At 42.7% G+C, this 72089-nt stretch overlaps 2 protein-coding genes across 2 annotated transcripts; both read right to left on the bottom strand.

Annotated features, from left to right (window-relative positions):
• Window positions 1-29845: 29845 nt before the first annotated feature.
• Window positions 29846-32578, bottom strand: LOC134289478 (uncharacterized). Its single transcript, XM_062855346.1, has 3 exons — window positions 32017-32578; window positions 31602-31956; window positions 29846-29894 (listed from the first exon to the last, which is right to left on the bottom strand). The coding sequence occupies exons 1-3, from the start codon at window positions 32576-32578 to the stop codon at window positions 29846-29848; spliced, it is 966 nt and encodes a 321-aa protein (XP_062711330.1).
• Window positions 32579-32665: 87 nt separating this feature from the next.
• LOC134289473 (uncharacterized) lies at window positions 32666-37337 on the bottom strand. The gene is made up of 2 exons (XM_062855342.1): window positions 36808-37337; window positions 32666-36344 (listed from the first exon to the last, which is right to left on the bottom strand). Exons 1-2 carry the CDS (start codon window positions 37335-37337, stop codon window positions 32666-32668), a joined length of 4209 nt encoding a protein of 1402 aa, XP_062711326.1.
• Between the last annotated feature and the right edge of the window lie 34752 nt (window positions 37338-72089).

Below are 72089 nucleotides of genomic sequence, written 5' to 3'. Positions count from 1 at the left end.
TGTGTGTGTGTGTGTGTGTGTGTGTGTGTGTGTGTGTGTGTGTGTGTGTGTGTGTGTGTGTGTGTGTGTGTGTGTGTGTGTGTGTGTGTGTGTGTGTGTGTGTGTGTGTGTGTTTTTTTTTTTTCTTCTAAACCATAGGGGGATAAATCTGCTCATCAGACACCCTAACAGGAAGGTTAGGGTAGTGTGGGGATGAGGCCGTCTTCTACAATGCCGGTAGAAGCCAGGACTACTCTCTCCTCGACCCACTAAAACACATTCCTATGGTCGCCAAACCCTACGTCTCTCCGGAACCACCAAAAAGGTATTGCTTCAGAGAGGGGCTAGTGCATATCGCACCCTCAAGGTTAGCTGCCGTAGCCTAGCAGCAACGAACATCGATGACTCGCACTGGAGAGTCCATCACGATAGCATGCTGGCGCTTAGCCAGTTTCCCGAGTGGTCCTCGCCACTCCCTTTGTCCCTTTGTGTGTGTGTGTGTGTGTGTGTGTGTCTGTGTGTATGTATGTGTGTGTGTGTGTGTGTGTATGTGTACAAAAAGGTCACCTCATTTTTAGATAGTAAATATAATCCGATTTCAACAACCGATGGTTCATTCGACGCGGTATATTGCCCCATTGTTTCCTATTGAAAATGGTTCGGATCGGTCCAGCCGTTCCGGAGTTATAGCCATTTAGGTGTTCCGGACCGGTACCCCAGGAAGGGGCCAGATATGAAAATGCAACAAACCCATGCATGCGACCTATCAAACCACTGCATTTTCGATTATCTGATGAACGGGAAGTAGGAAAATGGTCTCACACTATACCTGAACCGGTAGTGTTTCGGAACCGGTTCCGGGTGTCCCGCCGGAAGTGGCCAAATATAAAAGTGAACATAACCCATGCATGCGACACGTCAAATAGCGGCATTTTCGATAACCAGTTGAATGGTGAGCAGGAAAGTAGTTTCAGACTATATTTGAACCGATAGTGTTCCAGAACCGGTTCCAGGTGTCCCGCCGGAAGTGGCCAACTAAAAAAGTGAACCAAACCCAGGCATGCGACACACCAAATAGCGGCTCTATCAATAACCAGATGAACGATAAGCAGGAAAATAGTTTCAGACCATATCTGAATCGGTTGTGTTCCGGAACCGGTTCCAGGTGTCCCGCCGGAAGTGGCCAATTAAAAAAGTGAACCGAACCCAGACATGCGACACACCAAATAGCGGCTTTATCGATAATCAGACCATATCTGAATCGCTAATATAGGAAACTGACGAAGTTGAAGGGGTGAATCCTGCTGAATGCTTCTGATGATGACCGAAAAATAGTAGGTCGAAACGCTTAACGCTAAACAAGCTGTATATCACCGATAATCACCAATCAATCCTCTAAATAACATATCTGAACCGGGTGTGTTCCGAAACCGTTTCCAGATGTCTAGCCGGAAGTGGCCAGTTTAAAAAGTGAACCAAACCCATGCATGCGAAATAGCAAATCATCAAAAATGTTCGATAACCAGATAAACGGGCAGCAGGAAAATAGTCTTTGACCAAGCTCTGACCACACCCAAGATTACCGGCAGTGTTGCAGAATCAGGATTAGATGCATCGCTGAAATAACAACAAAACAAAATCGATACAAGCGATACATATGCGTAAAAGAACAAAATTTTGATGAAAATTCAAGCGATCTTACAAATCACACCATTTTCCTGAGGCGTAACTATACAGTAGGATGAATCAACGTTGTATGGGAAAATTTTAATTTTATAGCACTTAAATTACTGCGCACAATTTTGATGCAACTGGTTGAGCCATCGCGCTCTGTAACACGGTTGAAATTTGAATGGGTTTTATTATATGAAATTTTACTTGCTTGCACTTTTTTTGTCAAATTTTACATGAATCTTATACTGTCGTTCCACGCCCAATTGTCCCATGTTATATGGGAATCCCATATAACATGGGATAATCTTGCGTAGAACGGCAGTATAACCAATGATAATAAAGTAAAGGCTAAACTGTCCAGAAAAAAAATGATGAAATGTCTTGATAATGTTCGGCATCCAGTGCTAGTGAAGGTGGTCAAGCAGTCAACTGAGAGGTTTAAATTTTTTTGCAATTTCTCATCGTAATAGGCTGTTGTAGAAGTAGGGCTATGGTATTGAAAAATCAAAACTTGTTTTATTGAAAAGAAATCGGATCATTTGCATCGGTGTATCAATTCGATCGAAATCCTGCTCCAACGCATGCGTCGAGACAAAAGCGTGCTACCGAATTCCCTGTAATCCACATCGACCGCAGCGATGGTTGGGGTGAAAAGATGAAACAGAAACCAGAATGACGGATGATGAATAAAAGAGAGAAAGAGATAGATAGTAAATTAGGTTGACGGAGTGGCTTGAATGAGAAATCAGTTTTGAGAAGGATGTTATTGAGAATGGATGTGTGTTGTGTAGTGAAGTGAAGAAATAAATTCAAAATTAAAAAAAAGGAATTGTGTTGTGTTTTGAATTATAGAAATCGGCAGAGTTTCCGACAATGGCGTATGTTGGTAGGTACCTATTTATTTACTTACGATTGGAAAATGAAAATAAGTGAATGAAGATTTTTTATGCGGAAGCAGCTATTGAGCGTCATTTTTGCTAGTCCCCTCTGGGGCCGGGGCGAGTGATAGAAAAATAGGGCAAAATGGAGCGATAAGTGGATACTGAAAGGTTTTGAACTTAAAGATTGATTATCACAGCCTCGATCTTATTTGCAGTTAGTGACCAGGATTGAGGGTTTTGGACGGCATCGGATAGTCGTTAACAGTGAAGGAGGATTTTTGTTGGCTTTGATTATGAATGGTTTGTGTAGCGGGATGAAGCTTGGATAAAACGACAATAGCATGCATTTTGAGAACGTGACGGTGTTTGATTGTGTATTTTATTGGCAGTGAAGTGGCAGAAGTAGTGTGGGGGTTGAAAAAGACGTTTCCAGTACGTGACGGTGGATGTTTGACTATGCGTGATTCTCAAGGATCTGACAAATACCTAGTTTCCCATACTCTTTTGCTGCTTTGCGCATATTGTTGTGGTAGTGCTCCTATTATGGTGGGTTACATAAGAATCAAAATGGAATGCGCAACAATAGAATAAAGTCAAATTTTACCTTTCTTATAAGAACTGTGTCCCTGTTGTTTGTTCAAGTGATTTATTATTGAAAAAGAAATAGACGATAGTTTTCATATTTTCCCAAGCAAATCAAGATAAGAAACGCTAGCATTGTGAAATCATTTATTATGTGGTATGATTACTTTTTGAATAAATTTACATCATTTCCACCAGGATTGGCACATTCACTTAAGCAAGGTGATAACTGGTAATAAAGCGTTTTTCTTCACTGTGAAAATTGACTTGCATAATAATACACAAAAACGGCGTTTAAACCGAACATTTTTTTCTGATCTATGTTGTAATATATTTCTTTATTAGTGTCACATGACATCAATTGAATTAAGTTCTTGAATTGAGTTCTAGCGGTAGAAACTGCTTCCTTGACCTGATCGAAATTTATGTACTAACAGGCTACCGTTTTCAATAAAATACTATTAATAGAAACTGAAAATATGTGTACGATTGATCACAATTGCGCAAGTCATACTATTCCTAAAATGATTTCATGAAGGAAAATGTATTCTGATTTTAAATTTCTATTCGGCCACGAATATTATTTAGAGGAAAAATATAAACGTATCTTAATAAGCAAGCATTAAAAAGAAGAGAAAATTTAAGCAAAACAAAGAAAGCTCTAAATCCAACTTTAGATCGGAGTTGGTCAGTATGTCCAAGTTGAATACTGGACCCAGTTGGGTCAAGAAATCCAGCTTTGGACCTGAAACAAAGAAAGTTGGTCCGCTTCATTGGACGTAGATCCAGATGGATCAATAAAAAGTCTAAATCCAGCTCTAGATCGGGGTTGGTCAGTGTGTCCAAGCTGAGCACTGGACCCGGTTGGGTCAAGAAATCCAACTTTGGACCTGAGACAAATAAAGTTGGTCGTCGCTTCATTGGACGTAGATCCGGATGGATCAATAAAAGGTCTAAATCCAGCTCTAGATCGGGGTTGGTCAGTGTGTCCAGCAGTTGTATTTTCTTGAGAGGTAGAATATAAAAACTAAGACTAACATAGTAAAGCGATTGAAATCTTTTGATTTTGTGCTTGATGGACACTTCTGGAGCCTGGTAAGCTCCACCCAAGGGAGCAAGATGAAAATCAGCAGTTGTGTTTTTCTTGAGAGGTAGAATATGTAAACTAAGACTTGCATAGTAGAGTGATTGGAAGTTTCTGATTTTGTGCTAGATGGACACTTCTGGAGCCTGGTATGCTCCACCCAAGAGAGCGAGATGAAAATCAGTAGTTGTGTTTTTATGAGAAGAACAAAATGTAAACTGAGACTTGTAAAGTGGAGTGATTGAAAATTTCAGATTTGGTGCTCGATGGACACTTCTGGAGCCTGGTAAGCTCCACCCAAGAGAGCAAGATGAAAATCAGCTGTTGCGTTTTTATGGGAGGTAGAAAATGTAAACTTAGACTTGTATAGTAGAGTGATTGAAAAAGTCTGATTTTGTGCTCGATGGACACTTCTGGAGCCTTGTAAGCTCCACCCAAGAGAGCAAGATGAAAATCAGTAGTTGTGTTTTTATGAGAGGTAGAAAATGTAAACTGAGACTTGTACAGTAGAGTGACACTTCTGGAGCCTGGTAAGCTCCACCCAAGGGAGCAAGATGAAAATCAGCAGTTGTGTTTTTATGGGAGGTATTATGCTTTTGGTCGAAATACAAAGTGACCGAACGTGCGAAAATTGATTTTTAACTTACTTAGAAATGTCGCAACTCCATTTGGATTAGTGCATATTGTTGCTCTTAATTAGCTTAATGATGCGCAACAGAAAAAAATAGATTCAAATTTACTTCGCAGCTGCAACTTCGCATGTGCTTCTAGCGACGACTTCGATTTGGTGGTGCGACGATAATAGAAAATGTAAACTGAGACTTGTAAAGTAGAGTGATTGAAAATTTCTGATTTTGTGCTCAATGGACACTTCTGGAGCCTGGTAAGCTCCACCCAAGAGAGTGAGATGAAAATCAGCAGTTGTGTTTTTTTCATGAGAGGTAGAAAATGTAAACTGAGACTTGTATAGTAGAGTGATTGAAAATTTCTGATTTTGTGCTCGATGGACACTTCTGGAGCCTGGCAAGCTCCACCCAAGAGAGCAAGATGAAAATCAGTAGTTGTGTTTTTATGAGAGGTACAAAATGTAAACTGAGACTTGTATAGTAGAGTGATTGAAAATTTCTGATTTTGTGCTCGATGGACACTTCTGGAGCCTTGTAAGCTGCACCCAAGAGAGCAAGATGGAAATCAGCAGTTGTGTTTTTTTCATGAGAGGTAGAAAATGTAAACTGAGACTTGTACAGCAGAGTGATTGAAAATTACTGATTTTGTGCTCAATAAACACTTCTGGAGCCTGGTAAGCTCCACCCAAGAGAGTGAGATGAAAATCAGCAGTTGTGTTTTTTTCATGAGAGGTAGAAAATGTAAACTAAGACTTGTATAGTAGAGTGATTGAAAATTTCTGATTTTGTGCTAGATGGACACTTCTGGAGCCTTGTAAGCTCCACCCAAGAGAGCAAGATGAAAATCAGTAGTTGTGTTTTTATGAGAGGTACAAAATGTAAACTGAGACTTGTAAAGTAGAGTGATTGAAAATTTCTGATTTTGTGCTCGATGGACACTTCTGGAGCCTGGTAAGCTCCACCTAAGAGAGCAAGATGAAAATCAGCAGTTGTGTTTTTTTATGAGAGGTAGAAAATGTAAACTGAGACTTGTATAGTAGAGTGATTGAAAATTTCTGATTTTGTGCTCGATGGACACTTCTGGAGCTTTGTAAGCTCCACCCAAGAGAGCAAGATGGAAATCAGCAGTTGCGTTTTTTTATGAGAGGTAGAAAATGTAAACTGAGACTTGTATAGTAGAGTGATTGAAAATTACTGATTTTGTGCTCAATAAACACTTCTGGAGCCTGGTAAGCTCCACCCAAGAGAGCAAGATGAAAATCAGTAGTTGTGTTTTTATGAGAGGTACAAAATGTAAACTGAGACTTGTAAAGTAGAGTGATTGAAAATTTCTGATTTTGTGCTCGATGGACACTTCTGGAGCTTTGTAAGCTCCACCCAAGAGAGCAAGATGAAAATCAGTAGTTGTGTTTTTATGAGAGGTACAAAATGTAAACTGAGACTTGTATAGTAGAGTGATTGAAAATTTCTGATTTTGTGCTCGATGGACACTTCTGGAGCCTGGCAAGCTCCACCTAAGAGAGCAAGATAAAAATCAGTAATTGTGTTTTTATGAGAGGTACAAAATGTAAACTTAGACTTGTAAAGTAGAGTGATTGAAAATTTCTGATTTTGTGCTCGATGGACACTTCTGGAGCCTTGTAAGCTCCACCCAAGAGAGCAAGATGGAAATCAGCAGTTGTGTTTTTATGGGAGGTAGAGAATGTAAACTTAGACTTGTAAAGTAGAGTGACTGAAAATTTCTGATTTTGTGCTCGATGGACACTTCTGGAGCCTGGTAAGCTCCACCCAAGAGAGCAAGATCAAAATCAGCAGTTGTGTTTTTATGAGAGGTACAAAATGTAAACTGAGACTTGTAAAGTAGAGTGATTGAAAATTTCTGATTTTGTGCTCGATGGACACTTCTGGAGCCTGGCAAGCTCCACCCAAGAGAGCAAGGTGAAAATCAGTAGTTGTGTTTTTATGAGAGGTACAAAATGTAAACTGAGACTTGTAAAGTAGAGTGATTGAAAATTTCTGATTTTGTGCTCAATGGACACTTCTGGAGCCTTGTAAGCTCCACCCAAGAGAGCAAGATGAAAATCAGCAGTTGTGTTTTTATGGGAGGTAGAAAATGTAAACTGAGACTTGTAAAGTAGAGTGATTGAAAATTTCTGATTTTGTGCTCGATGGACACTTCTGGAGCCTGGCAAGCTCCACCCAAGAGAGCAAGGTGAAAATCAGTAGTTGTGTTTTTATGAGAGGTACAAAATGTAAACTGAGACTTGTAAAGTAGAGTGATTGAAAATTTCTGATTTTGTGCTCAATGGACACTTCTGGAGCCTTGTAAGCTCCACCCAAGAGAGCAAGATCAAAATCAGCAGTTGTGTTTTTATGGGAGGTAGAAAATGTAAACTGAGACTTGTATAGTAGAGTGATTGAAAATTTCTGATTTTGTGCTAGATGGACACTTCTGGAGCCTGGCAAGCTCCACCCAAGAGAGCAAGATGAAAATCAGTAGTTGTGTTTTTATGAGAGGTACAAAATGTCAACTGAGACTTGTAAAGTAGAGTGATTGAAAATTTCTGATTTTGTGCTAGATGGACACTTCTGGAGCCTGGCAAGCTCCACCCAAGAGAGCAAGATGAAAATCAGCAGCTGTGTGTTTTTATGAGAGGTAGAAAATGTAAACTGAGACTTGTATAGTAGAGTGATTGAAAATTTCTGATTTTGTGCTAGATGGACACTTCTGGAGCCTGGCAAGCTCCACCCAAGAGAGCAAGATGAAAATCAGTAGTTGTGTTTTTATGAGAGGTACAAAATGTCAACTGAGACTTGTAAAGTAGAGTGATTGAAAATTTCTGATTTTGTGCTCGATGGACACTTCTGGAGCCTGGTAAGCTCCACCCAAGAGAGCAAGATGAAAATCAGCAGTTGTGTTTTTTATGAGAGGTAGAAAATGTAAACTGAGACTTGTATAGTAGAGTGATTGAAAATTTCTGATTTTGTGCTCGATGGACACTTCTGGAGCCTTGTAAGCTCCACCCAAGAGAGCAAGATGGAAATCAGCAGTTGCGTTTTTTTATGAGAGGTAGAAAATGTAAACTGAGACTTGTATAGTAGAGTGATTGAAAATTACTGATTTTGTGCTCAATAAACACTTCTGGAGCCTGGTAAGCTCCACCCAAGAGAGTGAGATGAAAATCAGCAGTTGTGTTTTTTTTCATGAGAGGTAGAAAATGTAAACTGAGACTTGTATAGTAGAGTGATTGAAAATTTCTGATTTTGTGCTCGATGGACACTTCTGGAGCCTGGTAAGCTCCACCTAAGAGAGCAAGATGAAAATCAGCAGTTGTGTTTTTTTATGAGAGGTAGAATATGTAAACTGAGACTTGTATAGTAGAGTGATTGAAAATTTCTGATTTTGTGCTCGATGGACACTTCTGGAGCCTGGTAAGCTCCACCTAAGAGAGCAAGATGAAAATCAGCAGTTGTGTTTTTTTATGAGAGGTAGAAAATGTGAACTGAGACTTGTATAGTAGAGTGATTGAAAATTTCTGATTTTGTGCTAGATGGACACTTCTGGAGCCTTGTAAGCTCCACCCAAGAGAGCAAGATGGAAATCAGCAGTTGCGTTTTTTTATGAGAGGTAGAAAATGTAAACTGAGACTTGTATAGTAGAGTGATTGAAAATTTCTGATTTTGTGCTAGATGGACACTTCTGGAGCCTGGCAAGCTCCACCCAAGAGAGCAAGATAAAAATCAGTAGTTGTGTTTTTATGAGAGGTACAAAATGTAAACTAAGACTTGTATAGTAGAGTGATTGAAAATTACTGATTTTGTGCTCAATAAACACTTCTGGAGCCTGGTAAGCTCCACCCAAGAGAGCAAGATGAAAATCAGCAGTTGTGTGTTTTTATGAGAGGTAGAAAATGTAAACTGAGACTTGTATAGTAGAGTGATTGAAAATTTCTGATTTTGTGCTCGATGGACACTTCTGGAGCCTGGCAAGCTCCACCCAAGAGAGCAAGATGAAAATCAGCAGTTGTGTTTTTATGGGAGGTAGAAAATGTAAACTGAGACTTGTAAAGTAGAGTGATTGAAAATTTCTGATTTTGTGCTAGATGGACACTTCTGGAGCCTGGCAAGCTCCACCCAAGAGAGCAAGGTGAAAATCAGTAGTTGTGTTTTTATGAGAGGTACAAAATGTAAACTGAGACTTGTAAAGTAGAGTGATTGAAAATTTCTGATTTTGTGCTCAATGGACACTTCTGGAGCCTTGTAAGCTCCACCCAAGAGAGCAAGATCAAAATCAGCAGTTGTGTTTTTATGGGAGGTAGAAAATGTAAACTGAGACTTGTAAAGTAGAGTGATTGAAAATTTCTGATTTTGTGCTCGATGGACACTTCTGGAGCCTGGCAAGCTCCACCCAAGAGAGCAAGATGAAAATCAGTAGTTGTGTTTTTATGAGAGGTACAAAATGTAAACTGAGACTTGTAAAGTAGAGTGGTTGAAAATTTCTGATTTTGCGCTAGATGGACACTTCTGGAGCCTGGCAAGCTCCACCCAAGAGAGCAAGATGAAAATCAGCAGTTGTGTGTTTTTATGAGAGGTAGAAAATGTAAACTGAGACTTGTATAGTAGAGTGATTGAAAATTTCTGATTTTGTGCTAGATGGACACTTCTGGAGCCTGGCAAGCTCCACCCAAGAGAGCAAGATGAAAATCAGTAGTTGTGTTTTTATGAGAGGTACAAAATGTCAACTGAGACTTGTAAAGTAGAGTGATTGAAAATTTCTGATTTTGTGCTCGATGGACACTTCTGGAGCCTGGTAAGCTCCACCCAAGAGAGCAAGATGAAAATCAGCAGTTGTGTTTTTTTATGAGAGGTAGAAAATGTAAACTGAGACTTGTATAGTAGAGTGATTGAAAATTTCTGATTTTGTGCTCGATGGACACTTCTGGAGCCTTGTAAGCTCCACCCAAGAGAGCAAGATGGAAATCAGCAGTTGCGTTTTTTATGAGAGGTAGAAAATGTAAACTGAGACTTGTATAGTAGAGTGATTGAAAATTACTGATTTTGTGCTCAATAAACACTTCTGGAGCCTTGTAAGCTCCACCCAAGAGAGCAAGATCAAAATCAGCAGTTGTGTTTTTATGGGAGGTAGAAAATGTAAACTGAGACTTGTAGAGTGATTGAAAATTTCTGATTTTGTGCTCGATGGACACTTCTGGAGCCTGGCAAGCTCCACCCAAGAGAGCAAGATGAAAATCAGTAGTTGTGTTTTTATGAGAGGTACAAAATGTAAACTGAGACTTGTATAGTAGAGTGGTTGAAAATTTCTGATTTTGCGCTAGATGGACACTTCTGGAGCCTGGCAAGCTCCACCCAAGAGAGCAAGATGAAAATCAGCAGTTGTGTGTTTTTATGAGAGGTAGAAAATGTAAACTGAGACTTGTATAGTAGAGTGATTGAAAATTTCTGATTTTGTGCTAGATGGACACTTCTGGAGCCTGGCAAGCTCCACCCAAGAGAGCAAGATGAAAATCAGTAGTTGTGTTTTTATGAGAGGTACAAAATGTCAACTGAGACTTGTAAAGTAGAGTGATTGAAAATTTCTGATTTTGTGCTCGATGGACACTTCTGGAGCCTGGCAAGCTCCACCCAAGAGAGCAAGATGAAAATCAGTAGTTGTGTTTTTATGAGAGGTACAAAATGTCAACTGAGACTTGTAAAGTAGAGTGATTGAAAATTTCTGATTTTGTGCTCGATGGACACTTCTGGAGCCTGGCAAGCTCCACCCAAGAGAGCAAGATGAAAATCAGCAGTTGTGTGTTTTTATGAGAGGTAGAAAATGTAAACTGAGACTTGTATAGTAGAGTGATTGAAAATTTCTGATTTTGTGCTCGTTGGACACTTCTGGAGCCTTGTAAGCTCCACCCAAGAGAGCAAGATGGAAATCAGCAGTTGCGTTTTTTTATGAGAGGTAGAAAATGTAAACTGAGACTTGTATAGTAGAGTGATTGAAAATTACTGATTTTGTGCTCAATAAACACTTCTGGAGCCTGGTAAGCTCCACCCAAGAGAGTGAGATGAAAATCAGCAGTTGTGTTTTTTTCATGAGAGGTAGAAAATGTAAACTGAGACTTGTATAGTAGAGTGATTGAAAATTTCTGATTTTGTGCTCGATGGACACTTCTGGAGCCTGGTAAGCTCCACCTAAGAGAGCAAGATGAAAATCAGCAGTTGTGTTTTTTTATGAGAGGTAGAAAATGTAAACTGAGACTTGTATAGTAGAGTGATTGAAAATTTCTGATTTTGTGCTCGATGGACACTTCTGGAGCCTGGTAAGCTCCACCCGAGAGAGCAAGATGAAAATCAGCAGTTGTGTTTTATTTATGAGAGGTAGAAAATGTAAACTGAGACTTGTATAGTAGAGTGATTGAAAATTTCTGATTTTGTGCTCGTTGGACACTTCTGGAGCCTTGTAAGCTCCACCCAAGAGAGCAAGATGGAAATCAGCAGTTGCGTTTTTTTATGAGAGGTAGAAAATGTAAACTGAGACTTGTATAGTAGAGTGATTGAAAATTACTGATTTTGTGCTCAATAAACACTTCTGGAGCCTGGTAAGCTCCACCCAAGAGAGTGAGATGAAAATCAGCAGTTGTGTTTTTTTCATGAGAGGTAGAAAATGTAAACTGAGACTTGTATAGTAGAGTGATTGAAAATTTCTGATTTTGTGCTCGATGGACACTTCTGGAGCCTGGTAAGCTCCACCTAAGAGAGCAAGATGAAAATCAGCAGTTGTGTTTATTTATGAGAGGTAGAAAATGTAAACTGAGACTTGTATAGTAGAGTGATTGAAAATTTCTGATTTTGTGCTCGATGGACACTTCTGGAGCCTGGTAAGCTCCACCTAAGAGAGCAAGATGAAAATCAGCAGTTGTGTTTTTTTATGAGAGGTAGAAAATGTAAACTGAGACTTGTATAGTAGAGTGATTGAAAATTTCTGATTTTGTGCTAGATGGACACTTCTGGAGCCTTGTAAGCTCCACCCAAGAGAGCAAGATGGAAATCAGCAGTTGCGTTTTTTTATGAGAGGTAGAAAATGTAAACTGAGACTTGTACAGTAGAGTGATTGAAAATTTCTGATTTTGTGCTAGATGGACACTTCTGGAGCCTGGCAAGCTCCACCCAAGAGAGCAAGATAAAAATCAGTAGTTGTGTTTTTATGAGAGGTACAAAATGTAAACTAAGACTTGTATAGTAGAGTGATTGAAAATTACTGATTTTGTGCTCAATAAACACTTCTGGAGCCTGGTAAGCTCCACCCAAGAGAGCAAGATGAAAATCAGCAGTTGTGTGTTTTTATGAGAGGTAGAAAATGTAAACTGAGACTTGTATAGTAGAGTGATTGAAAATTTCTGATTTTGTGCTCGATGGACACTTCTGGAGCCTGGCAAGCTCCACCCAAGAGAGCAAGGTGAAAATCAGTAGTTGTGTTTTTATGAGAGGTACAAAATGTAAACTGAGACTTGTAAAGTAGAGTGATTGAAAATTTCTGATTTTGTGCTCAATGGACACTTCTGGAGCCTTGTAAGCTCCACCCAAGAGAGCAAGATGGAAATCAGCAGTTGTGTTTTTACGGGAGGTAGAAAATGTAAACTGAGACTTGTAAAGTAGGGTGATTGAAAATTTCTGATTTTGTGCTCGATGGACACTTCTGGAGCCTGGTAAGCTCCACCCAAGAGAGCAAGATGAAAATCAGCAGTTGTGTTTTTTTGGGAGGTAGAAAATGTAAACTTAGACTTGTAAAGTAGAGTGATTGAAAATGTCTGATTTTGTGCTCGATGGACACTTCTGGAGCCTGGCAAGCTCCACCCAAGAGAGCGAGATGAAAATCAGTATACTGATAGTATACTATAGTTGTGTTTTTACTATTGTTGTGTTTTTATGAGAAGTACAAAATGTAAACTGAGACTTGTATAGTAGAGTGATTGAAAATTTCTGATTTTGTGCTCGATGGACACTTCTGGAGCCTTGTAAGCTCCACCCAAGAGAGCAAGATGAAAATCAGCAGTTGTGTTTTTATGAGAGGTAGAAAATGTAAATTGAGACTGGCACAGTAGAGTAATTGAAAATTTCTGATTTTAATATGTAGAATATGTAAACTGGGACTTGCATAATAGAGCGATTGAAAGTTTCTGACTATGTGCTCGATGTGAGTTAGAATTTGCAAACTTCATAACAAATTTCAAATCTTACGTATTTTGGACAATTGTTAAAGCCATGGTAAGTATTTGAACTTGAACACTATAAAATTATTAATTGTTTTCTACTTTCAGGATAAGTGGATAAATGTTCGTCAGTTTCAATTGTCAAGTACAGTAATGGAAGGCAAAATCATAATGTATTTTAATTATGCTATGTAAAGAAGAGTAGGAGAGGGAAAGGATGTAGAAGTAGGGCTATGGTATTGAAAAATCAAAACTTGTTTTATTGAAAAGAAATCGGATCATTTGCATCGGTGTATCAATTCGATCGAAATCCTGCTCCAACGCATGCGTCGAGACAAAAGCGTGCTACCGAATTCCCTGTAATCCACATCGACCGCAGCGATGGTTGGGGTGAAAAGATGAAACAGAAACCAGAATGACGGATGATGAATAAAAGAGAGAAAGAGATAGATAGTAAATTAGGTTGACGGAGTGGCTTGAATGAGAAATCAGTTTTGAGAAGGATGTTATTGAGAATGGATGTGTGTTGTGTAGTGAAGTGAAGAAATAAATTCAAAATTAAAAAAAAGGAATTGTGTTGTGTTTTGAATTATAGAAATCGGCAGAGTTTCCGACAGCTGTTTTTCCTCACGCCAATCTGACAGGAAAAAACTTACTTTCCCACACCAAATTAGCAGTGCGATAATGTTTCATTACAGCACTGATTTGCGTTGCGTAATGAACCATTACAGCACTGTTTTCAGTTTTGATCAACTTCTTGATGCTTCTGGATGCAGGTTTTAAAAATTTCTGACAACTACACAGCATAACCTGCTATGATCACACTTTCTTAAACATGGCTTTGAACATCAGTGTGGAGTTTGATGATAAAATTTTGTTTAAAATTATCCTCAAATCTTGCCTCAAGTATGTAGTAATTTATAAAATTGCAAATAACGTTGTACGAAACTCGGTGCAGAACTAGATTTTTAAAACACTCATCGTAATTATCCAACTCGGCAAGCCTCGTTAAATAAATGTATGACTCGTGCTGTAAAAATCCTCATTCTGCACCTTGTTGCGTAAACTACTATTTCAGCTCTGCTTATACGTTTAACATAATACATAATATAGGAATATGAGCCATCAATAAGTTTCCAAATTCGATTATGGCTTTGATAAGGTTCTTGCTTTTCTGAACAAGGCTGACACAAATTTCGATTTTCTCTTTAGTCAAGAGGGGCCCCCCCTTCGAAATTTTGGATCGGAATTCAACATTTTGAGGAAGGACACAAATGAATAAACCAATAATTTTTTAAATTTTAAGGTGAAGAGTCCTTAGAAATTTCTTACCAACCCCGATGAGTTAAACGGTTTTGCTTAACTGTTTGAGTATTTTTTTCATCAAATACATTTATTATTTATCAACTCCACCCCCTCATTGACGAAAGAGCACTGTGACAAAAGAAGAAAATGATATTTGTTTCGTTCTAGAGTATTTTCAGGATTCAGGAACACTTCGGCTTATGGCGACGAAAATATCTTAGAGTACATATTCGACGAGAAAGGCGCTATCACCACTAGGTGGATTAATCTGGGTTTTTATATTTAAAAAAGAAAATCGTGCTAAGTGCTGTTCAATTTAATTTGTCTCCTTTGACAGATACGTATTTCGACCTCAACTATATGGTCGTCTTCGTTGTCTCGTATTTACAGGTATTCTACTAACACGCCCAGGTTCATCATCATTCCATGTTTTGATATAAAATTTCAACCAGATATACTCTACACGGCTTCTCCACTTATGTTTGTACTATTCCATGATTGTTTATTCGTGAACAATATGTGAATTTTATGGTGTTATTCTGGGCGCTATCAAAGTTACATCGAAAAGATAATGTGAAATCCCCGAATGAATCCCGGGAGGATATACAGAAGGAATTCAAAGAGTCATATCTGGTAGAGTTCTGAGGGAAACTCAATTGAAATCTTGGTAGGAATCCCTGAAATAATCACAGACAAAATCCCGGGAGGAATTGCTGTATAAATCCCGAGTGAGGATCCCGGCTCATAGAAAGAATTCAAATAGGATTCTCTGAATATGTTTCGACAGAACACTTTGAAAATATACTAAAATGAATCTGTGATGTAATTCCAGAAGAAATCCGTGAAAGAATGCTGGGTAAAATTTCTGCAAGAATCCTTTCAGGATTATCCAAAGCAATTCTGGCAGAAATCCCTGAAGGAATCCCGTAAAGAATACCGGCCAGAAGCTGAGCAGGCATTCCTGCAAGAACCATAGAAGATGCCTCTTTGATCTAGGGTTGCCTGAAAACAATCTCGGAAGAAACATATATTTTTTCATATTTTCTTTTCTGGAGGGATCCCTTAAGGAATAACAGCAGGAATCATGGAATGAATCTTTGAAGGAATTCAGCACAAATCCCTGAAAGAATGCAGAAAATAATAACTAACAGAATTCTTTCAGGATTTTCCAAAAAAACGCCTGCAAAAATCCCTGAAGAGAACTCCGGAGCAATCTCGGAAGCAATATCTGAAGGAGTCTCGGGAATAAACCTGAGAAGATTCTCGAAAGGAATGTCTGAAGAAATCCTGGAAAGAATTCCTGAAGGTATCTAAAAAAAGATCCTCAGCTCATCTAATCTCATCTCAATTCTTCACCCTATTCTCTAGCCTCTACTTTACTGTCTTCATTGTTCTCTATTACAACCCTCTATCCTACGCTCTATCATAACCTTCAACCCTACCATCTGCCCTACTCTCTAAACTATCCTCTACTATAACCACTGCCCTATCCTTTGCCGTACCCTCTAGTCTATATTGTGCTTAATCGTACCGTCTACCCTACTCTCTTCTCTAACATTTTTCCTACCCTCAAACCTACTCTCTATTCTACCCTTCTCCCTACCGTCTACCCTATCCACTACCCTAACCTTCTACCCCACTCCCTCTACTCTATCATTCACCCAAACCCTCTACCCGACCTTCTGCTCCACCTTTCATCCTACCCGCTACCCTACCATCTACCCTTTAGATACGCATATTGCATGGTATTATAGCTCAAAGTATCATTCCGTGGCCCCTAATTTGGGTATGGTCCGCCATCTTGGGTTTCAAAATGGCCGATCGATAGATACCCATATTGCATGGTTTCATAGCTCAAACTCTCATTCTGTGGCCACCATCTTGGATATGGGCCGCCATCTTGGATTTCTAAACAGAGTCAAATGTCGTTTTTTGACTTCTACTCATGAATAGTTACCCATATTGTATAGTATCATAGCTCAAACTACCATTCCATGGCCGCCATCTTGGATATGGTCCGCCATCTTGGATTTCAAAATGGCTTCGGATATTCATTTTTGAGTTCTACTTCTGAAGTCCGATCGATAGATACCCATATTGCATTTTTTGAATGCAAAATTTTTGAAATGCTTCCAGCACGCCAAAAATCAGCAAAAGAAATTGCTGAATTTCAGCAACATTTTTGCTGAATTTCAGCACAACTTTGCTGATCGACTGTCAAAATTGCTGGATGGTTCAGAAAGTTGAAAAATAATTGCTAATACTCAGTAATTTGTATTGCTGAATGCAATCAGCACGCCAAAAATCAGCAAAGTTTGCTGATTACCAGCAAAAATATTTTGCAGTGTAGTATCCGAAGCAGCATTGTCGTTAAAAAGCATATATTCTGGATTTTTTGCCGCCATCTTGGAACCTAAGCCGCCATCTTTAATTTAAATATCCTTGCTACCACCTCCACATCCTAAGGAATGTGTATACCAAATTTGATTGAAATTTCTTGACGCATTTCAGAGTTATGCCTATGTTCCGGCATACATATAAACATACAAATAGAAGTTATCGCTCAGCTTCTGAGACGGATAGACGTGTTAAAAATTCTTTCACGCTTATCGATCAAAGCCAAGCTACGAAATTCTGGAAAGTCCGGTTTCTCGCTGTTCCGGCAGCGCCGCGTACCGTGTTTTCGCGATGAGGCGAGAGAATACGTTCAAAATAGACTACTCCAATTTCCCCCTGAAACCGTCCTACGAGAAAATCCACAGTTTTTGTCGTACGGTCCTCGGTTTAAAGCGGGAAGAAGTGCAAAGACTACAGTGCCACAGAGGTGGATTATGTGCGTTCGTGAAGGTCAGTAACCTGGCCCTCGCTCAAAAAGTGGTCGAAGAGCACGACGAAAAACATGAAGTGGAAAATGACGGGAAGAAATACAAGCTCAGAATAACGCTCGAGGATGGGAGTGTAGAGGTGAAAGTGTACGACCTGCCCGAAGATGTGTCGGAGGCGAAAATAGATGAGTTCTTGAGTGCTTACGGAGATGTAATCTCCATTCGGGAACTGACGTGGGGCGAAGGGTATGAGTTCGGAGGTGTGCCGCTCGGAATCTGGTCAGCCCGAATGGTGCTGAAACACAACATCGATTCGTGGGTGACAATAGACGGCGAACAGGCGTACATTCAGTACAAGGGTCAATTGCAGTCTTGTCGCTACTGTCATGAACAAGCGCACTCGGGTATTTCTTGCGTTCAAAACAAGAAGCTTCTCGTGCAGAAAAGTTATGCGAACGTGGCAAAACAGCTTCCGCCACGACAACATCAAAGAAAGCCGACCGGTGCAAAACAACCGGCATCTAAGCCATCGGGCGCAAAACCAGCCGATCGTCAATCAGCTGTGCCATCGCTAACGTCATCGGAAGCCTTCCCTGCGCTATCCAAACCTTCGGGTCAGAGTGACACCTCTGGAACGACAACACACACTACCAGTCTAGCTACCAATGCAGATTCGGTAGTAACACAAGCCTCGAATACCGAACAACATCGATCGTCAATGCCTGTATCTCACTCCCGAGCATCTTCACCAGTATATGTGATGTCCAACAATACTGCAGCCGACCTCTTCAAAAAACCGGGTGGCGTTTTGGTAAAGCAGACCAAAGCAAACGACAACGATACCGATGAATCCTCTACATCCACGGGCAGCAGACGCAGTCGCCGTATCAAGAAGATCCGAATGGATGGCGACAACGAGAACGAGAGAGATGCAGACTACCAGCTCTAAAATGCCTTTCACATCCTACAATATAGCCTCTATAAATATCAACACCATCGCAAGTCCAACGAAAATAAACGCGCTCCGAAATTTCATCAACAACCAATGGCTCGACATCATATGCCTACAGGAGGTAGAGAACGAGAACCTTACTCTACCCGGTTACACTGTCATCTCTAATATCGACCACACCAAAAGGGGAACAGCGATCGCCCTGAAACAGCACATCTCTTTCTCTCACGTGGAGAAAAGCTTAGACAGCCGTCTGATCGCCCTACGTGTACAGGATACAACTATCTGCAGCGTATACGCTCCCTCTGGCGCGTCTCAACGCGCTGCTCGGGAGGTGTTTTTCAATAGTACTTTGGCGTACTACCTCCGTCATAGAACTCAGCACACCGTCATAGCAGGCGACTTTAACTGTGTGCTTCGGCCATGCGATTCGTCCAGCCCGAACCCAAGTCCCTCGCTCAGGAAGGCCGTTCAACAAATCGGCCTGCTCGACGTGTGGGAACAACTGTGCCCACGAGATCCAGGTTACACTTTCGTCAACCGAAACGCGCAATCTCGGCTTGATCGCATTTATGTGAGCACCGGGCTGCGTGATAAGCTACGTACGGCAAGTACCCATGTATGCTGCTTCACCGACCACAAGGCATTAACACTCAGGCTCTGCCTTCCTCACCTGGGGCGTGAACATGGCCGTGGGTTCTGGACTTTGCGGCCCCATCTTTTGTCCGACGAAAATATTGAGGAGTTTCAGAATCGTTGGCAGTACTGGACACGGCAACGCAGGTCCTACACATCCTGGATGGGTTGGTGGCTATCCTACGCCAAACTCAGGATAAAATCTTTTTTCAAGTGGAAGACGAAACTAGCGTTCGACGACTTCCACAACGAACAACAACGGCTATATGCAGAGCTGCGTTTAGCCTACGACGGCTATTTTCAAAACCCCATGATGTTAACAACGATAAATCAACTGAAAGCTGAAATGCTGAGCCTTCAGCGTAACTTCTCCCACATGTTTATGAGGATTAACGAGACGTACGTATCAGGGGAACCAATTTCGTTGTTTCATCTTGGGGAAAGACGACGAAATCGAACCATCATCACACAGCTGAAAACGGAGGAAGAAAACATTACTGTAGCACCGGAGGAGATCGAAGACCATCTGGTAAACTATTTCTCTAGCCTCTATTCGGAACCCGCGGCAGCACCCGCTGCTGGAGAGCTGAACAACTTCGGCTGCGAAATTTCCATCCAACCGAATGACGAGGCAAACGAGGCTTGCACGAGTGAAATCACGACGGCTGAAATACTCTCCGCGATCAAAACGAGTGCACCGAAAAAATCCCCCGGTTGTGATGGGATTCCACAGGAGTTCTATCACCGCATGTTTGATGTTATCCACCGGGAACTCAATCTACTGTTGAATGAGGCGCTCACCGGCAATTTCCCCTCCGCATTCGTGGAAGGAGTTATCGTGCTGATCAAAAAACGAGGTGGCGATGATACAGCAAAATCATATCGCCCAATCTCCTTACTAAACACGGACTACAAACTCTTCTCTCGTGTTTTGAAGAACCGACTGGAGAGAGTGATGAAAGCGCACCACATCTTGAGTGACGGCCAGAAGTGTTCCAATTCGGAGAAGAATATATACCAAGCAACGCTTGCTCTCAAGGACCGGATCGCAAGCCTACGTCACCATCGTCGCGCTGGGAAGCTAATAAGCTTCGATCTCGATCATGCTTTCGACCGGGTCCGGCATTCCTTCCTTTTCTCCACCATGCGGTCACTCGGATTCAATCAGCAACTGGTAACTCTGCTCTCCCAAATTGCAAACCGCTCTACCTCTCGATTGCTGATCAACGGACATCTCTCGCGATCGTTTGCTATCCAACGTTCGGTGCGGCAAGGGGACCCGTTGTCCATGCACCTTTTTGTACTCTATCTTCATCCACTGGTGTGCAGACTGGAGCGGGCATGCGGTGATGACGACATACTCGTAGCGTACGCAGATGACATCAGCGTGATTTGCACGTCGGCCAGAAGAATCGAAGAGATGAGGGAACTATTTGTGCAGTTCGAGTTTGTTTCTGGCGCTAAACTCAATATGCGTAAAACTATATCGATTGACGTTGGTCTTTGCGAAGGCGGCGAAATAAATATTCCATGGGTTCAGACGGCAAATTCTGTGAAGATACTGGGTATAATTTTCACAAATTCGATTCGATTGATGACCACGACAAACTGGAACGCGCTAGTCGGGAAATTTTCGCAACAAATGTGGCTTCATTCAGCGCGCTCCTTGACGCTACACCAAAAAGTCATCATGTTAAACACTTTTGGAACCTCGAGGATATGGTACCTTTCTTCCATACTACCGCCCCTTGCAGTGCACACTGCGAAAATCACTTCATCGATGGGCATCTTTCTATGGAGTGGTTTGATCGCTCGAATACCGATCATGCAGTTAGCACGTAGCAGAGAGGAAGGGGGGTTAAAACTTCAACTTCCTGCCCTCAAAAGCAAAGCCCTGGCTGTCAATAGACACTTGACGGATATTGGATCACTTCCCTTCTATGAAACGTTTTTCCGACAAGCAAACCCTCGCCGACCAATCCCGATCGACCTGCCCGACGTTAAACAAATTGTCGCAAGCATATCCCAAATTCCTCTCCGGAGCAACCAAAGGTGGAACAAAGTCATCCGGGAGTCGACTGGATGCGTATCTGGCGAAACATTGCTGATCAGCAGATTCCATCAGCGCAACGAAGTCTGCTATACCTAGCAGTGAATGGGAAGATTGAACACAGAAAACTGTGGTTCGTAATGCAAAGAGTGGAAAGTGAAAACTGTTTGCACTGCCATTGCCAAACAGCAGAGACCATCGAGCACAAATTTCGCTCCTGTCCCCGTGTCGTACCAGCTTGGACGCTTCTGCAACAGAAGATAGGTAGTATCCTGAATGGATGGAGCAGACTTTCATTCCAGGAGCTGATTAGGCCTGTCTTAAGGGGCATTAATAGACGAACACGTGTTAAAATTCTAAAATTACTAGCCGAATACATCTGTCATGTTAATGAATGTAACAATAGAATTGATGTAGGAGAGTTAAATTTTAAATTAAATATTATTTGCTAAACAAAAGCTATAAAATAAGAACTGTAATAACGATTTCATATTATGACCAATAAAGCCTAATAAATTAAAAAAAAAAAAAAATAGACAAACATGCAAACATATAAACATACAAGCATGTAAACATGCAATCATACATACATCGACTTTTGTATGTATTGATTAACAACTCTGCCGAAGAAATGAACTGTAAATTATTAACCATTGTCAAGATTCCAGGGAAATAACTTGTTTTTCGCATTGGAAATGATGCTCACAGATCGTGACAATATGCATTCTTTGCAGTATCGTTTACGCCACTTAGTGAACCAGTCACATACTATATTGTCCACTATGAGCAAGGTATGGATGTGGAGAACATCTTCTCTGACGAAAGTATTCTAAAATGTTGCATAATTCTGGAGATATTCACATCCAAAGGACTGTCCTATTTATAGGACGCTGGGCGTTCGAGGCATCTGTCCTATAAATAGGACGCTGGGCGGATATGGGTTAATGAAGCGGAATCGATTATCAACGTTACTTTTTGTAGTCCTGGCCCAATCAGTGATTCGAACTGGAGACGATGGCTACATAACAATCACGTAGCGATTCGCTAGATTAACGACTACAACAGCAGAAGGCAACGGGTAGAGGAAGAGGCGACTAGTTCGAGGCCAAGCCCTCGTAGGGGGTCGTTCAAATACGACGTCCATCATTTAGGGGGAAGGGAGAGTCTGCGAAAGTGTGACACGCCATGTATAAGGTGTACAAAAAAACAGGGTGGGGGAGGGGGTCTAAAAAGCTCAAGCGATAGCCAACCTGGCGTCTGCCTATGGGCTAGGCAGTGGATGCAGCGAGCACGAACTGATGAAGAACGAAACGAACGGCGGGTTGTGCTAAAATCATGCTGAAGACTGAGCTAAGGGCTCGCAAAAAAGCCTGCTTTGAGGGTCTTTGACACAGTGCAAATGCGAATCCGTGGAGTGATGTTTACAGGATCGTAATGGCCAAGGCAAGCGGTGTAATGGCTGCTACAGAACAATCTCCAGAGATGTTGGAGGGGATCATCGAGGGGCTTTTCCGCATCGTGATCGTAGTCCTTGGACTCCTTTCGTAGGACAACGGGGGACTGGGACTGGTGATGAGGAGAGCATCACCGATGAGGAACTTGCGTAGATAGTAAAGTCGCTTAGTAGATAAGGCCCCAGGTCCAAACGGAGTTCCGAATCTGGCCTTAAAAGTAGCTAATGTAGAAGAGGCTCCCGGGATGTTCAGGTCTGCTATACAAAAATACTTAGAGGAGGAAGTTTTCCCAGAGGTTTGGAAGCGGCAAAGTCTGGTACAATTGCCAAAGACGGGGAAACCACACGAAGACCCGTCGTCATATAGACCAATATACTTGATCGACACGGCGGAAAGGTGTTTAAGAAGATCATCAATCCTGAGGCACACCGAAGAAGTAAATGGTCTCTCGAGTTGCCAGTACAGCTTCCGGAAGGGGAGGTCGATCGAAGACGCTAGCTTGTCTGTTACAAAGACCGCCGAGATAGCACTTCAGCATCAACGGAGGGGGATTGGCTACTGTGCAGTAGTGGCTCCGGATGAAACACGTTCAATAACGCAAGTTGGGCGGTTATTGTCAATGCGTTCCTGTGTCTGGGGATACCCGGGTACCAGTACAAGATTCTCGGAAGTCACTTCCAGAATCGAATACTAGTTTACATCACGGAGGTGGGTCGGGTATCACATAATCTCAGGAGCCACGCAAGGTTCCATCTTGGACAATTTTATTCAGAAGATTGTTGAACGGATTTGGCTGAAATGCCGTTTCATCGCTTATCACACAAATCGTCACCGAGCTACAGAGGAATTGGCGCGTGGACTCGAGGAGTAGTTTATTAAGGCGCTAATCAAATGGTGCACACTTAGAAATTCTGAAATTTGCGCGAAACGGAATCACCAAAGAACTTAAACGTTTTCAAGACTGAATCACAAATTTTACTCAATTTTACGCGCATCATGTAATTGCTGGTTGGTTGCGTTAGATGTCAACAAATTCGTTTCACCAGAAACGTAGAATCAGTATCACGTTCATCAACCACCTTCTAACTCGGTGAAACAGCCGAGAGGTAAGGGATGTGGTTCACAATCAGCAGATCCGGTATTCGAATCCATGCATGGCATTATTTTACTTTTGTATGTTTTATCTGTTAAATCGGTTTCAGCGATTGCAAGACGTTAAGAAAAAATAAGTTTTATCTTGAAAGACGTAAATTTACATGTTTCAACCTCTAAATTTGTGTTTTTGAAGATGCTCGTATATGTCAGGTTCGGGACACTTAAAATTACACGATATTTTCTAGGTGTGTGGTTCAAGGGTTCGGAGTCGACAAATCAGACTATACCGGTATCTTGTGGTCGATTTCGACCCTTCTAACGAACAAGTGGCCACGCGGAAAACATCCTGGTAGTGTCGACCCTGCCCGCCGTTTCCCGAATGTAGAGATGGTACGGCCACACTCTACGCTAAGGCGGGAACGATATCTGCAATTAAGCGTTAGGAATGAACCAAGTAAAACATCGCAGGAGAGGTAGCCCCAGAGGCTCATGATGGCGCAGTCTCAACAGAGAAGTAATGGAAGTCGATTGAAACTTGACCTGATGGCTACAGATCAAGAGGCGATGCGACGATGGGGGGCAATCGCCCATGATGAAGATCTTTTACTTTGACCCTGTGCATCATTATGGGTGCTCTGGACTAAAACAATGAAATATGGGTATATTTGGTATGGGGAAGATGTCCGAAGTCCAAAAATGTTAACCAGAATATCTAAGATGGCGCCCTAAAATACAAGATGGAGGCTCCAAATTCAATATGGCGTCTGTTTAATTGAGTTTTGGGCTCTAAAACAATGAAATATGGGTATATTTGGTATGGGGAAGAAGTCTGGACTCCAAAAGTTGCGACCACAATAATCAAGATGACGGTCGAATATCCAAAAAGCGGCTGTTTATTTAAGTTTTGGGCTCTAAAACTATTCATTATGGCTAAACCTCTATGGGGAAGAAGTCTGGACCTCGAGTCCAAAAATGACGACCAGAATTTTTAAGATAGCAAACTTAAATCCAAAATGGCGGCTCAAAATTCAAGGTTGCGGCTTTTTTTAAGAGTTCAAGGCTCAAACATCAAAAGATAAACGATATGATTAATGGTGCCATGAAACAGATTGTTGTGAAACGTATGGAAGTGAGATATTTATCAACATATCACTTGAGTTTTGTTGAAATTATTATCGAAGGCACGAGAAAGGTGCCATCAGCGATAGGCGAATTAATTAGGGGTTTGTTTTTGTATTTTCCTAAACAGTCGTAAGTTCAAACAAAAGCGAGTTGTTTTACAATTTGATATAGGTACTAGCGCAAATCATCAATATTTGTTACGCGGTTAAGAACGCAGCCTGAGCAGTTGGCTGTCAAATGAACAAAACCCTCAGTTCTCAATATATTTTCAACCAGAACATGGCAATGTTCATAGCGATGATGCTCCCAAACAATTTATGATGACATCTTTTCAACTCCGTCCAAGATTTGTGCAAGTCTACGCTACGAGCTTGGATCCCTCCAAAGCGAGATAAATTGTTGACAACTCGTTCAATTCATAATCAATTCGAAAATTTGAAATTCAACTCTTGTTTTTATGACATTGAAAGCTATGTTGTCGAGTATTTTTCATTTCAGAGACGTCTTCTTCGATATGCAAAACTTTTCTGTACCGTTCATTGGAAGCAAACATACTGGTGACATTCCACAGAGCAAGAATTCTATAAATATCCTAATTACAGAAAGCATGACAGTAGTACCAAAGAATCTACACCAGCCATGGCTACGACTTAATGAATTGCATTTCCCGGTATCGTTCCGAACTCATCATATGGGGGGGAAGCTCTGACGCAGAAATCTGCCCGAACCAGGGAAGAACTTCGATTGACGGAAGACAGTTCCGGAAACTACCGTCGGGAACAAAGCCACCAGTTATTCTGATAAAATGTATTTACGGTGATGCACTACTACGGGGACGACGTACCTATACCTCCACCCATATCTCACAAGATGAAAATATACTTTGATGAAATTGTGAGTGGCATGTCCTCGAGACATTTGAGCGGTTTCCGTGTGTGTGCTTCCAAACCTGGATTTACTGCACAAGCAAGCGCTCTAAAGCTTCCATGAAGTAACCCGGAACGAGTTACAGTTCTGGAGGTAGGGTGTGTCCAATGGAAGTGCTGTGCTGCAGTGCCAGGTGGAAAAAGTAGTTCGTTTTGGTTTTGATAAGAGAGAGATTTTTCTTTTGCGTTGTTTTCCGCTAGGATGTGGGGAATTGAATAACACGCGCAGGGTTTCCAACAGCTTGCACCAGTCAGTGGTGAATGCGGTCGTGTCGTGAATGTGGTGTTGTGCGGTGAGGGAAAACGATTTTTCGGCTGTCATTCTAACGATAAATGGATGGATGCATGGCTGGGTCGCTCGCTGGTGTTACTCCTGGATATGAAATATTCACTGCTGGAAACCGTCGTTGTACGAAGGAGAAAAGTTGAAAGCATATCGCAAACACACGATAGTCGGGAAGTGCAATGTGGATTTAAAAGGAGAAAATATTGCAATTTGTTTTATTTTCCAATTTTATTGTTTCTTTTGCTGATGGTATAGAAAAGCGGAAGAACTGATCCACGGGACTAATGTACTGCTTAGAAAGCATGAGCTTTAAAACGATTGCCATGTGTACCTACAGGAGGGAATCATTGTAAAAGGATACAATTCCAGGGATTCAGTCCACTTGGAGATATATGTTTCAAATTGCCAGATTAAGATTTATTATTATCCAGAGACGAAGAAAGATCGCAGAAGAAAAACGCACTAACAATTTGTCGACCCAGGAACTGAAGGAAACCAGGCACTCGGTACAAAACCATTAAACTGCTGAGTAAACGCGAGAGACATACATATTCTGCATTATTAGGCAACTAGATGACCTAACGTGGCATTGGGCTGCAGCATTGGGTAAGTTGACAACCCGGATCCGACACAGCTCTGGTCCTCTCAAGTTTCTACCTCATGCTTCCACGGGTCAAGTGATAACAAAGACCGCCAGCTATACTCTGGCCTACGAGGTACTCAGCGCTCATGCCCACGCTGCGCTCATGAAGTGGGAACCTATTAATGTAGCCAGATTCAGAACACGGGTTCGAAACCTTGCCATGATCCAATGTTACGTGCCAACCGATGCTGCCGATATGCAAGACAAGAGAACTTCTACAGCCAACTGAATGCTGTCGTGGACCAGATTCCGAAAGGTGATATCAAGATCCTCATGGGCGACTTCAACGCGAAGGTTCGCTCCGACAACTTAGACTATGAGCACGTCATGGGACGCCATGGTCTCGGAGAATTGAGCGAAAACGGAGAGCTGTTTGCAGAGTTTTGTGGCAACAATGACATGGTGATTGGGGGATCGCTCTTTCCTCATCGACCAGTGCACAAAGTGACTTGGGTTTCCCGCGATGCCTTCACGAAAAATCAAATCTACCACATCTGCATCAGCCGGAAATGAAAACGGAGCCTTCTTGATGTGCGGAACAAACGTAGCACCGACATTGCGTTCGACCATCATCTCCTAATCGGCGAGGTTCGGCTGAGCATTGTTCGGATCCAGGAGGAAACATTCTAGAAACGGTTCAACACACGCCGACTGGAAGACGCTGCGTTGAAAAGGTCCTTCGTCGAGAAGCTAGAGAACCGTGTTGCGGATATTCCGGAAGTGGAAGCGTAGAAGCTCAATGAATCGTCATCAAGGGCGGCATCATCGCCACTGGTGAGAATACCGCTACGCACCCGAAGAAAGCAGTGGATCACAGATAATACCAGGAGGAAGATAGATGAGCAAAGGAATGCCAAAGCCGCGATAGAGCGAGCGAAAAAACGAGGAGCCAAAGCCGTAGCCCGTCAGCGCTATTCGGCTCTCGAGAAGGAAGAGAAACGCTCATATAGGCGGAACAAAAGAGCGTCGGACTCCCTAGCCGACGAAGGCGAGAAAGTCGCTAACACCGGCGACATCCGACTTCTCTACGATGTCTCAAGTCGCCTTAGTGGTACTAAGATGAATGCTACGATATCCGTGAAGGACCCAGTCAACACACGATCGCATATCATGTTGAATAGGATGTAAAAGTGGAGGTGGTATACGTACACGTTACACGCGGCTAAATGGAAGCATGTACGCATATGGCCTCCACGTTTGCATCCTATTCTACATCATATAAGACATTGTGTTAGCTGGGGATACATCTGGACAGTTATTGCCTGATCCGGCTGGCCAGTTGAAACGCTGGTTCAAGCACTTTGGAAACCCTTTTCAAGTGTCGGCCACGCTATCAACAGCTCAGCATGACCCGCCAAGGGTTCGACGCATTACCCGTGTCAACACCGAAGCTCCATCAGTGCAGGAGATAGAAACAGCTATCTGTAGCATGAAATCGAACAGAGTCCCGGGGGTCGATCGCATATCAGCCGAGATGCTCACAAGTACCAGTAGCTGTCCCCGTAGTATCTGCACAACTTCTGCATCAATTATTCTGCAACTATGGAAAATCACGACATTTTCAGTCGACTGGATGCAAATGTGCCCAAAAAGGGTGACCTGACTGTATGCAATAATTGGGGGGGTATCATGTGTAAACTATAGATTGGTTGAATTTGAACCCTATTGAATTGTAACATATACATTGAACTAGAAATGAACTCGATCAGTGTGAGAACCCGAAGATATTACTAAAATTACTAATTTTCATCAGTCCTATTTGTACCCTTATGGAATAAAGACTAGTTCTAAGAATCGGTGCGTTTTTGATGGTAGATTCGAAAGTCTTTGGGGTACGGAGGGTCTACAAATTTACTGTAGACAGGATTCACTACGTGCGTGGACAAATTACGTGGAGTTTCGAACACAAGTCGCGAAATCCTTAACGTGAGTCGCGAATCGTCGGTAGGCGTTGTGTGTAGGCCGGAAAATATATTCCCTCGCCGGTGGAATACCAACGCGGTGCAGCCATTGGTGGCTAGGTGGACTGTGCTTTTATGTGACAGACAATTGGGCAGAGGAACAATGGACGAGTTACACGCAAAAAATGCTGAGCTGGTGGCCAAACTAGAGGAATTAAAAGCGAAGATTTCAGAGGGAAGCAAAACTGAGCCTGGAACAAGTTTGACCCTCCTTGCACAACATAATGCTGATATTAGCAGACCAGGCCGCTTCGAATTGGAAACCCTGGTCAGCGATTTCAATCCAGACATACCGACATGTGAATCCGCAGAGAGCTGGTTAAGAAATGTCAAATCAACAGCGGAAGCTTATGGCTGGCCAGATCTCACTTGATTCTATTGTGCGAGGATGCATCTCCAGGGTGCTGCCAGATCGTGGTGGAACGGGGTACAGTCGATGGTGAAAACGTGGAATGTGTTCAAAATGAAACTTCTGGAAGCTTTTCCGGAGGCCAACGATCCTGTATCTATCCACGAGCAGCTAATGCGGAGAAGGAAGAAGTCTAGTGAAACGATCGAGACCTACATCTACGATCAAGTGGCCTTAGGCAGAAAAGGCAAATTTGACGATAAGGCCATCATCAAATACGTTATAGCTGGCATTGAAGATGTGCACAGAGCCAAAGGAGTAACCATCTCGATGCCACGTAGCCTCCCTGAGTTGCTTGAACAATTGAAGTGGGTCGATGGAATAGGGGGTATGCGGTCTAGTGCTAGTGAGAGTGTTAAGGCGTCGAAAACCGAAAAACAATGCTTTCGATGTTCAAAGCCGGGTCACATTGCAGATCAGTGCGGCGAGAAGCCGAAAGCAAGAAAGTGTTTCCGATGTGGATCGGATCGGCATCTAGAAGGAGTGTGGGTTAGGTCGAAGTGGTGAGCCGTCTCGTCCAGTGAAAGCTATTGTTGTGGATGATGAATTCGAGAAGATAGTGTCGGTTGATGAGAAGCAAATGATGGCATTAATCGATAGTGGAAGCCGAGTTACCACGATGAAAAACTCGTTCTCGCAGAAATTCGGGAACCGACAGCCAGTTGACCTAATACTGAAAGGTTTCGGTGGTCGACGAATTCGAGTGACCGAGAAGGTTGTAGCTGTGTTGAAAGTCGACGACATTGAAGAAAACGTGGAGTTTGTGGTAGTGCCGAATTTTGCCCAAAATTTACCTGTGATTATCGGAAAAGATGTATTGTGCGTTTAGCACTAAATTGATTTCCGAAAAAACTTCATTGACTTCCGCTGCCTTTCCTATGCGTTAAACATTACGTCGGAAGTAGTGCGCTGTATAGCAAACCAGATTTACTGTACAGCGCACTACTTCCGACGTTATGTTTAACGCATAGGAAAGGCAGCGGAAGTCAATGAAGTTTTTTCGGAAATCAATTTAGTGCTTAACGCACAATATTGAAGAGGGATACTGTACTGCTGACGAAGAAAAATGGGAAAGTGTGGCTGGCCAAAGGAGAGTGTAGTGTTCGGGAAACGGGAGAGCTTCAGCCGGAGGCAATCGTTCAGAACGTCTGCTCAGTCGAGGCATACGAACCTGTTACGCTGGATGATCTGAATGTGGATGGAACGAGTGTGAGCAAGGAAGAGCTTCTAGAATGCGTGACAAAAAACAGAGATTGTTTTTCCAAAAATTACCGTGAACTTGGAAAGGCCAAAAATGTGGAGTTAGAAATAGTGCTAGAAGATCATAAGCCGGTCTATGAGAAGCCGTATCGTATGGAATTCTCGCGAGAAAGTGAACTAAACAAAATCGTGAGAGAACTCTTGGAAGCAGGCATAATTGAGCCAACTAGATCGCCCTATAGTAGCCGTCCCAGCCAACAAATTGGTTCACATTACTCAACTACAACTCTGCTAAGTGATCCTTTACTCGATTAAGGGAGATTGTTTAAAATGTACAGATTTGCTCTATTCGTACAAATGTGGAGGCCATATACGTACACTTCACTCAAATCATTCTGTCATATACAATTGCAGATGCATTGATCTGTCGCAATATATAACTTCAATTATAATCATGTTTGGATACCTATATGATTTCCTTTTTACAAACAATAAAAAACGAAAACAAATGGATTAGTGAGTCTTGATATTTCAACCAACAGCTTTGAATCCAGATACTCTACCACTACGCCGTTCATTTGATGTTGTAGGATGCAGAATTTTAGCAAATATAAGTATTTTGCGGACTGGCCAGTAGACACTTGGTGCGGGCGATGAAATCTAAAAACATTTAAACACAAGACCGAACTGAACTTGACTTTGTGGACGATGTCGATTGCGCTGACGTTGGAAGGTAAAGGAGAAGTTAATGTTTACGATCTTCCGGGAGAAGAAAAACCTTACCTAATATCGACACTAATAGAGGTCCACGACACGGCCAACACGGGCCTGGTTCAGCGTTGAAGTAAATGGATACCCAGGTAAGAAAATTGAATAACACCTGAATTTTCTTCGATCTTTGCCAAAATATTAACTTTCCACTGCCACCGCAATCATATTTTCCCCTGTATAATTTCAGATTTACTAATATGAACTTATAAACAGTCAAACACTATAGATTACACTAGAATCGCAACTACTGTAGAAGAGATTGTATAAGAATGCTAATATTAAATTACATTGTTGTCCATTTGAAGTTGAAATTATACAAGACGTAAAACATGATCGAACGAAATTGCTGGCTTCGTAAACGATTACAGTTGATCAGTTATCGCATCTTTTGTAATTTTGAGCTTAATCTGTACATAAACACGATTTGGAATTAACATCCTTATGTGATCTCTGGTTTGCTGGGGTGCGTTGATTGTACCGAAGAAGGAAGGTGAATATCGAATGGTTATTGATTACACTAGTTTACAGCATTTTTGAACTCGGTAAGCTGATGATCATTTTTGGTGTAGAAGCATGCCCTGAGTTCGAAAACGCGAAAGAAAAAAATTACAGTAGACCGGAAATTTTTTCGACTTTCCATACAAGGTTGATGATTTGAAATCGATTGTTGTGGTGGCGGACTGTATACACTTGTACCGACTACTTTTCGAACGCGAGAGAAATAATCTACACCGATTAACTTCGAAATAAACGTTTTATTAACTCAAATTACAATGGTTGTATTTTTCTTCCCGACCGCGTGTGTTCAATTCGCGAACGCAATGAAACTGAGTCATGAAACAAAAAAGCAAAAACAAAACGGGAAAAATACCCATAGTAAAAAAGATGTGCGCGTAAGCGCGGGGGGTCCACTGATACCCGAACATCCTCCCCGCCCTGAGGCCGCTGGGCTCAAGCAGATGGTAGAATGCATAGCTTGTGGATTGGTCATTGGTATAGAGCTTGTCCTCGTCGCAAGTCACTGTTCGTACTATGCCTGTCGGATCGGCATGTACCTGCACCACCCTGGCCAGCTCCCATTGGGCAGGCGGAGCATTGTCATTTTTTACCAATACTAGCTGATCCACTTGAACGTTTGGCTTGGTAGTTCGCCACTTGGCCCGTGGCTGGAGACTCGAAAGATACTCGTCCTTCCAACGATTCCATATGATGGCTGTCTTCTGCTGTATTTGCTGCCACTGTTCCAACCGGTTGGCTGGTACTTTCTTCAAATCTGGTTCTGGAATGAGGTTTACTGGCTGCCCGATCAAAAAATGACCCGGCGTCAGAGCTTCTCAACTGTCCGGATCGGTCGACATAGCACAGATGGGCCTGGAATTTAGGCACGCTTCAGTTTGGCAGAGAATTGTCGACAAGTCCTCAAATGTCAACGCTTCGGTTCCGAGTTCTGCCACTAGATGCCACTTCGCACTTTTTACGGCGGCTTCCCATATACCGCCCATATGGGGCGCGGACGGCGGGATAAACGTCCACTTGATCCCGATGTTCGACAGAAACCGACTTGCTTCCTTATCGTGGGCACGCACTTGCTCAAGAAGTTCTTGCAGTGTGCGGTCAGCGCCAATGAAATTGGTCCCATTGTCTGACCAAATCTCAGTTGGGTATCCACGCCGAGATATAAAACGCTTTAACGTGCCGAGAAATGTGTTGGTAGTCATGTCGCCTGCTGCTTCAAGATGTACGGCACGCGTGGATAGGCACACGTACACCGCTATGTAGCCCTTTGTCACCTTGACTCCTCGGATGCACGTCGCCTTGATCTTCAATGGACCGGCGTAATCCACGCCGACAAAGCAGAATGGTCGCGTCGCTAGCACCCTTGCTGGCGGGAGGCTACCCATGAGCTGGCTTGCCAATCGTCCCTTCAACCGAACACATCTAGTACAGTCCTGAACAATCTTGCGAACGACCTTTTGACATCCGATAATCTAATACTGCTGGTTGATACTCGCCGTCAGAAGTGCAGGCCCTGCGTGAAGGTTACGCAGGTGTAACTCACGCACCAATAACGTTGTCGCTTGATGATTCCATGGTAAGATGATCGGATGTTTGACTTCGTCCGGTAGTGCTGAGTTCTGGAGCCTTCCTCCTACATGAATTATCCCCTGGTTGTCCAAAAACGGGTAAAGCGAAGAAAGAACACACTTGGATCGCAATGGTTGTTCCAATTCTTCCTTGAACGCTTCATGTTGAACAGCACGAACTACTTGTCCTCTGGCCTGCTCCAATTCAACAGGTAAGAGTTCACCTGATCGTCGTTCTTCGTTGATTGTGCAGGTAATGTTATGCACAAACCGATTCACCCATGCGAGGCTTCGAATAATGAGCGTGAAGTTGGAGCGCCTTTTCAAAAGCAGTTGTTCCACCTCGAAGTTGTAGTGTATTGGCCCTAATGCAGCATGCAGTGTCCTTTGTGGTCGCTGCTCCAAGAGCTCTTCGTCATCGTCGAGTTTCACCAGCGCAGTATCCCAAGTACACGGATTGCCCTTTAACCAACGCGGACCTTGGAACCACAAGTCATGCTCGACTAGCTCTGACGGGGATAGACCGCGGCTTGCACAATCGGCGGGGTTTTCTTCGCTTCTCACGTGATTCCAATGCTGTCGAGGTAAGTGTTCCAAGATTTCTGCCGTTCTGTTTGCAACGTAGGTTCGCCATTTCCGAGGATGTGCAGATAACCACTGGAGCACAATGGTGGAGTCTGTCCACGCCCACTGCTCGATCTCCAGATGAGACCATGCTTCGGAAACCTTCCTCATCAGCTCGGCCAGTAGCAGTGCTCCGTTCAGCTCCAAACGAGGAAGAGATACCTGCTTTATTGGAGCCACCCTTGATTTGGCTGCCACTAGAACGACACTGACGTTGCCTAGATTATCAACCACACGAGAATACACAACAGCAGCGTATGCTTGCTCCGAGGCGTCCGAAAAACCATGAATTTGAAGCTTTCCACCGACGTGACCGGTGAACCGTGGAATCCGTATTTCTTCCAGACGATACAAGCTGTCCTTGATGGTCATCCACTCTGCCATGATCGCAGGTGGCAGCAGATCGTCCCATCCAACGTCGAAAAGCCAAAGGTGCTGATAGAGGATTTTGATTTTCACCATAGCCGGAGTGAGCCACCCAAAAGGATCAAATAATCTCGAGGAATCGGAAATCATTTGCCGCTTCGTATTCACGTTGTCAATAGGAAGAAAGATCTTGAACCCATACTCGTCGTCCGTAGGATACCACAAAATTCCCAGTGCCTTCACCGACTCTTCCTGCTCCGAAAGTTTGAGTGGCACCGGCGTAGAACCTGACAGGAGCGCTTCACTGTTGGATGTCCACTTTCTGAGCTCAAACCCCGCAGAGCCAAGGATCTCGATGATATGCTCTTTGAGTAGTTTCGCTTTTTCTTCGTTGTCTGCTCCGGACAAACAATCATCCACGTAGAAGTCGGTCGTAGTTCGCTTCGCCGCCTCAGGGTAGACGACCTCGTACGGTTTTGCTGCCTCTCGCATCGCTTGAATCGCCTGGTATGGAGCAGTTTTAGTCCCGTACGTTACCGTGCAAAGTCGGTAGTGCTTCAACTGACCCGCGTCGTCGATCCACAAAATCCGCAGGTAGTCCCGGTCGTCTTGATGTACCCACACTTGGCGGTACATTTTCGCCACGTCGCCGCAGAACGCCACTCGGTGTGACCGAAAACGGAGAGACACGGTCCAAAGATCTTCGTTGTTGTTTGGTCCATCCAAAAGTCGATCATTCAAAGACATTCCTGTCGACGTTGAACTGGAAGCGTCGAAAACAACGCGTAGTTTGGTCGTCGAGCTTCCCTGCTTTATCACTGCATGATGTGGGAGATAATAGCACTCCGCTGGGTTCCTATTCACCTCTGCAGCTGGAACCTCTTCCATGTGACGTAGTTCCAGGTACTCTGCCATGAAAGCTTCATAATCTCGCTTGAACTCCGGCTGGAATTCGAACCGCTTCTGCATCGCTTTGAGCCGCTTGTGTGCGGCTGTCAAGGACTCCCCTAGTGGTGGCTTCGAATTGTCGAATGGCAGACGAACAATGAAGCGCCCGTTCTCGTCGCGTGTCAGGGTCGAGTTGAAGTGCTCGATAACCTTGACCTCAGAAGGAGTCAACTGTTGCTTGCTGTTCAGCTCCTCCTGCTCCCAGAAAAGCCGTAGGGTACGATTCAAGTCCACCTCCGTTTGCAGGCTGACGATCGCATGGCTGCTGCAAATGGACTCCGCTGCATCGTACCTCCCCGCCACGATCCAACCAAAGACCGTACGTTGGGCCACCGTAAGGCCGCATTCGTCCTTGACTTGGCCACCCTCGAGCAGCGCAAGAAAGACGTCCGATCCAAGTATGATGTCGATGGAAGCCGGCCGGTTGAACGTTGGATCAGCCAGCTCACCGAGATTCTCCAGCAACTTCATATTGCTCAGCTTGAACTTTTGCGTAGGAATAGTAGAGGTCAACTTACCGAGAACGTAGGCGTTAGTTGAAATGACGACAATCTCGTTGAACCTGGGTGCCAGTTGTAGTGTAACTACACCGCGAGTAGTTCCTACCTGCTGGCTACCTAGCCCGCTGACGAACAACTTACCGTTGCGTCTCGGTAGTTCCAATTTCTTCACACATTCTTCCGACACAAGGGTAGCTTGCGATCCGGAGTCGATCAATGCCCTCATTTGCAGAAAGCATCCATCCGTCTTCCGCACGTTGACGACCGCCGTAGGAAGCAATGAAATCGTTTGGCACTCTTGCACTGGCAACTGTGCCGCCAGAACATTGATATTCTTCTCAACACTTTCCGGAGCAGCACTTTCACTTGTGTTTTCTTCGATACGTTTGTCCTTCTTCACACCGGGACAGAGCAACGTATGGTGGCGTTGGTTGCATTCCGGTGTACGGCACACAGATTTCGAGGAGCAGAATTTAGCACTGTGCGATGGCCTCAAACAGTTAAAGCACAATTTGGCCTTTTGTGCCAAAACCCGCCTGTCTTCAACACTCATCTGCTTAAAGTCCTCGCACAAATACGTATTATGCTCTTTTGAGCATTTCGCGCACTTTTGGTTCGACGCTACTCCGTGTAACGCCCTCACTTTCTTCTCACTTATCACTGATTTTACTTCCTTCTTATTCGCCTCCTTCTTCGTAAAAGCTGAGCAGGTCTCCAGTGCCTCACATCGTTGCCGCAGGAACGACAGCAGATCTTCGAACGACGGATTGTCATTCTCAATCACCTTCTGCGACCAGCTTACCTGAGTCTCCCGATCCAGCTTTTCGAGCATCAAGTGAATAAGCCACGGATCTCGTCCACGAAACTCTCGGCCTAGCGCGTCCAACTGCTGCACGACCTCATCGGATGTCGTAACCAACCTACTCAGCCCTTGAGGGTTGGAACTCGCCACCGTTGGTTGCTCCAATTCACGCACCAGAGAAAAGACCGTGAACCGCTTCTTGTCGTAGTGTGTACACAAGGCGTCCCACGCTCTGGCATAATTCGCACTGCTAATCGTGAATTTGTTTACCAAACGCTTGGCATCTCCATCCAAATACGAAAATAAATATTGCATTTTCAGCGATGCCGAAATATCATTCCGGCTGTGAATTGTTGACTGGTACAGACACGGGGCTGCTATGGTGATCTGATTTTGTTGCCGCTTATCATGCGCAACCAGAGCTCACTAATACCAACGTTCACTCAATACAGCAGCGGGAGAAAATAAGGAAAAACGCACTTTGGCGAAAAATGTTTGCGAAAAGACGTGTTGTGTGTCTTTTCACAAACAATTCCCACCCTATGTAGGTACTTCACCTGAGCATTGATACTCTGAAATTGAAAATTATCAAATGTGCCCCTTTTTCATGATCAACACTTTTATGAGAATTAATGTGATGCAAGCGTTTTGCACCAATATCCCTCGTAAAAAGGTAAACATTCAAATTTCATGACTGTGTTGGTGAATATTTTAGCTGGAGCATAAATTTATGCTCCACGTAAGGAGGCACAATCCAATCTGTCAAACTCCATAGTGAAAAAATAGGATGCCGTCCCCTTGGGTACAGATCCTTGAACGTTTGCCACTCTTTGCGATTGCCGCTGAATGTTGGCACGTTGATAGCTGGGAGACGAACATTGTGTTGGGGTGCAGCATTCGGCATCTGACCATCTTCCGGAAAAACATTCGCGTTCTGCATCGTTCTTGACGGCAGCTGCTGCTGCAACAACATCTGTCGTTGTGTCTCGATAAGCAGCTGCAGAGCCTCCTTCCAATCTTTCGATTCGGCGATGGTTTGCTGGCTCGCGGAAGATCCGACATCATCCAGAGCTGCTTCGAACAATGTTTTCGCACGGTAGTACATGCCGAAAAACTCTTCGCGAACATCGAACACGGACGCAATCGCAGCAGGATCTTGTTGATTCTCCTCTATTTCTCCTTGCACCGCCCGAAATTTGTCAGCAAGCACTTTGAGCTGGTCCAACCGCTCTCTAACCTCACTTTGGGAGTTGGACTCGGTGAGGTTTTTCGCGGCTGAAAGCTCCCCCTTCACTTGCGCTAGCAGCGCATTTCGACGGCCGAACAGCTTCTCCATTATCCGGAACCGGAGGACCAAATGTTGTGGTGGCGGACTGTATACACTTGGACCGACTACTTTTCGAACGCGAGAGAAATAATCTACACCGATTAACTTCGAAATAAACGTTTTATTAACTCAAATTACAATGGTTGTATTTTTCTTCCCGACCGCGTGTGTTCAATTCGCGAACGCAATGGAACTGAGTCATGAAACAAAAAAGCAAAAACAAAACGGAAAAAATACCCATAGTAAAAAAGATGTGCGCGTAAGCGCGGGGGGTCCACTGATACCCGAACATCGATTTTTGTTCTATTTTTAAGCAAAATCGCTCACTTCAAACATCTCATTCTCCGTAATCAATGCTCCGATTGAGCTGAAATTTTTACTGTAGCTCGCCTACTTATGATATGTAAAATAAACGTCGAGAAAGAATTTTTCAGTTGTTTTTTTCTTATTGAAAAAAATACCTTTCTTCAAAATTTTTTGGGAATTTTGCTAAAATTTAAGAAGATCGTCCCTAAAACTCGCCAATATCTTGAATTTCATCAATCTGACGCAAAACCCGTTTTCGCATGATCGAATGGTATTGTATTCAGCTTTTAATTTATGGAAAAAGATTTAAAATTGGTTGAACAAAACGTAATATATTTGAATTTTAGTAAATTACATATTTTGAAAAGTTGCAAAACTCGATATTATGCTAAAACTCAAAAACTGTTCTACTTTAAATTTTTTGAAGGTCGGTTCCGAAATCAGCACTAAATTGTGCTTCATAAATTTTGGTCGTTGACAGAAGTTCACGACTTTCGTTTTATTTTGTAAACTTGTGTTATCGTTCGCTTAACCAAAAAACAGTTAAAGATAGATTTCCTATGCCAACTATCGAATATTGTCTGAGTAAGTTGGTGGGTAGTGAGGTCTTCATCACCGTTGACCTGTTTAGCGGCTATTATCAGATTCCGGTTGCGGTAGACAGTAGGAAGCTTACAGCGTTCTCCACGATGGATAGCCATTACCAATTTGTGAGGATGCCTTTCGGACTTGTGAATGGCTGTGCCGTATTTCAACGCGCGATGAATCAAGTGGTTGCCGAGCTGAAAGAAGATAACGTGGTGGTTTATATGGATGATGTGATTCTCAGTGGCAAAACGGAAGAAGAAGTGTTGAAAAAGTTTGAACGGTTTTTACGTGTCCTGAGAGAGCATGGCTTCACAGTTAACCTGAAGAAAAGTCAGTTCTTCAAACGTGTAGTGGACTTTCTGGGGTTTGAAGTGTCGAAGAATGGAGTTAAACCAGGAGAGCGGAAACTAGAAGCAGTTGAGAAGTTCCCGGAACCTACTTCCAAACATGAGGTGCAGCAATTTCTTGGGTTGACGGGGTATTTCCGAAGATTTGTGAAGAACTACAGTTTTCGTGCAAACGCCTTGATTAAACTGCTGAAAGATGAGGTGGAGTTCGAATGGTGTGACGAACAAGTGCAAGCCTTTGACGATTTGAAAAGAGCATTAATGACGAAGCCCGTATTGGCATTGTACGATCCAGCGAGAGAATTGGAGATTCATACAGATGCGTCCGCTATTGGCTTGGGTGGTATTCTACACTCGCTCACCGATGAAGGATGGAAACCAGTGGGCTACTTTAGCCGAAAAACAAGTGAGCAAGAAGCGAACTATTTCAGCTACGAACTGGAAGTGTTGGCAGTAGTAGCCAGTGTTGAGCGATTCCGCCAATATTTGTTGGGAAGACCTTTCAAAGTGGTGACCGATTGCAGTGCAGTGACTCAAACTTTTGCAAAAAAGGAGATCGGACGCAGAGTGGCTCGGTGGATACTGAAGCTGCAAGAATATGAAATAATGTTTGAACACCGTGCTGGAACGAAGATGCGTCATGCGGATTCTCTGAGCCGCAACCCGTCTGGCGAAGCAGCTGAAGAAGAGCCAGTGATTTTTCATGTGATGCGGTTAGAAATCGATGAAGACGACTTTTTGGTGACTATGCAGCGGCAGGACCCGAAGCTCCTGGAGGTAATGGAATCGCTACAGCAGCCGATCAGGAATAATTACGATCGCCAGACCCGACACGACTATGAACTTGTTCGGAATCGATTGATGCGTAAGGTCGAAAATGAACTCAAGTGGGTAGTGCCAGAGCGAGTGAGGTGGCGTATACTAAAGGCTTATCACGACGACATGGGGCACATGGGCGAAGAAAAAGTGCTGGATAATATGAAGAAGAAGTTTTGGTTCAAGCGGATGCGGCATTATGTGAAGGAGTTCATCAAAGCGTGCCCAAAATGTGCGTATAATAAGGCGAAAGGCGGACAACCGGAAGAAAAGTTGAATCCGATACCGAAGATAGTGTTGAAGAACAACCTCTGGCAGCACGGTCGTGTCATCAGGTAACCGCCGCTACTGTGGTGTGCCCCACCGAACGGGCGGCACTGTGGTAGCTGTCAAATGTTTCCCTCCATTTTATTATTACCAAAACGTATTCAGTCAATACAAGACGTGTTTGTTGTTTCTCTCTAAACAAGTGTTCGTTTTATTACTTCCGGTTTCTCCGTGTCCATCCGAAAACCCATTTCAGGTTTTGGGTCCAGTAATCGCGTCGCGCGTGTGGAACATTCGGAACATTTGTGAAAAGTGGAATTCGTGATGGAGGAGGAAAAAGTCGAACGTGTTTTTCTGCCGCTGTTCGACGGCACAAACTATGCAGCATGGAAGTTCCGCATGCTGATACTCCTGGAGGAGCATGAGCTCGTGGAGTGTGTGGAAACTTTTGCTGCGGATGTGCCGGAACTGCAGGAAGTGCCGGGCGACAGTGAAGCAGTGAAGAAAACGAAAGAATTGGCAAGAGAGAAGAGGAAGAAAATGGACCGCAAGTGCAAATCGTTGGTAGTGTCGCGTATTCACGATTCGCAGCTGGAATATATCCAGGATAAACCCGCTCCGAAGGACATTTGGGATGCATTGCGTCGTGTGTTCGAGCGGCGCAGTATCGCGAGCAGGATGCATCTGAAGCGGCAGATGCTCACAATGCGTTTCGAAGGTGGTACGCTGCAGCAACATTTTCTCCGGTTCGATAAATTAGTGCGCGAGTACCGGGCGACGGATGCGGTGTTGGAGGAGATCGACGTGATCTGCCACCTCCTACTGACTCTTGGCAGTTCGTATGCCACCGTGGTTACCGCGATTGAGACAATGCCGGAAGAAAACTTGTCGCTTGAGTTTGTGAAGTGTCGATTGCTAGACGAAGAAACCAAGCGAAAAGGTGTCGAAATGTGTTCCCCCGCCGCGAGTGGTGAAGCTGCTTTCTCCAGCTCGAAGAAGCCGGCGCCGACGAAGCCGAAGAGCATGAAGTGTTTCGGGTGTAAGCAGGAGGGACACAAGTTATCGGAATGCCCTGTGAAGAAAAAGAGCGGGAACAAAAGTGCAAAATCGAAAGCAAATGTTGCCGAACAAGGTGGTGTTTGTTTTGCCGGCTTCAGCAGGGGTTCCGAAGTACAGTGTGGGTCGCGAAAAGTGAACTGGTTCATCGATTCTGGGTGTTCGGATCACCTGGTGAACGACAGATCGCTGTTCGAGGATCTGAAAGTGCTGGACCGTCCGATTGAAATCGCGATCGCGAAGAATGAACAGTGCATTGTGGCGAAGCATTCCGGGACTGTTCGCGTGCTCTCCCATGTCAACGGAAAGCAAATCGAGTGCACAGTGAAGAACGTATTGTACGTGCCAGAACTGAGATGCAATTTGTTTTCGGTGATGAGAGTGGACGATGCGGGGATGAAAGTGATCTACGAGAAAGGGAAAGTAAAAATCCTGCGGGGATCGGAAATAGTCGCCACTGGTTCGCGTGTCGGACGATTGTACGGTTTGAATTTTTCAACCGTCAAGGAGAGTGCGAAGGAATCGTTGCTCTCGTGCGGGCGGATTCCAAGAAGCTTGGAGCTGTGGCATCGTCGGTTCGGACATTTAAATGCCAGAAGCCTCGAAAAACTGATTCGCGATGAGATGGTGACCGGTTTGAAAGTGGACGGCGCAGTGAAAGACAGAGACATGATCGTGTGCGAGTCGTGCGTCGTTGGCAAGCAAACTCGAAAGCCTTTCGCAGTGCGTGATGGAAAACGTTCGTCGCGTGTGCTCGAGCTGGTTCACTCGGATGTGTGCGGTCCGGTTACGCCGGTTGGAGTATCGGGGGTGAAGTATTTCGCAACTTTCACCGATGACTGGAGCCATTTTGCCGTAGTGTTTCTGATCACATCGAAGGACGAGGTGTTCGAGTGTTTCCAGACGTACGAGGTGTTGGCGACGGCGAAGTTCGGGCAAAGGATCCATCGGCTGCGATGCGACAATGGTGGTGAGTACAAAAGCAAACAATTCGAACGTTTTTGTAAGTCCAAGGGCATCCAAGTGGAATGGACTGTTCCTCACACACCTGAGCAGAATGGAGTAAGCGAGCGGCTCAATCGAACTCTCGTAGAGAAGGCTCGATCCATGCTGGATGACTCTGGAGTAGATAAGCGGTTCTGGGGTCAGGCGATTCAAACCGCAGCGTTTCTGCTGAACCGTAGTCCGACGTCAGCAATCGCACCAAATGTGACACCATATGAGCTGTGGGAAGGTAGTAAGCCGGACGTGAGTAAACTCCGGACGTTCGGCTGTAGCGTATACGTGCACGTTCCGAAGGAGCAACGGAGGAAGCTGGACGCGAAAGCGTGGAAGGGGATTTTCCTGGGATACGTCAACAATGGTTACCGCGTATGGAACCCACGGAGCGGAAAAATCATCCACGCTCGAGACGTAGATTTCCTGGAAGCTGGAGAACCGAAGACGAAGGTCGACAGAACAGTTTCAAGTGACGTCTTCTCGGTTCCGAAGAAGGATGACAGGCAGGACGATAACGACGTCGAGGAAGAAGCAAACTCCGATGATGAGTCGAACGAAGAGTTCGACAGTTTCCGTAATGATGATGGATCGGATTCTGCCGAAGAACCGCCAGAGGAAAATCATGGAAGTGGACCAAGCGAAGTAGCTGAAAGAAGCAGCGGTGAATCAGGAAGACCGCGGCGAAATCGGAGCGTTCCGTCCTGGCACGCGGATTACGAAGTGGACTATGCTGCATACGCGCTGAATGCAACTAGCTACGTGGAAAATCTTCCAAATTCCATAGCAGAAGCGAGGAATCGAAGCGACTGGGGCCTGTGGCAGGCTGCCATCCAGGAGGAAATGGACTCTTTGAAGAAGAACGGGACGTGGAAGTTGACGAAGCTACCGGCGAACCGTACACCGATTACCAACAAGTGGGTTTTCAAGGTGAAGCGCGGCGTGGACGGAGCACCGGATCGATACAAGGCTCGATTGGTGGCTCGGGGATTCAGCCAACGGTACGGGATAGACTACAGCGAAACATATTCTCCAGTTGCGGAGCTGGATACTCTGCGCACTGTGTTAGCTCTGGCGAACCAGGAGAAGTTGGTCGTTCATCAAATGGACGTGAAGACGGCCTTCTTGAACGGAACGTTAACGGAGGAGATTTTCATGGTACAACCAGAGGGATTCGAGCAAGGAGAAGGATTGGTTTGTCGTCTAGAGAAGTCCATCTACGGGTTGAAGCAGGCCTCACGCGCGTGGAATGAGCGGTTCCACAACTTCGTCGAGCAACGGCAGAAGTTCAAACGAAGCGAGAACGACCAATGCCTGTATACTTGAAGGATTGGTTCGGAGAAGTTGATCATCGTTTTGTATGTTGACGACATTCTCATTGCGGGTTCGTTGAAGGCAGTCAAGATGGTGAAGGAGCTCCTGTCCCGAGAATTTGAAATGACCGACATGGGTGACATCAAAAGTTTCTTGGGGATGAGAATCGACTATGATTTGGAAGGCGGAGTAATGCGGATCAGCCAGCAACAATATCACGAGGACGTTTTGAGAAGATTCGAGATGAGTGATTGCAAGCCGATTTCAACTCCGCTGGAGCATCGTCTGAAGTTGCCGAAAGGAGTAGAGGAGAAAAGGATCACCAAGCCGTATCGAGAGCTCGTGGGTTGTTTGACCTATGCGGCAATGACAACGAGACCGGATTTGGCAGCGGCAGTGAATTTTCTAAGCCAGTTCCAGAGTTGTCCGAATGAGATTCACTGGGTGCACTTGAGAAGGGTCCTACGATACCTCAAGGGAACCGTTACCGTGGGATTAGTGTACCGCAGAGGAAGTGATGCAGCAGCAGTGGAAGTATACTCCGATGCTGATTGGGCCAATGATCAGTTCGATAGGCGCTCGGTCAGTGGCTGTATTTTCCAAGTGTTCGGGGCTACGGTTGGTTGGATAACCCGAAAGCAGCAGACAGTCTCTCTTTCATCGACGGAAGCAGAATTTACCGCATTGTGCACAGCAGCTTGTCACGAAATGTGGTTAATTCGATTGCTGGAAGATCTGTGGTGGAAACCGAAGGAGGCGACTACGTTCTACGAGGACAATCAGTCAGCGATGCGGATCACCGAGAATTCGAAGGATTTCGGTCGTCTGAAGCACGTGGATGTGAAATTCCACTTCTTGCGGGATCTGGTGAAGCAGGGGCGAATTCGACTTCAGTTCCTACCTTCGTCGGATCAGCCAGCCGATATGATGACCAAGGGTCTACCAGGGCCAGCTTTTCAGAGACATCGAGCTGCTATTGGTCTGTCGAGTTGCAGCGGTTGAGCAGGGGTGTTGAAGAACAACCTCTGGCAGCACGGTTGTGTCATCAGGCAACCACCGCTACTGTGGTGTGCCCCACCGAACGGGCGGCACTGTGGTAGCTGTCAAATGTTTCCCTCCATTTTATTATTACCAAAACGTATTCAGTCAATACAAGACGTGTTTGTTGTTTCTCTCTAAACAAGTGTTCGTTTTATTACTTCCGGTTTCTCCGTGTCCATCCGAAAACCCATTTCAGATAGCAGTTCCATTTCAAACTATACATCTCGACCACATCGGACCGTTCCCAAAATCAGCTAATGGCAATGTTCACGTGCTTGTGGTTGTAGATGGTTATACGAAGTTCACATTCTTGAAGGCAGTGCGATCGACTCGATCTGAGCTAGTAGTGAAGATGCTGGTTGATCTGACTTCAGTATTTGGCACACCGCAGAGGATGATTACGGATCGGGGTACTGCATTCACGGCAGGTGTATTCCGTCGGTTTTGCGATGAACATCACATCAATCACGTGCTGGTGGCCGTTGGCTCTCCGAGAGCAAACGGACAAGTAGAGCGGGTGAATCGCGTATTGCTCACATCAGTTCGCTCGATGTTGAACAAGGACAGAAAGTGGGATACCTGCCTTCCTGCTTTGCAATGGGCGATCAACAATACACCGAATACCACAACTGGGGTCTCACCTGGTGAACTGGTGTTCACGTTCAAGCCGAGAGATATCATTCGTAACGAGATAGTGTTAGTTATCCACGATGAGTCCGACAATCGGATTGACAACGCCGACGAAATGAAAAAGCGGGTTGAGGAAAGTATCCGCGATAGGCAGCTCTCACAGAAAAAATACTACGACGCGAGAAGGAGAGTAGCCCGCACTTACCACGAAGGAGAAATGGTGTTGGTGGAGAAGTATGCTGTAGTGGTTGGAGGAAGCCGAAAGCTCGAACCGAAGTTTAAAGGGTCGTACATCGTAGCTGAAGTTCTTGGGCATGATCGTTACCGAATTCGAGATATACCAGGAGCCCAACGTAAAACGACTTCGTTGGATACTGTTTACGCTGCTGATCGTATGAAACGGTGGTGTGAGATGGGAAACCTACACAGCTTCGAGTCAGCCGATGGGATGGAAGAATGATGAGGCATCATTTGCGCAGTGGTGTCAGTTTGTATACTATAGATTGGTTGAGTTTGAACCCTATTGAATTGTAACACATACATTGAACTAGAAATGAACTCGATCAGTGTGAGAACCCGAAGATATTACTAAAATTACTAATTTTCATCAGTCCTATTTGTACCCTTATGGAATAAAGACTAGTTCTAAGGGTCGGTGCGTTTTTGATGGTAGATTCGAAAGTCTTTGGGGTACGGAGGGTCTACACATGTTACTGTGTATCGTTCTCAAAGTCCTCTGCAAAGTGATCCAGGAGAAGATTGATGCAACTCTCCAGCGGCAGCAAGCTGGATTCCGCGCCAGACGATCCTGTGTGGACTATATTGTCATGATCCGTATCTTCCTGGAGTTAATCAATGAATTCCAAGAGTATCTCTACCTGGTGTTCATTGATTTACGAAAAAGATTTCGACCGCCTCAATCACGGGAAGCGTGGGAAGCGCTCAGGCGCAAGGGTGTCCCCGAGAAAATCATCGGCCTCATTGAAGCACAGTACAGGACATTTTAATGCAGAGTACTGCACAACGGTATCTTGTCCGATCCCATCCGGGTCGCTGCTGGAGTGAGGCGAGAATGTATACTATCACCGCTAGTGTTCCTCATCGTAATCGACGATATCCTGGTTGATGCGATTGACCGTGAACCAAATCGTGGATTGCTGTGGCAGCCCATAACCAGCACCTAAATGAATTCGAACTGCAGCCATGGCTGATGACGTTGTTCTCCTAGCTGAATGGCGCTCTGATATGCAGAGTAGGCTCGATGATCTTGCCGATCGCGGCGACAGGTCTTACCATCAACGTCAATAAGATCAACTCGTTGGATGTAAACACGGTCAACCCTTCCAGCTTTACGGTAGCTGGGCAAGCAGTGGAGAATGTTGATAGCTTCCAATATCTTGGTAGCCAAATGGCGCCCGATGGAGGCACCAAGATTGGCATAGGTACACAGATCAAGAAGGCGAGGGCTGCTTTTGCGAGTTTAAGAAATGCATGGGAAAACAATCAGATTATTCGACGCATCAAAATCCGAATTTTCAACTCGAACGTGAAATCTGTGCAGCTCTATGCCAGTGAAACTTGGTGTGTATCAGCGTAGAACACTCAACGGCTGCATGTCTTCATCAATAGATGCCTTCGGCATATTATTCGTACATGGTGTAAATTTTATTTACAAAATGTTGCTTAAAGCAAACCAGTCACCCTTAGCATGGCCACGCTGCATACCCGTTCGTTTGAGCCCTAGGACACATTAGTGTGCTTTTGTAACAAACAATGCTTCACTGTGTTTTACAAGAAATTCATGCAGTCGCTCATAATTGACTGAAAAAAATGTGTCGGTTGCCCTCGAACATCATTGAATTTTAACAAATTTGACACGGTTAGGCCCAAACCGTTAGACGTCGAGTCAGATTGAAAAATCACATGCGGTAATTTGAACGTCCGAAGAACTCGACATGAAAATGCAATTGACGTATAGGTTTCTTGTTACATGGATGCAGTGGCCATATGTCATATGTACATACCTACATGGGTACCTCGGGCATTGCAGTTTCCATTTGGTGATATTACTACTCGTTTTTTTTTTTCGAGTAGATATGGAAACTTGGTTCGACAGGCACTTCTCGCACTTGGCCAAAGCAAGAAACAGATGAATGCTACATATACTGATTTAGTTGCCTTGATGATGGTGCGGTGATGTTTCCCATCTTTTTGCCATCGTTCCGACTTCCAGTCCCGCCGGGTGCCATTCGCATCTTGCTTATGAAAAGAAACGAATACCATGGAAACATGTTCTAGCTCTGCGCACTGATTTATCATCATCGGACGGATGTGTTGTATGTCAACCGACCGAGCGGTATGGTACCGTACACGTGTGTGCGATGCTCCGAGTAATTAATTGATTTCTGCCCTCTCCCGAGCAGTTGGGTTTCCAGCAAGCAAGTGTTCCTGCTCGCAACCGGAGTCCAAGTGCTTGCTTTTTTGCTTCCATTCTTTGAATTCACTTCATGAATCGAATACATACTGCAACATGTTGCTTCAATTCGGGTGACTGCTTCAGACCGGAGTGCCGAAGGGTTTCTGAGATATATTGCATTGATTCATATTTTGTGAACCGTTGTTGCCAGGCTAGTCGTTGGTATGGAAACAAGTGCTTCAGTTGCATGAGGTTGTAATGGTATTTGAAATCAAGTGCAATTGATGGATTGCTGGTGGGGCCTTCGATAGCTTGCCTATTCTTCCTCGACTAGAAATCATATCTTGAGCATATGGTAATCCTCAAGGGGGTCTCCAGTTAGCCTAGTGGTTGAGGCTATAGATCGCCAGTCCGGAGACGGTGGGTTCGATTCTCGTTCCGGTTGGGAAAATTTTCTCGACTCTCTGAGAATAGTGTATCATAGTGCTTGCCTCACAAATATACTAATTCATGCAATGGCTGGCAAAAAAAGCCATCCAATTAATAGCTGTGGAAGTGCTCAATGAACACTAAGTGTGAGAGAGACAGGCCAAGTGGGAACGTAGAGTCATACAGAAGAATAAGAAAGGTTTCTTTAGATTCATATAAAGGAGTGCATAGTTACGAAATTGTATTAAAAATGTACATATTATTAACACTTTACCCACTGGTGTTGTCACTCCTGTCCAAAGGAGTCCACTTAAAGCCAATCTAACGAGCCATTAAGGCTCAAATGAGAATCGCATATTATGCAAAACTGAAAAAGCACTTTTCTTCAGAATGACGCAAAAGCGAACAAAACCAGCGTGTCCGATTGTCATAATTGACTAAACAAACAATCGGACATTCTTATTTTCTTCGATTTGTGGATCATTTTGGGAAAAAGTGCTTATTTTAGTTCTGAAGCATTTGCCATTCTCAATTGAGCCTTAAGTACCAAATTAAGTTCAGTGATTTTTTTTTATGTATACTGCATTTTTATTCCTTCATTTTTGTTGTCTTAGTTATAACGTTCCAACTAAAACAACCCCTAATTGTCAGTTCAGTTATTAATTACTAAGTTATAGCACATTTAATTCACCACTGGACTATCGCAGAGATTTTCATAAGTGCGAAAATGCAGGTAAAAGTGCGCAATTGCATCTACATAATAAACTCGATGCACTTAGAAACACTTAGGAACACTTGTTCAGCGTGTATCGAAGAAAGAGTGCGCTGAAGATACCAACTCGATCGTTTGTTGTAATCACAACCTTTAATACGGGCTTTCACACTTATGAAACCTCAGTGCGCAGTCCAGTGGTGAACGCAATGCGCAATAAATAATAATAATTGTACATGAACCGTGTCCCATATAGCCGAGGCGGTAAACGCACGGGTATTCAGCATGACCATGCTGAGGGTGACGGGTTCGATTCCCGGTCGGTCCAGGATCTTTTCGTAAAGGAAATTTCCTTGACTTTCCTTGGGCATAGAATATCTTCGTGCCTGCCACACGATATACGCATGCAAATTGGTCATTGGCAGAGGAAGCTCTCAGTTAATAACTGTGGAAGTGCTCATAGAACACTAAGCTGAGATGCAGGCTTTGTACCAATGAAGTCGTTACGCCAAGAAGAGAGAGAGACATGAACCGTGTAGCATATTGGGTATGAGTGCCATAAGTAATCTCACACTCCCAAATTCATTTAAAAAAAAAGACGCTTCACATCGTCTTCAGCCAGAGGCTGTACAGACTGAACGGGCAACATTTACGGCACTCAGTGGTCCAGCGAAGATTTTTTCGTTCGACGAATAGTTTTCTCCGACTGGAGTGGGAATCGAACCACACTCCATGGCTTACAATACGCCTAAACGACTGGCGCCACGAATTGATTCCGTTATCTTTATTTCCATGCGTGCCCTCTTCTAACAAAAAAAAATACAAAAATTAGAAACAAAACCTATCTTTTTCGCAGAATGAAAATGGGAGGCACATGCTTTATAAGGGACCCTACAAAAAGAAATGCATTGGACAAAAATACTCTAGTAACTTCTACTCAGTAACTAAGGGACCCTACAAAAAGAACTTTTGTTCTGAACATTTTTTATACTTATAACAAAACACTCATTGAGCTTCATCTTGAGCTTACTCGCAGTTGCTAGTCCAGTATCGCCAGGTCAGCTACACTCACACAAGGAATCAAGGAGATAGCTGCTTGGGACTAACAGACATCTTCAGTGTATGAGTGTTGGTCGGCTTCTATTTTAAGGTGAAAATGGCGCCTGTTGCGTCAGGTTGCAGAATCTCTGCTGTTCGAGCCCGTATGAAGTTGATTATCGATATCAACTTCTTTTCTCGATCGGCCTAGATCGCTGTGTAGTGTCGGTATCGGTTGTCTCAATTGGCTTAATAATACCATGGTGGTAAGAGTCCACTAAACAGGTGACCCCCAATTCATGTTGTGATGCAGCTATATGCTTACCGTGCCTAGGAATGAATGGCTAGCTAGGGGGTCCAATAAAAACCTAACCTAATGGAGCCTAGCACCCTCCACAGTATTTTGCCCTTACTGCGCTAACCGGAGTAATGGTGCAGTGGACCTTGTGTTTCTTCAAGACAATCAGTTGCCCTTCATTAGTCTCAAACTTGAGTCTGAATAAAGGCGGGATTATGAAGATGTTGTTGATTAGTTTAAATGTTCACCATATGGTTTCACATTATGCGATTTACACAGTGTATTATGTGTATAGGGGTCTCCAGTTAGCCTAGTGGTTAAGGCTATGGATCGCCAATTCCGAGACGGCGAGTTCGATTCCCGTTCCGGTCGGGAAAAATTTCTCGACTCACTGGGCATAGTGTATCATTGTACTTGCCTCACAATATACAAATTCATGCAATGGCAGGCAAATAAAGCCCTTCAATTAATAACTGTGGAAGTGCTCAAAGAACACTAAGTTGAAGCGAGGCAGGCCAAGTCCCAGTGGGGACGTAGAGCCATGAAGAAGAAGAAGAAGAAGAAGATTATGTATATCCTCGCCTTTGGCGTTTTCCAATTGATACGGATCTGGTTTTATTGTTGCTGTTCTTTATTGTGATGTAATTGTAAAGAGTTTAATTTTGCCTAGTTTGGATAGTGGCTACGATTAGAGCAAATAGCCCAGATCAATCTTTAGCATAAAAGAACAGCAACAATCAATATTAGCAGATTAAAGTAAAATGGCACAGCCTAAGTGGCCTTAGTCCAAGAACCTCACTTTCGTAAGGGAAATTTCTTTCTGGAAAACCTTGTGAAGCCGGTATTTGTTACTTTCAGTAAAAATGTAATGACTAATTCGCGTGTCATGCCTCGAGCCTGTGTGCTTGTCAAACACACAATCGCACAGAGGTCCAAATTTGAGAAAATCTGGCAGAAAGTCAATTTTTGAACATATCTTTAATGAGTTACAGAACATCGATGAACTATCTATAGTATCAGCAGCACTAAATAGCTTGTAAAGAATTTGGAAATATTGGTTTTGTATCTTATTACAGCACTAAATACAGGGGATAGACAAAATGATAGGGACAGGCAAAAATTTCACTTTTCAAAAAATGGTCAAATAGCTGTAAATTATTGAAAAGTGCATCGAAAAATCTAAAATGTTTACTGAAAGTTGATCAACTAGTAGTGTATCAATAGTCCAATTTTGGGCAAGATCGGGCTTTTCTATATGAAGTTAGATGGTATCTAGAAAAAGTTCTAATTATCCGATAGCTTACTTTGAACTGTTATATCTCCAGATTCAATGAACCAAATGCAATGAAATTTGAAGCGTTTATGACTCATATAATGAGCTTGACTTAACTTGAAATTATCAATAAGAAAAAAAGTTACAGCGATTTCATTTATTTTAGTATTTTTTAGTAAATTGGTCTAACTCTACTAAGTATCAATAGGGGGATTAGGGGCATAATGGACACCCTAAGCAAATGAGTACGTTTGGCCTGTGTAACAGAGTAAAACTTAACATATTATCAGTTGGCTTACAACTTTAACTTGTTTCCTACGTCTTTCAATCATTTACAGCAGGTCGAATGTCTTTATTGTGAAGAAATAATGAATTGAAAACCGTGTGTTTTTCAGGGCTGGCAGGAAAGGTACGGGACGAAATGGACACTCATCGGGGCATAATGGACACCCCTGAATATTTTATGCTTATTCTTTGGTTCTATCGACCAGTTAAGTAATTTGCCTACGGAGATCAACACCACAGATATAATACTCCATCTTAGACGAGTTCACATAACATCAAAGTTAATTAAATAAACTTTAGGCTAAAATATTCGGATTGATTTTTTCCAAGCTCTCTAAAACGCCTTACAGTATGCAATGCGGGTACATCCATTCGTAATTGCCAGTGTTCATTTCGCCCCGAATCGACTACAATATTAAAATTGCTATGTATTTTAAGTAAATTCTTATCAAAAATAAAATACTTCATCCATTGCTAAATCTTCGTATACATGTAGATAAGGTAACAATTTACTTGTTTTAATGATGGGCACACTCCAACACTCGTAATACCTTATTTGATGCTGCTTCGAAATTATAAGATTTTCACCATATGAATAACATATTTCAATTTCAATGATATTTTGGTTATTTTGGAGCAATATAAATTGTACTTTTGAAAAATAGAGCCATGACTTGTTACTTTACACTTATGCATTAAAAGTTTTACATAAAAGTCAACAATTTCGGCAAAATAGGGGTGTTCATTTCGCCCCGGGTGTCCATTATGCCCCTAATCCCCCTATATTGTTGATAAACGTTAAAAATTTCATTCAATTCGGTTCACTGGTTTCCGAGATATGACAGTTCAAAAATTAGTTGTCTTAAAAAAAGGGTTTTACCAGAACGATTCTAACTTCGCGAAAGATTAACCAATCAAGCTCAAATTTGTACCAATCATGCACATATAATAGGTGAACAATCAGTCAAAATAAGAGATTTTTTATGCACTCTATGAAAAATTACAGCATGTTGAACATTTTTGTGAGAGAAAAAAAAGTTGCCTATCCCAAACATTTTGGCCATCCCCTGTATAAGAACCAAGCTCCATTATGCGACAAATCAAACTGCGGCGATTTTTGTAACCTTTAGCATAGTTAATGAATTTTGTGCAGAAATCAACACTGGAGAGTAGAAATTCCACGATGACGGCCCAAAATTCAAGTGACAGCCTAATATTCAAAATGGCGGCTGATTGATAGAGTTTTAGGCTCTAAAACTATTAAATATGGGGTATACTTGGTATGATCTATCACCGATTGCAAGAGAGTTCATGGGGCAGCATCAGGCTGGATTCATGGGTGAACGCGCTACAACGGACCACATAATCGCCATCCCCCATGTGTTGCAGAAAGGCCACGAATACAACGTGCCCACACATCACTTGTTCATCGATTTAAAATCGGCGTATGATACAATCGATCGAGAACAGCTATGGCTGATTATGCACGAATACGGATTCCTGGATAAATTGATACGATTGATCAAGGCGACGATGGATCGAGTGATGTGCGTAGTTCGAGTATCAGGGACACTCTCGAGTCCCTTCGAATCTCGCAGAGGGTTACGGCAAGGTGATGGTCTTTCGTGCTTGCTGTTTAACATTGTGCACATAATAAGGAGAGCGGGAATAAACACGAGTGGAATGATTTTCACGATATTAACCATGCAATATGAGTATATTTAGTATGGGAAAGATGTCTGGAATCCAAAAATGATGACTAAAATATCCAAGATGGCGATCTAAAATTCCAGATGGCGACTCAAAATTCAAAATGGGTGTCCAAAAACCAACCAGAATACCAACCAGAATAACCAAGATGGCGGTCCAATTTCCAAGATGGCGGCTGTTTAATGGAGTTTAAGGCTCTAAACCCATATTCAATATAGGTATATCTGGTATGGAGAAGAAGTCTGGGGTCCAAAAATGGCGACCAGAATTTCCAAGATGTTGGCTCAAAATTCAAGATTGCGGTTTTTTAAGAGTTCAAAGTTCAAACATCAACAGCCATATGTCTCATGAGTTGTGTTGAAATGGGATTTCGAAGGCACGAGAAACGTGGCATCACCGCTAGGTGGATTAATTTGGGTTTTCAATTCTAGCGGTGGCTACGATCATTCGAATATACATACTTGAAGTAGCGAAGATAGGGATATATCAGGGATTGAAAACCCAGGAACTTCTGTCTGCATATGAATCAGAAGCGGTAGCCACTTGACCACCAAGCTCTCTAAGCTCTTACCCTAGTTTAACCCGGTAAACCTATAATTATAATTGATCTGTTTTGTTTGAGCCACCAAATCCAATGTTGACCCAATAGATATCCGATGTGGGTCCAACATTTAAAAAAAAATTGGTCTGACGGAATTTTCCAGGGTTTTTCGAGTTTCACGCCCAGCTAGTAAATCCGAGTGACTATGAAGGAAAAAAAAAACAAATAACGCCTATAAGCTCAGTCACCGAAAAAAATCAAACAAACAAGAAATATAAAACTCAACGGTGACCGAAACCCCATAAAGCCTATAAGCTTTGTTTTAAATAGGATGAAACTGGGAGCATTTGGCTTAAGATGGGTTCCGGTCCCCTAAAACATCATATCTCAATTCTTGGTAGGATTTCTTGTTTTGTGTGTGGCTACTAAACCGCCATTATTGAAAAGCAAAAATCAATTAGATAATCTGTTTTCCATACTATACTCTATCTAAACTTTTTCGACACAGTGAAGCTTAATGTTTCCTTTTTTTTTCTCCTACGCCACTATCACCACAGACACAACTCTTTCAAACAAAACAAGCTTGCTTACATCTTGCACTTTAGCTTTTACATTTTCTGTTGTTTTGTTCGTCATGTTGTAACGCATTTGACTAGAGTAGGTATCCTCCGCTCCCGTCGTCGTCCTCCTGCACGTTGCAGCCACAGCACAGCACCACAAAGGCGCGAAAAATGGCTTAACTTGGCTTGGCAGTTGCCCGAGCGCTGGCTGCCGTTGTTTTTCCTTTTTCTCGCTCGCTGATCATACACTCCATACAGAATCTCTCCTTTCGCCCCGGCTCTTGTTGAGCTTACCTACCTACTTGCTCCGGGGCAGCTTTCCCCATCCTGCTGCTACTGACGACGAAGGTGCGGTGTTGTGCTGCTGCGCTGCCTTAGCTGCCACGATGCCTTACCGGGGCAATAAATTTAGTATAACGCCATAAACATCATGTTGGGATTACTTTGCCAGACTTTGCAGCTCTGGACGAGCTCTCCACCCACCAGCCCGCTTATCACCCATTTATCCCGCTTCTGACGACGGTTTATCCCATCCTCACACAACCAGCCACAGTCAGTAGTGTGAGACACCGGGGGCGCTCACAGTAAGTAACGGGCACCGGAGCGTAGGTGGGTGCCCCCACCCACCGACTTCACGTGTGAGAAAAACGGGATCCACGATGATAAAAATTGAAAGAAACTCGGGAGAATGGTTGTGCTGGTTGGGGAGGCACATATATGTTGGAAGAATTTATTTTACTGCTATTGAAGTAAGTGCTCGCGGGAACGGGGAAGAGTTTGTTTTGATGTTCGCAGTCGAATTTTGTTGATTGAATGTGTGATTGAGAAACTGACGGCCTTCCAAACTGCAGTAAATCACGGTGTTTATTGCCATCGAAGGAGTGACACTTCTATGAACATCAGTTGCACAACAGGACTCGGAAACCCACTTTGCTGCCTCAGAATTGAAAACAGGTGAAAGTGAATGATATTTCTGCCGTGTGCAGCATAGTTGTCCCATGTTACAAAACAGCAAACCGAGAAAAACGCGTTTTAAGTTCCAGCCTTGTTTCCCTCTCTACGAACAAGTGTAATAAAAAATCAAAATGAATTCATCAGGAGAGCGTTAGAATTGGTATTTATCATTGAAGTATGAACCAAAAATTTCATAGGTATTAAATTTACTTTAACTTTTTAAATAAAAACTCTGGTGGGACTGTAATGCCGATAAATCTAGCAAATTTCGGGATTTTATCGGCATAAGCTGTCCCATGTCATGCGAGATTTTCAGCATAAGCTGTCCCATGTCGAATTTTTCAGCAGAAGCTGTCCCATGTTGGATGTTATCAGGATTCCCGGAGAATGTCCAGGATTCACACAGACATTCTCGGCATTCCCGGCGAATTTTTGGAATTCATGTAGTATTGTTAGGATTTCTGGAGGACTTTGGGGAGGGAGGGGTGAAACGTACCATTTCATGAAATTGCCAAAATAATTTTTAACCTTTCAGGACGCGCGCCATCAAGCAACCGAAACTGCACCGCGCTCGCGTTGTATACGTCGAGCGAGGTTTTTTGGTAGTGTTGTACTTTTTACAACAGCGCGCGTCCTGAAGGGTTAAAAATCCATGTGAGTATTATCGAACCGGGCTCGACGAGTTGATGTTGTAAATCGATGTCCGACGCAATTTTGAAATCCAAGATGGCGGCTTCCGGTTTCTGCAAATCCATGGAATCCCACGCAATATGGATATTTCCGGAACGGGCACGACAAGCAGATGTTGAAAATCGATGTCCGACGCCATTTTGAAATCCAAGATGGCGGCTTCCGGTTTCTGGAAATCCATGGAAACCCACGCAATATGGATATTTCCGGAACGGGTTCGACAAGCAGATGTTGAAAATCGATGTCCGACGCCATTTTGAAATCCAAGATGGCGGCTTCCGGTTTCTGCAAATCCATGGAATCCCACACAATATGGATATTTCCAGAACGGATTTGAATAGAGATGTATAGAGATGAGTGACGTTTGGCGTACGCACACTAACATATACAATGCCGTGTAAACGCTGTTTATGTTTTCCCCACGATAACCTAAAAAATCAACCCGTATCAACAGATTTTTTCATAGTTTTCTAGTTCCGGGCGCGATCTACTATCCGACCCTAAATGTTTTTCACCCATCCACTTCTGAAAAGCATTGCAGCGTCCATACAAACTATCCGAAAGAAGAAAACGATGTAAACAATCGACGCGTGGAATTTTAAGGTTATCGTGGGGAAAACATAAACAGCTTTTACATGACATTGCACAACCACATATATTCAGCTGACACTAACACATTTAGACGTGATTACCACTACAGCCAATCGAGTATGACGTCACTGCACACTGGGCCACGAGCGGGATCTAGCAAGTAAAAACCTCTAGCGTTTTGGGAGTACATTTTTTTGAGTTGGTGTCTTCGGAGACTTGTATCAATTTTACCTGTACTTTTATGTGGTGAAGAAAATTAGTTGGTAATTTTGCCGCATAGGTGGCGCAGCGATACTAACTTTTTTGTCTTACGTCCTAGAGGTTTCCCGTCTTCTGCAAAGTTGTAGAGCGTGCAAAAATAAGTAAAGTCGCCGAAGATACCAAAGTTGTATGACTTCAAATAACAAAGTTATACTGAAAATAGTAAAATTTACGTGAAAATCACGTTTTCATGACTATTTTGGATGTTTATCGCAAAATTATCAATTTTAACAATTCACACGTGTTAATCAAAGTAGCCTGAGTCTGATGATACCAACTTTACAATTTTTCGGGACATTTAAAATGGTTTTTCGGGCAAAATAGTAAAAATTACTATGATTTTTACTAGCAGTTTTTTCAAAAAGTTGCAAATTTCGGCAAAATTTGATGCTTGCTTCAAAATATACCACTCAAGATCTATTAAATCTGAAAGTTTGCCGGAAGTAAAATTTGGTGTTTTTGAGATATCTTGTTTTTAAACATTGATGTTTTTAAATCTAAATTATTTTGAAAGAGAAGCAATTTCTTATTCCGGAGTTGTCCTGCCAGTAGATACTCACGGATCACTTTTCAATTAAGAGTTTTATGTTTGCCCAACGCCCTGATTAATCAAAATTGACGTTATGTGTTCAATTGTCTTGTGCATCGATTTGTTGAATCAACAGTGCTCATATATTTATTGGTCTATTGAAAGAAATATATTATAATGGTTTTTGGTCCTGTGTGAGCGACTCACGCAAGTGCGAAGTTTCGTTATACCAATCCGTGTGGTCAATAATGATTTTCAGTTAACTCAACGTACATACGTAAAAATGAATAAATTATTGGTTAAATTATAAAAAAAATCCTCAGCTCAAGATGAGATTTGAATTCACGACTCTTATACAATAGGCAAGTGCTTTACTTACTAAGTCAGTGTGCCAATTAATGACACGGCATTGATGAGCTAAGTTCTTTTTATAATTTCATCAATATCCATCTAAACATATGTACGTTGAGTCAACTGAAAATCATTATTGATTCCACGGGTTGGTATACCGGAACTTTGCACTAACGTAAGTCGCTCACACAGGATCAAAAAGCATTATATTTTTCTTCTTTTAATAGACCAATAAATATATGTGCATTGTCGATTCAATACATTGATGCGCTAGACAATTGAACACAGAATGTCAATTTCAAGTAATTAAGGCGTTGGGTAAACATAAAACTTTTTATTTAAAAGTGATCCGTGAGGATCTACTGGCAGGACAACTCCGGAATAAAGAATTGCATCTCTTTCAAAATAATTTAGATATAAAAACATCAATATTTTAAAACAAGATATCTCAAAAACACCAAATTTTACCTCCAACAAACTTTCAGATTTATAAGATCTTGAGTGTTATATTTTAAAGCAAGCATCATTTTTTTTTTTCGAAATTTGCAACTTTTTGAAAAAACTGCTAGTAAAAATCATAGTAATTTTTACTATTTTGCTCAAAAAAAAAACATTTTAAATATCCTAAAAAAATTAAAGTTGGTATCATCAGACGCAGGAAACTTTGATTAACACGTGTGAAGTGTTAAAATTGATAAATTTGCGATAAACATCCAAAATAGTCATGAAAACGTGATTTTCACGTAAATTTTACTATTTTCAGTATAACTTTGTTATTTGAAGTCATACAACTTTGGTGTCTTCGGCCACTTTACTTATTTTTGCACGCTCTACATTTTTGCAGAAGACGGGAAACCTCTAGGACGTAAGACAAAAAAGTTAGTATCGCTGCGCCACCTATGCGGCAAAATTACCAACTAATTTTCTTCACCACATAAAAGTACAGGTAAAATTAATACAAGTCTCCGAAGACACCAACTCAAAAAAATGTACTCCTAAAACGCTAGAAGTTTTTACTTGCTAGATCCCTCTCGTGGCCCAGTGTGCACTGGTATCACATTGCATACACGGAGAAAGAAAGTACCATAAAGTAAGTTGAATCCACCCAACTTAGCGGTGCGTGCGGGAAACTAATTTTGAGTTGATTAGGTCGATATTGAGGGGGGTAGTTTCCATTTGGTCGCTTCTGGACGAAGTACCTACTGTAAGGGGCTATCCATTTATTACGTAAGGGAATTTTCACGATTTTTCAACACCCTTAACCCACCCAAAAAGTTTATAAATTAAAAGTCAAGACTTACTGATGTAATAGTGTTAGAAAAAGTTTATAAATTAAAAATCAAAACTAAATTATGTAAAAGTGTTACAAAACGTTTTTAAATAAAAATCAAATTGAATGATGTAAAGTGGTAGAAGAAACAATAATAATGTTTTTTTTATTGTTGAAGAACCCATAAACATAAGTAAATATCGACTATTCCACATAAAATATGTATTTGTAGTCTGATCCAGTACTGGTTTGTTATTTCAAAACATTTTGATCAAAAAAAATATTAATATTGCATGATAACATGGGTAAAACTACTACATACTTCTTTGGGATAGTTTTCTTCCTTTTTAGATTTTAAAATGATGTTGAGCAACCGTTACCGATTTCGGTTCACCATCTTAGTGTTCCAAACCTCATCGGATATCGATTTATGTTCTTCGCATCAAACCCGATCGATGAAAACCTTTATTATACAGCAGCATCGCATGTATTACAAAATGTTATCGGATGTCAGCATTGAAATTACGGCCGCCATCTTGGATTATGGTCCACCATCTTGAATTTCAAATAGGCTTCGTATATCTTTCCAAGTCCTACGATATTCTTTAGGAAGCCGTTTGAAGGGACCATCATGGCAATCAAAAAAAAAAAAATTCAGTATGGAAAAATTTACCTCCATGAGTCGATATCGAGTCAAGGAACATCGACTCATGGAGGTTCGACTGTTGTATCATAGCTTGTACCACCATTCCACCGCCATATTGAATTGTAATCCGCCATCTTGGATTTCAAAACGGCGTCATATATCGATTTTCGACTTCTACCCATGGAGTCCGATTGACAGATACCCATATTTCATGGTTTCATAGCTCTTAACACCATTCCGTGGCCGCCATCTTGGATTTCAAAATGCCGTCAAAAATCGATTTTTGAGTTCTACTTATCAAGTCCGATCGATAAATACCCATATTGCATGGTATCATAGCTCAAAACACCATTCCGTGGCCGCCGTCTTGGATGATAATTCGCCATTTTGGATTTCAAAATGGCGTCAAATATCGATTTTTGCGTTCTACTCATCAAGTCCGATCGATAGATACCCATATTGCATGGTATCATAGCTCATACCACCATTACATGGCCGCCATATTGGATTATGGTCCGCCATCTTGGGTTTAAAAATGGCGTCAAATATCGATTTTTAACATATACTCATCAAGTCCAATCGATAGATCCTCATATTGCATGGTATCATAGCTCAAAACACCATTCCGTGGCCGCCATCTTGGATTATGGTCCACCATCTTGGATTTCAAAATGGCGTCAAATATCGATTTTTGAGTTCTACTCATCAAGTCCGATCGATAGATACCCATATTGCATGGTATCATAGCTCATACTACCATTACATGGCCGCCATATTGGATTATGGTGCGCCATCTTGGGTTTCAAAATGGCGTCAAATATCGATTTTTAACATATACTCATCAAGTCCAATCGATAGATCCTCATATTGCATGGTATCATAGCTCAAAACACCATTCCATGGCCGCCATCATGGATTATGGTCCGCCATCTTGGATTTCAAAATGGCGCAAATATCGAATTTTGACTTCTACTCATCAAATCCGATCGTTAGATATCCATTTTTCATGGTATCATAGCTCAAAACACCATACCGTGGCCGCCATTTTGGATGATGGTCCGCCATCTTGGATTTCAAAATGGCGTCAAAAATCGATTTTTGAATTCTACTCATCAAGTCCGATCGATAGATACCCATATTGCATGGTATCATAGCTCATACCACCATTACATGGCCGCCATCTTGGATTATGGTCCGCCATCTTGGATTTCAAAATGGCGTCAAAAATCGATTTTTGAATTCTACTTATCAAGTCCGATCGATAGATACCCATATTGCATGGTATCATAACTCATACCACCATTACATGGCCGCCATCTTGGATTATGGTCCGCCATCTTGGATTTCAAAATGGCTTTAAATATCGATTATTAAGTTCTACTCATCAAGTCCGATCGATAGATACCCATATTGCATGGTATCATAGCTCATACCACCATTACATGGCCGCCATCTTGGATTATGGTCCGCCATCTTGGATTTCAAAATGGCGTCAAAAATCGATTTTTGAATTCTACTCATCAAGTCCGATCGATAGATACCCATATTGCATGGTATCATAGCTCATACCACCATTACATGGCCGCCATATTGGATTATGGTCTGCCATCTTGGATTTCAAAATGGCGTCAAATATCGATTTTTAACATCTACTCATCAAGTCCGATCGATAGATACCCATATTGCATGGTATCATAGCTCAAAACACCAATCCGTGGCCGCCATCTTTGATTATGGTCCGCCATCTTGGATTTCAAAATGGTGTCAAATATCCATTTTTGAGTTCTACTTATCAAGTCCGATCGATAGATACCCATATTTCATGGAAACATTGCTCAAAACACCATTCCGTGACCGCTATCTTAGATTATGGTCCGCCATCTTGGATTTCAAAATGGGGTCGGATATTGATTTTTGACTTCTACTCATCAAACCCGATCGATAGATACCCATATTGCATAGTATCCGTAACAGATTCACCGTTAAATAGCAAGCACTCTGACGTTTTGACCGCCATCTTGGAACCTAAGCCGCCATCTTGAATTCCAATACCCTTATAACCACCTCTTTAACAAACAAATAAACAAACATACAAATTTACATACACATTAACATACAATTTAACATACATACATTGACTTTTATATATATAGATTGCATGGTTTAGAGCCTAAAACTCCATTAAACAGTCGCCATCTTGGATTGTAGACCGCCATCTTGGATATTCTGGTCGCCATCTTTGGACTGGTTACTGATTACACCCTCCACTGGTTACTCATAGCTTACTCCAATTTAGCTTTAAAAGCTGAGAAAAAAAACATGGGACAGCTTATGCTGAAAAATTGAACATGGGACTACTGCAAAATTGAACATGGGACAGCTTATGCTGGAAAATTGAACATGGGACAGCTTATGCTGGAAAATTGAACATGGGACAGCTTATGCTGAAAATTGGAACATGGGACAGCTTATGATGACAAAAATGAACATGGGACAAATTGACTTGATGTTGTTTTTATAGATTTTCCGAACAAAGTGTACTAACCGAGGGCAGTTTCTAAAAGAATACGTAAAAATAGACCGTTTGGCGAAAAAAAGTCAAAATCGACAAAATGTAACATGGGACAACTATGCTGCACACGGCAGATTTACTGTTCGCAGGCAAGCCATTATCCCTCCATCCTGAAAAGCAATAGGTAGTGTTTCCCTGAATTTGCTGAGGTGAACTTAATCAACAGTGCAGTCAACTTTAATCGTATAGTAATGCGTGGTTAGACTATTCTTCTTTTCCTTGAATGCTCTTAAATGGCCTGAAATACCTCTGAAAACCCCCTGAGGCTCTCGTGAAGCTCACTTGAGATACTGTGAAGCCCCTTAAACACCCTTGGAAACAATTATTATTTTTTTGTACCTATGAATAAAAGACCACACGGGGTAGAGGTTTGGAATATCCAGATAAATAACCACGTGGTTAATAAACAACCCGTAAAAACGCGCTGAAACGCCTCTGAAACCGTTCCTCCTTTAAACTTTATAGAAACCCCTCTCAAACCCTGCATGCCCCATCCCTCCTTAAATCTACTATCCCCTCGCCCTTAATAAACTTCTTTGCAACCTTGAATTTATATAGGTTAAAATAGCATTCCTAACTCATAACCTCAATGTACAAAAACTGTGCATGATACACCAATTAGCACTCAACCAGCCAGTATTTGAACCCAACCCAAGTAACATTTTAAGTTTTGTTCAGCTCTATAAGAGGTTTCCATGACCAATTTCATAAAACTTGTAATGAAACTGATTTATACATCAAAACCTCTTTATAATCTCTTAAATAAAAGCATCTGTCGGCTAAGTGGACCACTCTTGGAGAGGTTTCGCAAAGCGTATTAAGAACGAAGAGAGTGTGATTGCTGAATCACAGGAAAGCATGGACAGGAACGATATGCTGACGTTTTATGCAACGGTCAATGGGACGTGGCCCAAGACTGCGTCAGTGCCCGCCATGTGCGAAAACCAAGAAGGAAATTTGCTTACAAACAAAACAATACAATAGTGGCAGCCAGGTGGAAGGAGCACTTCAAAGATTCGGTAGCAGTGAAGGAGCACCCAGGAACAGGATTACCATAATGTATGACAGTCAAGCAGTGAAACCCCTAAAACTGGATGAGGTTAAGAAGGCACTTAAGGAGCTGAAAATAGCAAGGCAGCTGGGAAGGACGAGATCCCGTTCCAACTTCTTGAGCACGAAAGCAAGCAGCTACATCAATCAATCCACTAGTTTATTGTGAAGATTTGAGAGGATGTAGAATTGTCTACCAGCTTCATATTAGTGTAGAATTAGCATTAAAGTTAAAATACACATTAATAAAAAAAAAAAACAGCTTCATATACCCACAGACTAGAGTGTGCCAAAACATACTGTCGCGTGTCCTGTTTAACAAACTGAGGCCTCTTGAGAAGTCCTTCATCAGCATTCACCAGGCAGGTTTTCGTGAGGGTCGAACAACGATAGATCGAATATTTAATAGGTGGATGATCCAAGATAAATTTCGGGAACATATCTTGCTGACTCACCATATGTTCATTGATTTTAAAGCAGCGTACGATTCAGTGGAAAAAATGAGCTTTGGCAGATAATATCAGAACATGGTTTTCCGTTGAAACTAAATAGGCTGATACGCGCAACGCTGGATGGATCAAAAGCAAGTATTCGTATCGCAGACGATGTGTCTTCCTCGTTTGTGACCTTGGATGGACTGAAGCAGGGTGATGCTCTTTCAAATTTGCTGTTCAACATTTCACTCGAAGGAGCGATTAGAAGATCTAGCGTGCAGAGGAATGGCACTATCATCACACGGTCACACATGCTCCTCAGATTTGCGGACGATAGTGATCTCATCGGCATCGATCGTAGGGCAGTGGAAGTAGCTTATACTCCTATGAGAAAAGAGAGACAGCGAGGATAGGCTTAACGATTAATTCTATCAAGACGCAGTACATGATAGCTGGCAGAGACAGAGGCAGGCCTAGTGGTGTTAGTGCTGAGGTAGTGATTGATGAGGACTTGTTTGAAGTTGTTGAAGAGTGTGTTGCGACATGTTCGGGGAAATTTGACAGATCGCAAGTCATCGCCCAAGACCGATGAAGATGGTGCTTTAAAATACGCTCGGAGTTGGAGTAACGTTATTTTGTAGCAAACAAAGTGTAGTCTCCCTAGACTGAGAAAGCCAGATTCTCCAAAAGCTTCTCCAGGAGTTCCTACTAGGAATCCTTCAGTTTTTTTTCTGAACTTAACCAGGAGTTGCTTTAGTGATGCCTTTAAGAGCTTCTTCTGTATTTCTCTAGTAGTTTCTTCACGGACTTCTTCTGAGATTCTTGTTAATTTTTTTCTGAAAGCAGTTCATTTTGGAATTCCTCCAGGAGCTCGTTCTAAGATTTCTCCTTCAGAAAATTCCTCTTTCTGAGATCTCCAAGAAACAACACATCAATATTTGAAAAAATGCATGACTATCGTCAAAAATCTGATGTATTTTTTTGCGTCAAATTGACAAGATGGATTGAATATCTGAAAAATCTTTTTGCGCCATCTGAAAATCTGATGCGCATCTTGTGGAAGCAAAAATGCATCTTCTGAATGTGTCGCCCCCTCGTAGATTCCTCCATAATTTTGTCGTGAGTTTTCTTCAGTGCCGGTTTGGATTCCGCAAGGAGTTTTTTTTCTGGTTACCTCCAGGGTTTTGCCTTTCTCGTACACTAAGTGTACTGGAAAGGCCATATTTTTTTTAATATTTCACCAGGAGTTCCTTCGGACATCTTCTTCTTTATGGCTCGTCATCACTGGGCCTGTCTCGCTTCAACTTAGTGTTCTTTGAGCATTTCCGGAGTTATTAATTGAAGGGCTTTCTTTGCCTGGGGGCTGTTCATAAACCACGTAGACCAAATATTTGGGCCAACTCAGACCCCACCCCCCTCCCCATCGTAGACTTTCGTCCGAACAAAAAATTTGAAATTTGTATGAAGCGTAGACTTTGGCCAGACCCCCCCCCCTCTCCCCTCAAAAAGTCAACGTGGTTTATGAATGGTCCCAAGCCATTGCATGAATTTGTATATAAGGCATTTTATGAGACGTTTCAAATCAGCTGTTTTTTGAATGTTTACCAGTTTTGAAGTCCAACCGCTGGGCCCATTTATTTACATTTTCGCTAGCATAACATGTGATACAGGCCCATCCAACAAACGGGGGTCATTTAGCTGCAAAAATGCGTCAATCCGTCCACTATAATCAATACCCGTAGACTGCGGGGATGTTTTTTTCATCTGCTAGTGACTTGATGCAGCTCGGGGGATTGATGCATGCCACATTAGAAACCGAAACATCTCTGCCAGCTAAAATCTGATTGGCGCTCACCAAATGTTATGCTACTTTTCGCGAAAACAAAAACATCAAATGTAAACAATAAAAATGAGCGGCCCACCGGTAGAACGTCTCGTAAAATAGCTTATTGTGAGGCAAGTACAGTGATGCACTATGCCCAGGGAGTCGAGAAATTTTTCCCGACCGGAATCGAACCTGCCGTCTCCGGATTGGCGAACCATAGCTTTAACCACTAGGCTGACTGGAGTCCTTCAGAGATCTCTTCCGGAATTTCAAAACGGGATTTTTTTCTGGAAATCTGCGTGGCGATAATGTACGTCCCTGTACCTTTTCAGCCCTGGGCAATCATTAGTAACAGTGTACAAGGTAAGACGTATGTTCTCAGTAGTAAACGTAATGGTTTTTGCCTTTCTCGTACACCAAGGTGTACCGAAAGGCTATATGTTCACTCCAAAAATGAAATTTTGATAGAGCCCCCGGAGGGGCAAGTTTCATATACCAATCGACTCAGCTCGACGAGTTGAGATGATGTCTGTGTGTGTGTATGTGTGTGTGTGTGTATGTATGTGTGTGTGTATGTGTACAAAAAAAGGTCACCTCACTTTTAGACAGTAAATATCAACCGATTTTAACGATCAACGGCTCATTCGACGCAGAATCTGGTCCCATTGTTTCCTATTGAAAATGGTTCGGATCGGTCCAGCCGTTCCGGAGTTATGGCCATTTAGGTGTTCCGGATCGGTACCCCTGGAAGGGGACAGACATGAACATGCACCAAACCCATGCATGCGACCCATCAAACCACGCCAATTACGATTATCTGATGAACGGTGAGCAGGAAAATAGTCGCAGACCATATCTGAACCGGTAATGTTCCAGTACCGGTTCTGGGTGTCCTGCCGGAAGTGGCCAAATATCAAATTGAATATAACTCATGCATGCGGCACATCAAACAGCCGCTTTTTCGATAATCTGATGAACAGTTAGCAGGAAAACAGTATCAGACCACATCTGAACCGGTAATGTTCCGGAACCGCTACCGGATGTCCCACCGGAAGTGGCCAAATATACAAGAGTACCAAACCCATGCATGCGATACATCAAACAGCGGCATTTTCGATAACCTGATGAACGGTTAGCAGGAAAACAATATTAGTCCATATCTGAACCAGTAGTGTTCCGGAACCGGTTCCGGGAGTCCCGGCGGATGTGGCCAAATAAAAAAGAGTACCTAACTCATGCATGCGACACAACAAATAACGGCTTTTCTGATAACCTGATGACTGGTTATCAAAGAAATTGGTTAGGACCACATTAGAGACAGCCGGTTGTATTCCGGAACCAGTTCCGGGTGTCGCGCCGGAAATGGCCAAATATAAAAGTGAACCAAACCCATGCATGCGATACATCAAACAGCGGCATTTTCGATAACCTGAGAAACGGTAAGCAGAAAAACAGTATCAGACCATATCTGAACCGGTAGTGTTCCGGAACCGGTTCCGGATATCCCACCGGAAGTTGATAAATTTAAAACAGTACCAAACCCATGCATGCGACACATCAAACAGCGGCATTTTTGATAACCTGATGAACGGTTAGCAGGAAAACAGTATCTGACCATGTCTGAACCGTTAGTTGTCCGGAACCGGTTCCGGGGGTCTCGACGGATGTGGCCAAATATAAAAGAGTATCAAACCTATGCATGCGATACAACAAATAACGGCTTTTCTGATAACCTGATGACTGGTTATCAAAGAAATAGGTTAGGATCACATTAGGGACAGCCGGTAGTGCCGTAACCAGTTCCGGGTGTCCCTCCGAAAGCGGCTAAATATATGCGACAGAGCAAAGCTAGGATTTTTTGATAACCTCATGAACGTTAGCAAGCAAACAGGTTCAGACCGGTGAAAAAATGTTTTACGCATATGGTCAAATCTCAACCGATACGTAGTAATTGAACTTTACATGTTTTTGACTTTGCTTGTCTCAAACTGGCTATAACTTGAAAATGGTCAAACTTATCGCATTTGAAAGATTATTAAAATTGCTACCAAAAAAGATCTTGGAATCTATTTGTTTAGTTAGATAACTAAAGCTAAAAAGCTCGAAAGTAATGTTTTGCCTTTCTCGTACACTTAGTGTACTAAAAAACTATATTTTCACTCAGGAAACGATTTTTCGAAAAAAGGCTCGGAGGATCAAGTCGCATATACCAATCAACTCAGTTCAACGAATTAAGATTATGTCTGTATGTGGTATGTATGTATGTATGTATGTATGTGCGCAAAATAAGTTCACTCACTTTTAAGGAACTTCCCATTGGCCGATTTATCGGATTATAGCTTGAATCTAACTGGAATTGTTTGCTATTAAAAATGGTCCAGGTCGGCCAAGGCGTTCCGATGTTATGGCCATTTCAGTGATCCGGACCAGCACCGGTAGAACTGGCCGTATATAAAACTAAACTAGCCCCATCATGCGATACATCATGGTTGGCGAGTTTTGTGCGGAAATCAACACTGGAGACCAGAAACTCCACTAAAACTTAAGATGGCGGCTCCGAATTCAAAATCGCGGCTCTTAAATGGAGTTTTAGGGCCTGAAACAATGCATTTTTGGTATATTTGGTAGTGGGATGATTTCTGGTTTCCAAAAATGGCGACTTGAATATCCAAGATGTTGGTCCAAAATCAAGATGGCGGCTGTTTAATGAAGTATATTTTTCGTAGGGAAGATGCCTGGACGCCAAAAATGGCGACCAGAACATCCAAGATGGCAATCTTAAATCCTAAATGGCAGCTTCGAATTCAAGATAGCGTCTTTTGCTTAAGAGTTTGAGGCTCAAACATTAAAAGCCAGATAAACGATATGATTTCTGGTATCATGAAATGGATTTCTGTTAAATGTATGAAAGTGCGATGTACATCAACATTTCGCTTGATTTTTATTAAAATGGGGTTTCGAAGGCACGAGAAAGGCGCCATCACCACTAGGTGGATTAATTAGGGGTTTTTTTATCTGTATTTACGAGATTTTTAGCCCTAGGCTAGTTAATCTCGGGACCCACGCTTTACTTCTCTTCCGAAGGAAGAACTCATATTTTATGAGTATGTCGGGAGTGAGATTCGATCCCAGGTCCTCGGCGTGATAGTCAAGTGTTTTAACCATCACACCAGGTCCGCTCCACTAACGTAATGGGTGATTTCCCAGTTACCGTTGGATATTACACAGATTCCTCCTGAAATTCCTTCCGGCATTCCTTCAAAAATACAGTCCATGGTTCTTCTACAAGAACTTCTTCTGGAATTTCTTTAGGATTTATTTTAAGATTTGTCCAGGAGTTTTTGCCTTTCTCGTACACTAAGTGTACTGGAAAGGCTATATGTTCACTCCAAAAATGACTTTTTGATAGAAGGCCCGGAGGGTCGAATCACATATACCAATCAACTCAGCTCGACTAATTGAGGTGATGTCTGTGTGTGTGTATGTATGTGTGTGTGTATGTATGTGTGTGTGTATGTGTGTGTACAAAAAAAACTCACATCACTTTTTGGCAGTAAACCTCAACCGATTTTAATGACCAACGGTTCATTCGACGCGGAATCTGGTCCCATTGTTTCCTATTGAAAATGGTTCGGATCGGTCCAGCCGTTCCGGAGTTATGGCCATTTAGGTGTTCCGGATCGGTACCCCAGGAAGGGGCCAGATATGAAAACGCTACAAACCCATTCATGCGACACATCAAACCACGGCACTTTCGAAAACATGATGAACGGTAAACAGGAAAATAGTCTCGGGCCATATCTGAACCGGTAGTGTTCCGGAACCGGTTCCGGGTGACCCGCCGGAAGTGGCCAAACATGAAAGTGAACCAAACCCTTCATGCGACACATCAAACAGCGGATTTTTCGATAACCTGATAAACAGTAGGCAGGAAAACATTCTCAGACCATATCTGAACCGGTAGTATTCCGGAACCGGTTCTGGGTGTTCCGCCGGAAGTGGCTAAATATGAAAGTGAATCAAACCCATGCATGCGATACATCAAACAGCGGCTTTTTCGATAGCCTGATGAACAGTAGGCAGGAAAATATTCTCGGACCATATCTGAACCGGTAGTGTTCCGGAACCGGTCCCGGGTGATCCGCCGGATGTGGTCAAATATGAATGTGAACCAAAGCCATACATGCGACACATCAAACAGCGGATTTTTCGATAACCTGATAAACAGTAGGCAGGAAAACATTCTCAAACCATATCTAAACCGGTATTATTCCGGAACCGGTTCTGGGTGTTCCGCCGGAACTGACTAAAGATGAAAGTGAACCAAACCCATGCATGCGATACATCAAACAGCGGCTTTTTCGATAGCCTGATGAACAGTAGGCAGGAAATTATTCTCGGACCACATCTGAACCGGTAGTGTGCCGGAACCGGTTCTGGATGTTCCGCCGGAAGTGGCTAAATATGAAGTGATCCAAACCCATGCATGCGATACAACAAACAGCGGCTTTTTCGATAGCCTGATGAACAGTGGGCAGGGAAACATTCTCAGACCATATCTGAACCGGTAGTGTTACTGAACCGGTTCCAGATGTCACGCCGGAAGTAGCCAAGTATAAAAATTAACCAACCCCTTACATGCGGCGCATCAAATCGCAAGCTCTTCAGGCAACCTGATAAACGGTTAATAAAAGAGAATAGTTCCAGATCATATTTGGATCAACCGATAGAGTTCCGGAACCGGTTCCGGGTGTCCCGCTGGAAGTGGTCAAATGTAGTAGATATAAAAACCCATGCCTGCGGCACATTAAACAGCGGCTTTTTAAATAACGTGATGAACGATTAGTCAGAAAATAGGGTGTCCAGTCGGAAGTGGCCAAATGCCAAAAAGAACCAAACCTATGCATGCGACACATGGAACCGCGGTCTTTTTTTAAACCATGAAGAACGATTAGCAAGAAAATAGGCTCAGACCACATTGGAGGCTACCGATAGTGATGAAAAATCAGCATTGGGTGCTTCCTAGGGTGCTTCGCAGGAACTTCAAAAATGAACAAAGTCAATGCAAGCGATAAATATGTGTAAGAAAACAAAATCTTGACTGAACGAAGGCCACATACATACAGACGTCTAACTCTACTCACTCTCCATCGTCCTTGTTTTCAACGGTTGAAACAAATATTAATCGTTGTTGCTCATTTGACGTCTACTCACTACCAACATCAAGCCGCAGTGAAACGCAACCTGATTAGCATTTGGCGATTATTTTTTCGTAACGATGAATATAATAGCAATATGTTACAAATGATATGTCTGTTTGTCTGTACTAAAGCAATCTCATCAAATCACTGAGGTGTAAAAATATACAGTAGGATAGGTCAACGTTATATGAGAAAATTATCGCATCAACCCCGGAGAAAGTTTTTTCAATCCTCTTTTCCGTTTAAATCTACTGGGATTTTTTATGGGATTTAGTATGGGCAATTTCACTTGCTTTCATTTTTTGTCAAATTTTACATGAATTTTGTAACCTATGATAATAAAATATAGCCTAAAGTGTGAAGAAAAAACTATGTCGAAGACCGTAAAGCAGGGCTGTCTAACATACGGCCCGCGGAATCGATGAATGAAACTTGGCCCAAGGATTAAAATATTTGAAGATATTTCATATTTCAATAAAATTTAATATTAAAAATAAACTCGAAAACTACCTATTTCGAGTTTATTTTTAATATTAAATTTTATTGCAATATGTTTTGTTAAAAATTTTCAAAGATTGAAAAATTTAAATACATAAATTTAAAAATTTTAAACTTGAAAGGTACAGCCAAATTTGAAGCAGAATTTCAGCAAAATTTACTGAATTTCAGACAAACGTTGCTGCTGAACAGCAGAGTTTACTGAACGAATCAGGGAAGTTTGCTGAATTTCAGCAAATTGTTTGCTGCAACCTGCAGTTCGGCAAAATTCAGAAAAAAAGTATTCAGGGTGATTTTTGCAAAAAATCAAGAATTCTTGCTCACATTTATATGACCCAAATGATGTCAGTGTTGTGATTTGCCGTGAGAACGGGTAATCGGATGTACAAAATTTCACTGTTGCATTCGTGCTTTCGAAATTTGATGTCGAAATTTAATGTCTGGCCCGTCGACTGGTATGGAGCATCACTTGTGACCCGTGGCCACGAAAGGTTGGGCAGGCCTGCCGTAAAGTCATCTGTGATTGTGAAAGACGTTATAACCTAGCTTGTAATTATCGTCTTGATGTTGATTGGTCTTCAGTGATAGTGAAGGTGCTCAAGCAGTCAACTGAAAATTCTGATATTTTTCAGCCCAGTCTATACGTTTAACGTAACGTCGGAATATGTTCAATTAATAAATTTACCAATTTTATTAAAATTATTGCTTTTCTAAATAAGGTATTCTCGGGATTCAGGAACAGTTCGCATTACGTCGACGGAAAGATCATGCTTCGGAATGATGGCCCTATCACAGAAACTAGCTAAACAAACAATAGTACAAGATTCCAAAAACAGGGACCGAATTCTAAACCGCCCGATAGGTAGGCGATTGTCCACATCACGACGGTTTCAAACCGAACGGACTCAATAAATACCAAAACTTTCGTATGACATTTTTAAGTTAGGCAAGGCCATCTTGACTAGGAAACCTTGACCGATTGAACCCTTGAAAAGGCCCCATACAGATCGAAACGTCAGAAAAATTCATAAACTAGTGTTTTCGATTCCCCCAAAAGGCTGAAGCCAACATTCTGAACCAAAATCATCCCAGCCGTATCCCAACCAAGGAAAGATCATGAGTACATGTTCGACGAGAAAGGCACTATCACCACTAGGTGGATTAATCTGGGTTTTTTTGCATTTGGTTCTTCCAGAAAATGTAAGAGAATTCCAGAATGAACTTCCGGGAGAATTTCAAAAACGATCGGCACGAATTCCAAAAGGA

The sequence above is a fragment of the Aedes albopictus genome, chromosome 1, assembly GCF_035046485.1.
Source record: "Aedes albopictus strain Foshan chromosome 1, AalbF5, whole genome shotgun sequence".
NCBI lineage: Eukaryota > Metazoa > Arthropoda > Insecta > Diptera > Culicidae > Aedes > Aedes albopictus.
Note: the sequence above shows the minus strand (reverse complement) of the source record. Positions and strands in the feature narration are given on the sequence as shown.

Excerpts from the sequence above, each read along its gene's own strand:
- LOC134289478 (XM_062855346.1), bottom strand. The coding sequence starts at position 32,578 with ATGGGTAGCCTCCCGCCAGCAAGGGTGCTAGCGACGCGACCATTCTGC. Across the intron at positions 31,957-32,016 it reads TATGTCGACCGATCCGGACA|AACCAGATTTGAAGAAAGTA; the intron begins GTTGAGAAGCTC and ends ACCTCATTCCAG. Across the intron at positions 29,895-31,601 it reads GGCCTCAGGGCGGGGAGGAT|ATCATCCAGCGTAACAGGTT; the intron begins GTTCGGGTATCA and ends ATCCACATTCAG.
- LOC134289473 (XM_062855342.1), bottom strand. The coding sequence starts at position 37,337 with ATGGAGAAGCTGTTCGGCCGTCGAAATGCGCTGCTAGCGCAAGTGAAG. Across the intron at positions 36,345-36,807 it reads TGGCAAACGTTCAAGGATCT|CCGGAATGATATTTCGGCAT; the intron begins GTACCCAAGGGG and ends AACAATTCACAG.